The sequence below is a fragment of the Diuraphis noxia genome, unplaced genomic scaffold, assembly GCF_037042655.1.
Source record: "Diuraphis noxia isolate RWA-SAM2 unplaced genomic scaffold, SU_Dnox_SAM2 contig0004, whole genome shotgun sequence".
NCBI classification, from domain to species: domain Eukaryota; kingdom Metazoa; phylum Arthropoda; class Insecta; order Hemiptera; family Aphididae; genus Diuraphis; species Diuraphis noxia.
In genome coordinates this window covers 13,605,431-13,677,519 of record NW_028301714.1, presented here as the reverse complement: position 1 = coordinate 13,677,519, position 72,089 = coordinate 13,605,431, and the positions used below count along the sequence as shown (strand labels likewise).

Genomic DNA, 72,089 nt, shown 5'->3' with positions numbered 1-72,089 from the left:
TTATATAATATCATTTAAAAACACTGCAGGCGATTCTGAATGCCGTGAGCGAAGCGAATAAAACATTATCGGCATCGCCGATGTCTCGCTGGTGCCTGGTGTATATCCGGAATGGTTGGAGTATTTCCGAATTCACAAACGACATTTGAAAACACGACATAATTTTCAGTCATATAAGACGTTTGCCGTATTTTATTTCGTCTCCGATTTGATTATGACATCAACAACGTATATATACATATTTACAATTTACGCCAACGGGTACACAATGGTTGATGGTTAGATCAATATGGTTTGTAATAATATATTGGGCTCATTGTGCTCGTTTATAAATATTGTCGCATGGTGTAATTACCTACTATACGTTGTATTATCGTCTTTTGATTATAAGAATAATATAAAAAAAAAAGTTAAACGATTGACCTGAATTTTAGCATAACATTTACCGTCAACAATCCGCTTACGAGTAAGACCGTATAAATTGTATTAATTATACGAATATATGAATGACGTGTTGTATACAAGACACCGTTGTCATCGTTGTCGTTGGATTTACGTGGCCGCCCCGCGTCGCGATTTGTCCGTTATAAAATAACCAAATAATTGATTGACGTAGTAAAACTGCAGCCAACAAAAAAAAAAAAAAAATTGAAAAAAATAGAAATGGGTTTATTGGTCATCGGGTTCAACAACTTTACGGGTTGGTCCGGGCTTAAGTCGCCGTGAAAACGCGCGTGCGATTTTTCACGGGTCGTCTTCGTCGCGATGTTGATGTGGTGTCCCCTTTGGCCGGTCTGGGCGTGCGTCGAAAAACGGTTGTTCAGGCGACTCACAGTGTGGTTTGATGGATTAGAACACGCGCTCTCGTAACGGACAGTTTTTGTCAGGTCTGACACGGGAGAACAAAACAACAAAAATATACAAAACATAATCAACAATATAAAGACGAGTAAAATATTAATAATAATACTCGATGACTGTGTGATGCTGTGTAGGTTGATACAGGGTGATCTCTTTAAAGGTCATTTTCTCGAAAAGTTTTGAAACTCGACATTATTGAAAGAAAATTACATTTTTACTATCCTTGTCGTTTTTAATTTTTTTGCTTTTTTGAATGACAGCATATTACATTGTAATTTCTTATTCTCGATTTCCAAACAGAATTGAGAATTTCAGTATATCAATATAAAAATCACATTTCGAACAAATAGTTAATTAAAGTGTATATAGGTACGCATGTAGAGCACAGTAGTGAATTGATGTATGAAAATTCTTGGTAATATATAGGTATACTCTGTTTCCTAGTATGAGATCAATAATGTATGCTGTCTCATTCAAAAAATTAAAAACTTATTAATTATAACAGTAAAAATAGTAAAAAATATGTTTTTTTAATCTATCAAAAATGTATATTTTAATTTTTCTTCAAAAATGTCGTTTTGGATAATGACCTCAATCGTGTAAAATTAAATATTTCCAACACCGCTTAACCTTTTTAGGAAAACGAGCATCTACCTTTAACAGAATCACCTTGTATATACGGTCATAAACACTGGTAGCCGGTGTACCTACATATACGTAGATCGTGTACGTGATATTACACGAGTTATTGTTTTTGCGCGTCACGTCTCCGTATTATTATATTGTAATATATTTATTATGTGTCGAAATCTGGCTCGGAGGATTGTCGACCGCTTGTCAGCTTGCGTTTGACGCCGTAAAGTATAATAATAATAATTATTATTATGATTGTTATTATTACACTGTAAGCTATAAGCGGAGCATAATATTATTATCTTTGTACGGTATTATGTGTTCTATACGACACACACACGAATATGGCGTGATTGTTTGTATTTTTTTAGAAATATTTTTTTTCGTCATAAACTCAACCATACGCAGTGGTGAGAGGACAATGGATTTGGCGGGTGTACGCTCACGCTCTCTCGAGTAGTTGTATATATGCACGTAAAAAAACGATAATTAATATACTTATCAGCGCGGACAATAATAATTATCATTTTAATTGTTCTCGATTTTTTTTTTTACTTTTCAATGGTCGTTCCACAATCTCTGTTTCTAGCCCGAACTCGTAAATGCCCGCGGCATTTCGACTTACAGCGTATAAAGTACGAATATTGATTAATAAATACAATATAATACAATTTTATAATCAATGATAAGCGTTGTACGTATTATGTATAATGTTATGAGTTATGACCATTGACCCAGTCGTGTGACGATTACGTTAAACTATTTTATTTCTCGTTTCATCTGTAGCCTACCAATGTAAACCGAAGTAATAACGCAGAACGGTGCATTTTTTAAATGTATTTTTTAACAAATTAATGTAAAATATATATTATTATGCGATTTAACTTTACTCGTCTGCGTATACGCATATATTTGTCATTAATGTATAAAATATAGTAAATTGGTATCCAACGAGAGAACCTATTCGCGTGTTAGTATTTTGAAGGGATGGACGCGGGTAGGCGAGAGAACGGCTTGCGAGCGTTCACATATTAATTTATTGGCCGATCGACGGCGACGATCGTGTGCGTGCTTCTATTATATATAATATGTACATATGCGATTGTATATATAGAGAAAAATTAACGAGATTGCATGCGATCGGCATACGTAATGCTCAATGAATATATTATTATTATTATTAAACGCGATTTCCAATCCGATACGACGAGACTAAATTAATATAATATTGTATATACGCGTGCGTCTGTACATTATAATAATATAAGAGAGTAGGCTTCAAAGTCGATTTTGTCTGCAAATGAATATACATATTATTGTAATTGCCTGCACAGACGATAACAACGGTGACTATCTGTGTGTGTGTGTCTTTCTTACTCATCTTTTTCTCTCTTTATTTGACTGTATAATACGTAATATCAATATGTATACACAGTACACACATATATGCGCGTGTGACATAAGGCGTTTGTGCTTATACGCAAATGCGCTAACATTGAATTATGATGACATGTGTATTATTTAAAGTATATAGTGTGTGTCTGACGTCTGTAGTTAAGATTTAGACAAGCTAATATCGACAAACGCCAACAAATATTTCAATAAGCCGCGTGCAATGATAAATACTCAAACTCTATGAATGACGTTTTTGTCTCGCCGAGTACAATGTGCTTGCTTGTGTGTATTGCGATCGAATTAATTTAGACCAGACATAATAATATTATTATCGTTGAAACGGTTTTTACGATTACTTTTTTTTTCGTTCCGTATAGGCGGTGGTGTGAGACTTTCACGCGGCTGCGGCTGAGGGTATCGCGCTCGCGCGTGCCAAGAATAAGTCCTTTGACACGATTAATTATCGGATGAAAAAAGAAATTATATCACTTCTTAATTCTTACTATTACTAATTATTAGTTATTATATTATATTATTATACAGTTGTATTTTATATATTTACATTTACGGCTGTCGTTAAACACTACGAGTTTTATAAAAATATTATATTATTAATTAGAAATCTATTTATTTATTTTTTTTTTTGCAGTGAGAGTACCTGTGCCTCCGGGAAGACCATGGATACCTCTATCTAGACCGAACAAGAATATTCCTTCCTGTGAGTCGCCGTTGTGTGTTATAATAATAAATTATAATTTATTTATCATTATTAATTGTTATAAATTAATGCGTATTGTTAATTTTTATCGACGTTACAGGTCCAGTTACAGTGATGTGTTATAACGTTTTATGCGAAAAATATGCTACTACTCAGATGTACGGATATTGTCCATCTTGGGCCCTTTCCTGGGATTATAGGAAAAAAGTTATTTTAGGCGAAATCCGGCATTATACTGCCGACATTATTACTTTACAGGTACGTGCTTATATATGCTAACTCTGTTAAATTATTGTTTTCTGAGATTAGTTGATTCTTTCTGTACACATATTAAACACGATGCAGATATCGCACAGACAAAAGACACCATGGTTATTTTTTTGTATAATGTAATCTATATTTTACACGAATACCTAATATAATAAATGTATAATGTATAATATTAAATAAGATTAATAATTAGTTAGGGTTGAATAATTTTATTTTCATTTTCAAATTGTTTTCAACTTAACTGACACAGCTACAGTAAGCATTAAAATTTATTTTTCTAATTAATTATCAACTACGTACCTACAATTACTGAGATCTAAAAGTGTACTAAAATTGTTGAGTTTATAGTTTTCATTGAGTATTAATTCACTTATATTGCTATAAATTAGATTTTACTACAATTTATTGGATATCCTAATTTTCGGATAACAGATTAAGATATTATTTACCTAATTATTTGGAAGTGAATTTATATTGTAACCTCTTGATGCTCAAAGTTGAGTAGATTGTAATTTTTTTTAAATGATATATTAGATATATATTAAATAGGTATATTTCTATTTTGTTTGTTCCGAGGCTTATAAAATTAAGTAACAGATTTGTATAATTTAAAATGTTGTCATTTTCATTAAAAAAATAACGCATCGTCACAAAAATCTAAGATGTAAAGATTAGAATAAAGTATACTAAACTTGTATTTTTAAATTAATTAGAAAATTATTCTGAAATGAGTAAAATATATATAATTATGAAAACCTTCATTTTCTTTATGTATATTATAGAATTTACATGTTTCCGAATTTTTAAAGATAATTTTAGTTTTGCTCAATGCAATTTTTTAACTCTTTAACTGGCAGAGTTTTAATTTTATCATTTTTGCATGCACTTTAACTGCCTATGCATGCATATCACGCGTTTATGTTCACTACGAGTTGGTACCTACAATGTATTATGGCTTAAGTGTTGCATAAATACTTGTATTTTATAATCATGATTGTAGCTGATATTTATATGTAGTGTATATAGGTACCTATATAAATAAAAATGTGATAAATTGTATTCAATCCTGTTTGATTAACGTTGCATGTATGCGTGTCCACAATAAATCATTAGTAATTGCGGTATGATTTTTAATTAATCATTTATTTATTTTTTGTCAACTCGCGTCAACTTATACGCACATAGACATAATATACTTCGATGACTTTGAAATGTATAAATAATGTGTTTTATTTGAATTTTCAGGAGGTCGAAACGGATCAATTTTACAATTTCTTTTTGCCGGAGCTTAAGAAAGATGGCTACGACGGCGTATTCTCTCCTAAGTCAAGAGCTAAGACTATGTCCGAAAACGACCGTAAACGAGTTGATGGATGTGCAATATTCTTCCGAGCGATCAAGTTAGTATATCATTATTATTCACTGCTGCGTGTACAATATATACAATATATATTATACGTCTTATATGTTCTGGTTGTGGTCATGACTTGTGTCAAAGCCTTGGGGTACATGGCTCCATTTATAATCATACGCGGTTTTTGACACACATGTATCAGGTTTGATAACTTATACCAATTAAATACATGTTTGCTGTATATATACATCTCCTTCGGATTTCAAATATTGGAAACGAATCCGAGACCACTTTTGATTGGCATACAATCGCGGCGACAATCGCACTATAGGACGAAATATTTCGGGCGATCGGCGTTTCGTCAATTTGTTTTCTTCACGAACTAATTTCATATTTTGCCATATATAGTTATATTAATTTTTTGATTAAACACAACTTTGATTGGATCTGCGTCGAACGTCACTGTATAATAGTTATTATTTGTTATAATAGTACATTGGGAGATAATTATAACAGTTAATATAGTTGCAAAGTTAGTTAATAGATAGTATACACTCATTATTTGAAAAAATATAAATGTATAAAACACCTGTATATTTTTTGTACCATTCGTAAATACTATGCCATTTCCCAGTAGTTGTTTGTATGTTGGGTATATGTATACATTTGTTTGGTTATATATATTATGTGCTTAAAAATATGCATATTCTACAATATTTTTTATTTTTGCATATAATTCTGGATCTCATGTGTACTCGTTGCAATTAATTCGCTATTGGTATATACTTGTTTGAAATTCGATTTGTACATTGTATTAAAATTCTTTGAAATATATTTTCTAGTTAAGATTAAATGTATGTCGCATTCAAAAAAGTAAAATGTTTCAAAAATATTATAACGATGAGAATAGTAAAAATATTAAAAAAAATAAAACAAACTTTTATGCTTAACCATAGATAATGAGTGTAGCTATTATAAATCATCGCTATATGGATTGGTATGATCACTTAGTGTATGTGTGTGCATATTATTCGTAACAATGTTTCGGCAGTTTATAATTTTTAAGAACACGTGGTTTTGCAGGGTTTTAAAAATCACTTATTCTTGCCGTCTTCTACTGCTGGCAGTGGCGTACTTACAATTTTAGGGGCATTGTTATACAGCTATACGAAGACGAGTCTTAACTGTTCGATTTGCCGTCAACGCGTACAATAATGTGTTGTAATTCTTCTGCAGTTGACTACTAAAGAGGTTGGCGTATACGGTCGCTGTATACCTAATTTAGACATAATGTACTTTATAAAATATATACTTATGCTTAGATATTATTAAAATTACTATATATACATGTAAATGTAATATGTATGTATATATTGTATACTAATATTATTTAACCAGTTAATAATTTAAAAGAACATAATATCATCCTGCAAAGTTGAATCTTTTTAAAATCTTTTTGAGTCTTTTATACATATTTATCTGGTAATTCGTTTACATATAGTTTCTATCTTTTGCACTATTAACAATAGTTTATATATATTTTATATTCGATTAAACTCCGTTTTGGGCAGTTAGGTTAAAGTAGTAAACTCGTTATTGTGACTCAGTAAAGGCAATAAATTTAAGTGTTATTTGTATTCAGAAAACTATGTAGGTACTTGTATATAGGTAGATTAATTACGTGTAGACGTATAGTCAACGGTCTTGTGTATACAAGTCGCTATTGGTAATAATAATGTTTTGCACCTCAAGTAATAGGTCTATCTATATATTATTTAATTATTTTTAATCTGTCAATAAATAAAATTACGTTTATTCTTTGTAATGTGTATAACGTAATGTGTGTAAAGTATACACTGATTAATTATATCCGTGTATTTTTTTCTTCTAGATTTACACTAATCAAGGAACATCTGATAGAATTCAATCAACTGGCAATGGCCAATTCGAGTGGTTCGGACGACATGCTCAACCGAGTGATGCCCAGAGACAACATAGGTCTGGCTGCCTTGTTGAAAACCAACGAAACCGCATGGGAAAACTGTAAGTCGACTACGCCAGGTATCCTGGTATAGTTTTTCTGTATGTACCAAAATACACATAAATGTATCTTTTACGTACAGTGTATGTTATAAGTTTATAAGTCTTGTCTGGCTGCAGAGTGCAGATATTGAAACGTATATACGCACACACATACGCGAGTAATATGCATGCACCGCGGTTATATTAAATATGTACCTCCATCATCCGTGTATGGCTGTCGTATACTTTCTGTATTATAACAATATTCAGATACTTTCGTATTAATGAACAATATTTTGATGTACGATTGTAAACGGAATATTTATCATTTTCGCGTTCGTTTCGCGTGCAATGAAGACACGCGCGTAAAATATAGGCCTCGCGGTTGCAATAAACGTTTATCATCGTGTTTCGATTTAACTCGCTGTATTACAAACTCACGCTCGAGCTCACACACACACGTGCATATTGGCATATAGGTATTTCATTGCGCGTATAATATACTCATTTCAAGGATATATAAGTAAAAGATTTCGCGCTACGATAAGTCGATAACGCCCATTATATATATATACGTGCGCATTATTGCCATCACGCACACACACTCATATACCCGTGCATTATAATATCGTATACCTATGTATAATAGTGTATACTGGATAGTATGTATATTAGATATTTATAATCTGCGCGCCCGTTAACTCGAATGTGTTTATTATATATAATAATATATATAGTTTGGAATTATGTAGGATAATGCGCGCGCGACGATGATCAATAGAATCGTTAACTCGTATATATTGTATATATATATATATAAAATGTGTGTGTATATATTATATACCTCCCATATTATAGTAATAATAATAATATAATAGCATTATGATCGGCGCGGAGACGACGTATATAATGATAATAATAAGTGAAAGTCAGTAGGGCCCTGGGGTCGTCATTAGCAATTGAATAGGTTAGGTTGCTCCGGACGATATATTGCTCCGGACGGACACTGAGCTGGAGTGTAGGTATAGGTGTATATTGTAGGTATATACGCTGGCTCGTATTTTGACGTAATTTTTCCAATAAGAGCGTATAATATATTATTATAATACGCACTATAGAAAGATTTCGGTTTCAATCGAGCACTCATTAAAATAATACGTAGAAAATGATGTAGGTAGTATAATATATGTTTTTTAATACACGCTACTCAATCGTTTTAATCTTGCATGAATGCAATTTGATTTTAAAAACACCAATAGGTACGTTATAATTTAAAAGACATACCCTCCTACGCGCATATAATATATATACTATATACATTATACATATATACTAGCTGAACCCGTGCAATTCATAGCCCGTTAAAAATCCTATCTGTCTTATGTGTTAAATTCGTTTCCTGTGATTTTGCTAGCAGTATACTAATACTCATAGATAGATAACGGTTAAAATATACTAAGTAATAATCTTACAATGATATTCAATTAAGTTTATCATTTTTATACTACGTTTTTACGAAATGCACAGTTAACAATAATTCAGGGATATATATTATAGCAATCATCACTAATAGTAACTGTTTATAATTAAACAAAATGTCTGTTTAAGCACCTCCCGGGGTTGGGCCTATCACTTTTTAACTTAGCCTATCTTCTGCCCATAGGTCTAATATATCTCTGTACCAGCTTTCATCGTAATCTGTCCAGCCGTTTGTAGTAATGCATAAAGACAAACAGACAGAAATCCATTTTTATATATGCGCGTTCGCGTTCCCATCATTAATAAAAAGTATAGTATAATGCTCGCGATCGTCTGATTTTCATCTCGCTGTTGTCATACATGCTGCCACACGTGTCGGATGTAATAGATCTTTTTTTTATACGACACGAAACGAGTCAAAAAATCTACGTTTTTCTATGCTTGTCCAATATTAATTCACACTCGGCACGACAATAATGTGTTTGTTAAAGATTGAAATTTCCGTTGTTGTCGCTAGTGCAACAGACCAATGGCTTGCATAATTGATTCATTCGTATTGTGCACAATGTATATTATGTTACCACAAAATACATACTCAATGTCCTAATGCGTTATAATCTGTCGCAAGTGTCAATCGGTATACGCGTAAGTAGACCATAATATAGTCGTCTCCGCGGTAGTGGCTGGCGTAAAAAATTAATTTTAATTGTTCAGCGTAAAATCGCAATGATGCAGTAGACAGTAGACATAAAATATCATCATACATTATATGAATGTAATGTGTATAATATAGAACGTATAATTATATAATATCTATATATCATATTATATGTACAGCGATGATCGTCGTCGTGCCAACCTATATGGTTGTTGTTTGGACGAAATAATAAAATTGAGAAAATTATTATTTAATTTCATTCTTAAGTATACGCACAACGACACGCGTGTCTCGAGCGAGATTCTATGTGTATGCATATGTGCGAGACTGCGACTTCACTGCAGGCGCTAATTATAGTTTAACTATTAATTACGAGTCATCGTACGTTAAAAATTAAATTATGTAATTTGTTACAATAAGATGAACGTACATGTTATAGTACTTCTTTAGAAGTGTCTCGGTGATCATTTATTATTTATACCTGGGCGTGACTCTCCATCATCCTATATAGTCATATACAATATACATTTCAGCCTTGGCCGTGGAGATAAAATACCTGTCCTGGGGAAAGAGGCACCATAAGGGATCCCTAATTTTGGACTGTGGAGTTAACTGGATTACCTAATACCTAGTAATTTAGAGACCGGTATATAGTTGTACAGGAGTTAGTGTGAGAACAACTAAGATCATAGCGGGACAATAAATGATGTGTATTGGTTTTTACAATTTTTGCAATTGTACGTGTATTCAATGTTATATCTGTCATTAGTAATAACCTTTGAAGATGTAAAAATGTTTCAATCTTCGGCCTTAAAGGTGGTTTTTAGTGGCGAATTGTATCTAGTTGGTAATTGTGTCCTCCCCGGGAGTACAAGAGTAAAAACTTCCCTATCGCCTTCATTTACTATTGGTATTAGCACCAAATATTTATAATTTAAAAACTTTCAAAACATAATAGAGTAATATGGCATGATAACATATTTTGCGATAGATATAGCCGTCTGCTGCCATTTTGTGACGTAGGTATTATGTTGTTCTATGGAGTAGTCATAATACACGGTATATAAATAAAAAAACATTTTACCGACCAATCAGAAGATGCACGATTTGTATGTGCAATCTATCGAATACGGTAAAAATTTAATCTACCACGTTTCTTAATTATAGTCAACGTTGCACTTTATTATTATTTTACGTGCTTATTTTATTGTCAAGAAATTCAATTTGTATGCTAAATGTATATTAATAATAATCAACATCAGAAATTTTCCTCGACCAATAAGGACTTAAATAATAATTTTATTGATTTCTCCTTTTTAATGTATATTAGGATTGATCCAAAAATCCAGTCAGACTGTTTGAAAAATCTGGGCTTTGCCGCCGGGTTCCTCCCCGATTTTATTCCTGACCACCCCTGTCGTTGTAAAGAATTCAAGCCTTTCGCTATCCCTTCTTAAACCCAACACCGCAGTATGCCAGTATATTAATACCAATACCATTGTTATTATATAGTATATACCATGGTTATGATGTCGCGACGGGAATTGGAATTCGTCGCGCATGTGAATGCCAACGCGCGTTTTTGCGTTTCCCGAACACGCGATGAGATGTATTATTCGCTCGTTATAAATCATAACACCTTTCGTCGTGTGCGATTTATAATGTTGTCGACGTCGTCGGTATACATAATACATAATATACGTTTATTATATATTATTGGTATGCACGTTTGGTGGTTTCTAATTGGCTTTAAAATGCCTTTCGAACAGTCAGTGATTTGTGCCTCGCGTATATCGTTTATATTACTATGTATAAAATATAATATAAGTGTAATAATAATAATATGTACTTATTCTATGATATTATGGTAAATTTGTTTTGCGCTCCGACGTTTTGATATTCGCTATACTAAATAATAATTATTAAATATGATTAAAGGTCGTCGGCGCTCTCTATAAGTCCTAACTTACCCCGCTGTAAGCGTATGTGTCACGTGTGTATTATGTATATTTTAATATTGTTTTTTTTTTTTTTTTTGTGAGGAGAACCCGCGGCAACAAGCCATTGGGTGTGGGGTGGTACGGTAGGGATTATTTTTGTATGTTTGTTTGTAGGTTTTTAAGTGGGTACGGTTGTAACACGTGTTTGTGTATGTGTGGCAAGGATATGTTGCTAAAAATCCCGGATGGGTGACCATCCGGGAGCTAGCAACTGCGGCCGGTACGTACGCTCAGTGCGTTTCTTCCGCAGATTGAGCGTACGACCGCTCCTCACCAAGCCACATATTAATATTGTGTTGTATGCGGTGACCAGAATTCTTTTTTTGTTTGATTGTCAAGTACACTCAATTTTTCTCTCTCTTCAATTAATATGTTACATATTATTATGAAAATTAATAATATTATTAATTTTCATAATTTAATTATTCATCTCTGGTTTGACCTAATGCATCCATGCATCTTGCATATTAGTACTAGTGCTAGTACTTTAGTATTTTTAGTTCCTCATGATGTTTGTGCAGTATAATATGAATGAATACTATATACTTGTACATTATACATTTAATACATTTATTCATAACATAAATATCACCTTGTACAATACTTTATTCCGAATTGCCGCACTTCGTTTAGTCGTTTCGCGTAGTATCTAACCATTCTAACCTACCCACCATATCCGATTAACGATAAACCCATTCAATAATAATATGATAATAATTAATCATTGAATATAGAAAAATATTTCGTCACCAAAACCTGCAAAAGATTGTCAGACAACGCGGTGGTCTAGCGCCGATCCGGTTTTGTACGTGGCGACGTTTTCGTTGCCCCGCGTGGATGCCCTGTTCGTTATCATCGATACGCAAATGTTATCAATTATCGTGTTGTTAATTTGTTATTCGACAATATTTTTTTGTGCATTCTTCATTACAATACAATCGTCGTTTCACGTTTGCGTATGTCATGTCACGGATTCCAATACATTTCTAGTAGACCGGCGTGTGTTCGTTTTGTCGGTGATCATTACACCAAAATTCTACAAGTATTTATCGTAGCCAACTATAACCATGAACCCCAATCAATATTACTCGGAGAATTCGTACTTTGTATCTGATGACAATCTCAACTTCCACGCCGGTTCGTATCCTAGCTATGATCAGAGTTTTGACAGCTATTCGCAACCAGCCCAGTTGAACAAGCCAAGTGCCTCGTCATGGCAGGCTGCACCTACTACGAACTTCACCGGTGAGGAAGACGAACCTCCTCTGCTTGAAGAGCTGGGCATCGACCTTAACAAAATCATCATTCGCCTGATGCACTCGCTGGACCCGACCGGCAAGTGTGGTGTCGTGCTTGGTGATTATGACGTTATCGGACCGATTGCATTATACCTGACGTACACGTCGTTGTTACTGTTGGCTGGCGGCAAGCTTATGTTCAGTTACATATATGGATTGGCTGTGTTAACGTCGGTGTGCATGTATGGCTTACTCTGGGCTATGACTGATTCATCTGAAGTCACATTGACGTCTACGTTTTCTGTACTGGGCTACTCTTTTACACCTGTTGTACTGGTGGCGTTGCTTGCCGTGTTTGTTAACCTCAAGAACATATTTGGCGCCATCATCGTATTGGCGGCCGTGTGCTGGAGCAGTATGAATGCAGCCAGGGTGTTTGTTGCCATGTTCGGAAACTCCGATCAGAAGTATTTAATGGCTTATCCGTGTGCAATCATCTGTGGTTTATACACACTGTTTATTTTGTATTGAAATTATTAATGTTCATTAATTTAAATGTTACTTGTAATTATTATAATTTTTTTTTCTTTTAATATATTTATATACAATAATATATAATGTTGTTCAATATTTATTTCTACAATACCAGTTTCTTGAAAAAAACATGCGTTACATCATTCATCATCAGGTGAGACTTTAATACTGTGAAAAAAATTACAATATCTTGTTTCCTTTAGGATTTTATTCTATGAATAAATATGTATGTTTCTTATTTGTATAATAATGGTGAGACGCATAGTAGGTAGTTGTGAAGTAATAAAGTATTTAGCTATTTGATTTTAGTTAGGTATGGCCATTGCCGTAATGTTGTTATAATATTAAATAGTAGGTTTACCTGCCTTATAAATTAAAATATGAAATGTTCAAATATATAATATAATAAATTAAATTGTCTTTGAAAAATTTTTCTTGAATTTTCCATTAAATTTTTGACACATTTTTAGAAATTTACAAAAAACAGATTATCATCTAAATATTTTTAACTTGAATTTAAGATAGTCTGTATTTATAAGAATTACAAATAATTATTATATGAACATAAATGTATAAATTAATATTATAATATAATATAATTAGGTAAATACTTCAAAAGGAATTTAAAAATGTTTGATAACATTAATTTAGTTTGGTCACCTGTGTCATTTCCTTGTTATAGGTACTAAATGAATGAAATTAAATCTGTTTACTATTATTATGTAAATATCATAAACTGGAGTGTGCACAATTTACTAATTATGCATTGTTATTTAGCTTTGCCATCTGAAGTCCAACAGCCTATACTTGTTTGTACTGCACATATACATTGGGATCCTGAATTCTGTGATGTCAAGCTCATACAAATCATGATGTTATCAAATGAACTGAACACTATATTGGAAGAAGCTAATCGTAATTACCGTAATGTAAATCACCATCAACCTCCAATACAGCTGTTATTGTGTGGGGATTTCAATTCATTGCCTGACTCAGGTATAAAATTATTTTGTCATGTTTTGTGTAGTTACATGTTGATTATTATTGGATTTAACTTTGGTTTGTTTTTATTTTTTCTTTATTTATTTAGGAGTGATAGAATTTTTGTCTGCTGGTAAAGTATCTTCAGATCATCAAGACTTTAAAGATCTGCAGTACAAGACACTTCTACATAAAATTTCTACATGTGATAGACCTAACGAGTTTATGCATTCCTTCAAGTTATCATCTGCTTACGAAAACATAATGCCATTTACAAATTATACGTATGTTATTTAAAAATGTTGTTCTGATGAATTATTTTTGATATTTAAAATGTATATTTTAGATTCAACTTTAAAGGCATCATTGATTATATTTTCTACACTAGACAGACTATGACGCCTCTTGGTTTGCTTGGCCCATTAGCTCCTGAATGGTTTAAAGACAATAAAGTACTTGGTTGTCCACATCCTCATATACCGTCTGGTAAATAACTTTTGGAACACATCATTTAATTTTAGTTACTTCAATTTATGTAATTAATTCATGCAATTTTAATTTTCAGATCATTTTCCTTTGTTAGTAGAATTTGAGTTATCGCCAAATGCACACCAAAGCAATTCAAATGGATTGATTGGTCGAAGGTAGCCTCAACGTCGGTTAAAAACCGTCAAAAAACATTAATCACCAATATTATACTAAGCGTATGTACATGTAACAAACACTCACTACGCCTTTTGTATCACAATAACAGTAAATAATTTGAATTACTGTGCCTATCCTCTTTTAACGTATGTCATTGACTTCATATGCAAATAATAATCTGTTAAAAACAAAAAAAAATCCCACGACTACATTTTTTCTTATTTATTTTTATGAACAAATGATAAACTGGAAAAGGTAATAAGAAGTAAATGTATCAAAACAAAAATTAGTTGTGAATTATTATTTTATAACTTAGCTATTTATCATCTTAGTTTATTTTATGTATGTAAAATATATCTCTCGCCACTCCTAATTTATTTTCAAATTTTTGTATACTACACCATAGATAAATTCTAACAAATATTTGTTGAGAGTCTTTTGTTTTACTTAATAATTACAGTTTTAACTATTGTAATGACTATATTTTTTTTTTTTGTATAACAAAATGTTTAGTCACTTATTTTTTACCTAAAATAATTAAATTTGCATTTATTTTAGCAATGCTGGAACATTTTTTTTTTGGCAACATTTTTTTCATTAATATTATTATTTTTTTTTTTATAATATGTGAATTAATTATTCTCATGTTGCTAAAAATACATTAAACTGATATTTAGTATTTTAATTCAAAAGTTTACAATCTTATCATAGATAATCTATTGGTATTCCTCCTGTACACATTATACACATTTAGTTTTCTGATATTTTGTATTATTGTGAAATGTTATAATGTTTTAATTTTTTTATGAATAATTTTCGTTTAATTTTAATACCTATGTAATAAATTTCATCATTGTAATGAAAGTATAAGAATTACTTCACAAATAAACTTAACCGTATAGCAACTGATTTCATAAGTATATTTACTGTCATCAATAGAAAGCACAGTAACACATATAATATATCATTGTTTTTATTATTTTATATTATACTCTCAATATCAGTATTTAAATATGAAATGAAATGTTTGATCAATGTCCTAAGAATCAATGTAAACACGTAACTTGTATTACTTTAAATGTAGTGTTAAATAAATTAAAGTTTGCTACTGATAGACTTTCAATAGACTTTATATAAAAAAATAACATTATCTATATAATAGCAATAATTGATTTATAGTAATTGAGTACGTACTGATAGATTATTTTTCTAGTATATTTAATGAGATAATATTGTTAAACTTGCAACTATAGAATATAAATATCGATCTGAAACGCTGTATGAGTTAATTTTCACAACAGTTACAAAATGCACACACATGTATTTATTATAATCATCATACCTATACTGTTAAGACTTAGTTCCTAAGCGTGTTATTGTTGATGTATAATAATGTATTCTGACAATTTTTTTCCATGTGTTACAGAGACATACTAACATACCTAACATATTTTTATGTACGAGTTAAGGCTAATTAAGTTAGTGCACACAGTGGCTTTTTTGGTACTTACTCTGACATTAAATCTTTCTTTTCGTCCCATAAATTCTTAAAATAATTTTCTTTTGTTCATGATTCTTATAATTTAAAAGTTTTGCAATTTTCTTTCAAATGTCGCCTAAGAACCGAGTATGCCAAATGGTGACTTTATAATGTTAGGTAACGTCGAGGACCACCTATTACCCTTAAATGTAGGATAAAATAATAATTTTTTCAAATGTGTGTTTTCGTCGTCATTCCGAACTAGTTTTTAGTATTTTTTGTTTTGTAATTTTGTTTTCCTTCGATTCTCTCATTGCTTCATCAGAACTCTATAACATAATATAGTGTACGTCTACGGGAGTACGAACTATGTAACGCACTCCTACAATTAATATCCTTTTAAATTTTAGGCCTTTAGTAGTAAGCTTTTTAGTATTTACGTATAACGGTTATCTGTGTTCCGTGGAAACTTCAAAATGACATTAAATATTTGATCAACCGTATCCTGATAAAATGATCAAAACGAAGAAAACTCGAGTATTAGATTCAAGCTTTTTACACATTTTTTTGGGGGAGGGGGGGGGGCTAATTTTAAGTTAGTGCGGTAGTTAAAGTATCTTTTTTTTTTTTTTTTTTTCTTATTATCGACGACGCTGCCGGAACTGCTTGCGCATTACGTCAACATTCGATTATCCGATTATGTATTATTTTTTTATTTAATTATAATATTTTGAATTTAAAATATATTCAAGTTCTTTTCTTACATATAATACACTAGTTATATCTGTGTCAGAATAATTCTTTCAAGTACAAATTGTATACCATATAAAAATATATGTACATGTAGTATTGAGTATTGGAATTTTGGTTTTAAATTTTTTTTTTTAAATATCTACTTCTAAATTTAATGTTTATAAAGCGTAACAATTTTGAGTATTATAATCAACGTTATTTATCGTGTGATGTAGTTACTCTCCACTAATTGAAGAATACTTCTGTGTAATTTTTTTTTTTTTGGTATTAAAATGATTGTGAAAACTATTTTTATTTGTACGCAAAACCGAATATTACACATTTACGAAATCGTACCATATTGTCGGCGGTCGTGTTTTCCTATATAATATTTTATGGTGTGTATATTACCTATAATAGATGAACGCACAAATATTTACCTATTATGATGTAGAACTATGTATGTATATACATATATATATATATATATATATATATTATATAAAAATATGTACATACAGGCAACACTATACGACACTGTATATAGTATAGTATTAGCCATTAGGTATTTGATAAAATACCACTTGTAAAAAGTGCAGTCGTTTCGGTCTCGCCCCCTCACGATTCTTACGCCCCTCTGTAGAATTATCCCCTACCCCTGTGGACCACAGATGTTGTGCCCGGTATTTCTATACCTATATATACCGTCGACGTTGTAGTTTCCACTTAAGATAAATATATTAATATAAATATAAGATAAATTAAGATAAATATATTAATATATAATAATAGGTAGTTTTTAAGTGACATTTAACTATAAATAGATAAATATTATAATACCGTTTAGAACGTTGTTAATATTATACCGAGCATAGATCAACCGTGCGCTAAATATAATATAGGTACCAACTGTACATTCTATATAATATATATTATGCATTATATATATCATTACAGTCGTATGTGTGTATGTATGATAATTAAACAGTAATAATGTTTTATGTACTGCCGCCAATGATGTATGTATACTTATGTATGTATTATATACTATATATTATGTGCTGTAAATATATATTATATTTATATATAAATGTGTGTGTCATATGTTGTATATTTATATATCATTATTTATTGCGACGATGTGCGTCTTGTATTAACTTATATATACTTATAGGTATCTCAATCGATGTCAACCACAAATACCTGATATAATAATAATATAATAACAATTCTTTTGTTTTATTTCATTAATATTGTGTTTCGTGCGTCTGTGCGTGTATTAGTATGACATTTATTTTTTTTAAATGAATTTCAAAAGTAAAATTGATAATACCGTTACAAAGTTCTTGTATCGGCGTATCGCATAAGACCTGTAAAGTCTATGTGAAAATCCAAGTTGTGTACAATATATAATATATTATAATGACTGCGTGAGTCACTGAAATAAGTTTAATTTGCGCTCGTACCTATGCAAACAACATAATATTACGATTTCGATAAATTATTGAATATTATAATATATTTATTGGCCAACGGCATAAATGTACCTATACATATTGTAAGTACCCTTACAAATGTATTATCTATAATATTCAAATATTATAACTTGAACAATGATACTTTTTTTTTTATACTTAGCTGATCCAATATTGTATTACTAAAGTTATGTTGTCGGTTCCATGGACCGTTAAAAATCATTTGAACTTGTTACTTACTACTTACATATTACAACAAGCGCGAATGATAACTAGGTAATTCGTAATTATAACGGATAAACACATAATGATTTAAATAAAAACAATACAATTCCACATGGTTGTATTTGCTGTTCAGCGTTCTGCTCACAGATTGTAATTTGTATGACAATATCTTCATTGTTTGTAAATTTATATTTCATGATCATTAATAATTAATATTGCGTTTTTTAAGATTATTTATAAATTCAAATCATAACCGTGTATATAAAAATAATCAACAATTTGTATATTTATATTTACTTATAATTAAGTTTTAACTTCTTACAATTCGCGGTTTTTTTCAGTTCCAATATATTGTATCACATTAATCATAAAACATTATATCTTTCATCATTTGAAAGTTTTCACAATTTTCACAATATAAAATTGTAGCGTGATTGTGATAACTAATTAGTAATTACTAATTACACATTGAAAAAAAAATCAAAAAAATTACGAACATTATTCACTGCGAACGTTTATTTCACGGTAAACAAAGTACTTGCGTGTTAAATTGTATTGATGCACTATCGTGTATTATAGTAATACAGTATATTAGTATCGCGAGAGTGTTAGTCTATATCTGACAAGATAATATACTGGTAAAAATCTGGAAATGGTCCATTATTATGTATTAGTGTGTGCTTCGGACTTGTAATTCTATTATGAATTCAAAAATATATAAGAAATCACGTTTCACGGCATTGCGCTACATTAATTGCCGCACTGATAGATGTTTTTCAAAAGGAGCCATCAAAGTATCAAAATCAGGAGTGGCCTAAGGGAAAATGTATTACCCAGATCACATTTCTATGTCTTCGTCATAAGCGTAATTAGTTGGATTTCTGTAAGGAGGTGATCATCAACCATAGGGATTCTTTAATATAAATAAACTTCCATTGGTGGTGAAACACTATTAGTCACTAGCTTCACTAGTGTTACCTATAAGGCTATAACATTTTAGATTAGTTTTAAAATTTACCCGGAAGACAGAGATACTTAACCTTAAAACTCAAAAACAAGTCAAATATATATGAAAATAAAAAAAGCGGGTAAGTGGATGTCGCTCTGCTGTACATTAGGTGGTGGGGTGGACCTCTGACTAGGGTAGGTAATAGGTTAGATTTGAATTCAATGATAGGTATCATTGTATACGAAAAACGATTCTGAACGGAGATGATTTGTCAGTCTAGGATATATTATATTTAAATATTGTCATATATTCTATTTTGAAACAAATATATTATTTTTCAATTAGGATGCATTTTGAATAAGGCATGGTTAATCAATTTTCCCAAAAACATTGCATGTAGTTATCATAATTCATAATACCATTAATACCTTATATTATCATAGATATACAATATACATATACCAGGTTTGAGGATAAATCGTTATCATTACGTGATTTCATAAAAATTTAAAACTCAAACGCTCAAAACATTTTTCCTATAATGATGCTTCGAGTTTTCTCTATAGCTACTTGAAGAAAAACTTACGGAAAACTTAGTGTTGTATTTTCAATCCTTAGTTATGACTTATGAACACAAACATTTTTATGATTTTTCAACTTCAAAATTAGGTACTTGCAAATTTTCGCGTTTTCGACAGATTTCGTAAAAATTTAAACTATAAACGCTTATAAAAAATAATTGTGACTAACGATTTTAAATTTTTTTTTAGCTACAATGAGAACAACTCATAAGGAACCTTGTAATAAATTTTCAAGTTTTTTTGGTCATCCAACATTTTTTTACCGACCCTTCAAAAAAAAAATTCTATACGCTCTACTTGTAACATAAATGGCGCTTGAAAAATTTTCAATTTTTTTTCGATTGTTAAACCTAACATTTTCGAATATTTTATTACTTGTGAAATTATAACCTACGGATTTTATGCCGTAATCTTTCTAGATTATAGTAAATAATATAAAGGCTGACACTGACTGACCTCCCAAACTCAAAAATATGTATAGTCTTTCGTATGCAATAATTTATTATCAAACTCATAGTTGAAACAACCAGTACAAACAGACGTACAGTGATCAATCTGATTTTTTAAGTTAAAAACTTAATTTGTTTGATATCATAATATTGTCTATATGACACATATTTTCCTTTTTACATTTGTTTACAGTACACGTGCAATGCCTATAATTTTAGACTATTATTTTTATTGCCTAACCTAGTTCTGTTTGTTTTTTAATTTGTATCGTGTAGATTATATGAATATATTATAATCATACTATATATTATAGTATACTTATAGGTATATTTTTATTATTTAGGATATTATATTATTTATAGTTGACGTTATCGGCTTCTATTATTAATCATATTATTATATCGGTGATTGATGCATGCAAAACAATTAACAGGTTGTTTGTTTTTTTTTTTTGTCAGAAATAATTTTAAAACAACACATTGAATACAAGTTGTTTTCGTTTAAATTCAGTCAGTGGTAACATTGTAATGAATAATGATATCCAATGGCCGTGCCAAGATGTAAGTATAGCCAGTATAGGTACTTGCTAACCAATACAACGTATAAGCGTACAAGTACGACGACCGTAGACAGAAATCGTCAGTAAACAATAATTGTTAATACTATACACACGTCTAGTAGAGTATACTATATAGGTAATATTATTTAAGTTTATTCTCATCATTTTAATCTTATAATTATATATAGCTGCAGCAACTCAAAACTCGACGATCGAACGGTATATGAGCCACAAGCTTGTAGGGCCTACCTAAAATTACAGCGGATTTTCTCTAAGCAAATGAAATAAAATAGTCATAGTAAGTATAGATATGTAATTCTGTAGCGGCGGCGTTGAGATGAAAAAAAAATATCAATGTTAAACATATTATATTTACTTTACGGGAATATCAAAATAAATTATCAACGGAAAAAAAATGCAAACTTATTGAAATATTGAGACATAATAATATTATTAAAACGTCCAAATTAGTCACCAGACACAAATGTTAAATTTTATACAATAGAATTGTTTTAAAATTTTAAAATTTATAATGCATAATACCTATACAACATGTTATATGGAGATATCTCCGGTTCTGGTTGCTGTATAAACTTAATTATAATATTCATACATATCTCGTGCTGAAATAACCAAGTTTTTCGGCCTTTGATGTATTTCAAACGACAGCTCAATTATTTATTTAAGAACAGACTTTAGGGTGCGATGGGCGTATTTATATGTTTGCGGTGCATACTAATTATTGAGTTCTATCTTGCATATCACTCGAATGAAAAAAAAAAATAGTATAGGCGAGTACTGTTGAAGACTAAGGTTTTAAGCACTGTTTTGGTTCTTCGAGCAACCACACGACGATCACTTGCATGACGGTCTGTCGTTAAATGTCTGAATTATTACAAAAAACGTGCACAGCTGATGCCTGATACAGTGATTTGGCGTGGGCGTTATGCGTGTTCAACTTCGTGCGTTGAGACGATAGCAAATTTTTACTGGAAAAAGTATGTATATTATTATTTTATATAATTACGATAATAACGAAATAAGTTAATAAGAAGGGAGATCGTGAATTTGATTAAGACACGATAATAATATACGATGGCCAAAAGACACGAGTCACAAATGACAAACTTTACGCGAAATAGTTGTTTTTAAGTTTTTGATTTTTTAAGTGTTACTGTATAGGTTTGTAATAATACAAACGTCATCATATTATGAAATGCATACGATCTCGTGCTTAAATGAAAAATTTTTTCAGCAGCTTTGATGTTCCTATTTGTAAATGCCAACTCACTGACTCAGTGTCGTGTTAAGGTGTAATATGTCGCCGGAGGAACACATATTTTTCCACCTCATAACTATCCCTCCTCCCTCCACTCCAAAAAAACCCAAGGAATGTAAGAAAAATTATAGTATACGAATGCTGCCTATAAAATATTTTCAAATTTTTCCACCGGGGGGTAAATGCATATACCTATGATGGGGTTGAAGGGCTCTATATTATACTCAATATTTTAATAAATCATAATATAATGATTGGAAAGTTGAAAGTTGGAAATAGCTTAGGATTATCATGCATATCCGTGTGGTTCGTGGGTGTGTTCATGTTGGCCATCTCCGATATACCTATATACATTTATTAATAAAATATGTTTATAGTAAATATGTACTTAAACTTTAATTTGCATGTACATTTTTTTGGCAGACCGTGATATGGCTTAGGTATTTTGGGGGTTGCAAGAAGGGTGGCAAAGTGCACTCTGTGATCCATCTCATCAGCACAAACAAATGATGGCGGCTCATGACTGAGAGCTAATAAGCAAAAAAATCGTTTATGGACGGGCGGACGGGCAGGGGGCATATCCGCTGCAGCATAAAACGCGCAATGCGTCGTGGCTGGTTCGGCCGATTAGTCGGGTCGGCAGTCCAGGCCGTGATGGCCGCGCTGTGCGTGTTCAACTTCGCGATGACGCCGTACTTCGAGTGTCAGCTTGATGGAGACAGCTGCGACGAACGCGTCAGCGCGATGGCCGGCGTCTTCGCCCGGTCGGTGAGCGTCACGTGCCTAGTGACGGTGGTCATCACGTGGTGCAAGTACCGCTGTGCCACGGTGGAGTACCGCGAGCGCGCCGAGCTGAGCGACGCGTACAGGACACCGGCCGCTTCCGCCAAACCGTGTTACGTCGGCAGCGCAACGTTCGCTGGCGTCGTGTTGTTTACGTGCATGGCGCTCATCGTGCCCATCAACGCGCTCCGTTTGTTCCGATTCGTTTTGGACAACCGATCGGCGGCCGTGATCGTGTACTTTGTACTCATGTACTCGCAGAACCTGTACGTGTGCTTATACGAGAGGCACTTCGTGCAGCTGTTCTACGCGCTGTACACGAGGTTCACGGATGTCAACCGGGATATGGAGGCCATCGGCAAGCGGATCGTGGACGGCCGGTCCGCGCGAGACGAGCCGCCGCCCGGCCGTGATGGTTGGATACCCTACGACGGGGACGACGAACACCGACCGCACTATTTCTATTACTCGTCGGCCACTGGACAACCGCTGGTGGACGCGGTCGAGCGGCTCCGGATCAGACACCGGCTGGTGTGCGAGGCCGTGGACGCGCTCAAGCCCGCGTTTGCTGTGCCCATGGGTGTGTCGCTGTGCAACCTGTGCGTGATGGTCCTGTTCGACGTTTACTATCACCTGAAGAATTCCGTCGAACATCCCGCCGGGTACTGGGCCAACGTGTACATATTCCTGTGGATCGCACAGTACACGTTCCGATTTTTCATCATCACCATGACGGTGGACGTCACCATCAAACAGGCGAGTCGATGATAATATTGAAATTGCTCGGTGGATTTCAAGGGACTTGGGTGATTTTTCCCACTCAAAAATCAATCGGAAAGTATAGCTGTAAACTTGTGATACTATATAATAGGCGTGCGCACGGGGTGGGCCAGGTGCCAATGGCCCACCACGCTAGCCTTAATGTACTTGTTTTAAATATTGGAACCTGATAAGTTTTTATTATGAAGCTTTAAAAATACAATTATTACAAATTACGATTTTCAATGATGATAATTGATTAAAGATATTGAAAAATTAAAAAATCGAATTCATAAAATATTTGTAAGTATCTTTTTTAGTATATCATCTAATATCGTAAATCATAATTGATTAGGTTAGCCTGCCAAATAAGTCTGCGCGTGCCTATAAATCTATAAATACTATGCACATCACAATTAATCAACATTGTGTAATCATATTTATCGCGTTACAATATTGCATTAGCAACACTTCAACTCTAGCGAGCTCTCAAATTAGGTAATTAAACGATCATTTATTTCATTATTTAAATTCAACAGTATTGGCATTGTCTGCTCAGGATTGCAATTAATGTCATCACGAGTTTTATTGATTGTTTATGTTTTGTTGTTTTGTCTGTTTACTCTTTATATAGGCACTCAGGTCGAAAGAAACAATAACGGACGTAAGCAGACACTGTCTAGATAATAATACGAAAGAAGAGGTTATTATTGTTTTTTGCTCTATTTGTCACTTCCTATACATTATATTATTATAAACTATCTAATTTTAAACATCATTATCTTATATTTTTTAGTTACAAATATTTTCAAATCAGATATCTAGTGTTCCGATACAATTTACGATGTGTGATCTGTTCACTTTAAATGCACGCCTCTTCACATCTGTAAGTTAAACAAAAATCAAAAATATACAACATATAATATCATGAACATAGAAAGGACAATAAGTTATTACTTATTACTGTAGGGCTAGGATTTATATGCATTGGTATGTTTTTTTTGCAACTTCTGATTACTTATTTTGTATGTAATGTCCACGAATTGGCCCTTGCTGAGGTAAATGGTGATATTTTTATATGTCATATTTTTGCATATTTTAGATAAAATGCATATTTTTGCATATTTTGAACAAAATGATTTTTTTTTTATACATTTCGACTACAAAAACACAAAAAGTGCACGTTTTATATTATACTTCATTAAAATTTGGAAATCGTTGAAAACACCAAATCTAAACTTGGCCAATACAAAGGACCGATCTCTGAAAAAATACACAAAAAATATAAAAATGTGTTAGAAAAAAATACCGGGCTAAAAGCTATGTCTACGATACGTAATATTCTAAATGGCAACGATGTAGATGAAGATTTTCCAAATCTAACTCCGGGGAAAGTCACAAAATTTAAATAAGCAAAAATTATGTCATGTGATGTCGAACGGAGTTTTAGCAAATATAAAAACATACTAAGGTCAAACAGAAGATCGATCATTTTTGAAAATTTAAAACATCATGTGATTGTTTCATGTAATTCATTTGAGTAGCTTTATCAATATTATGTCAATTAATATTTTAGAGATTTTAAGATCTTAGAATTTTTTTTATGTTTTAAGTGTTTAACATATTTATTTTTATTAATTGGTATTTAAAAAATGTATAGAAAATGTGTTTTTTAAATAATATTTGTTTGGTTTATTTAAGCATATTTTTATTGCATATTTTTAATAAACCGAATGCATATTTAATCATTTTTTATTGTATATAAATCCTAGCCCTACTTATTAGTTATCCATTGATAGCCGATTCGTAATACGCATTGTTTCTGTTTTGTTTTAGGCGGTGGGTGTCTGTATCACGTACCTAGTAATATTACTCCAGTTCAAAGTAAAGGTGGACAATGTGTATTAGATTAAAAAAGGTTTAGAAATCAAGTTTGAAATAAATAACAAGCCACGTGTGCAATTATATGGCGAGTAGCAGTGTATAATAATTAATATTACACAATAAATAACAGACACTAGTCGAAACTTTGTACAGTGACGTAATTTTCAGTGTTGTATAAAGATAAAAGATAATAGACAGAAAATTTATCTAGATAAAGATAAAAGATACATCACAATTTAATTATCTAGATAAAGATAAAATATTAATTTTTTTTACCTAGATAAAAAAAAGATAGTTGCTTATAATAGGTAAGGTATCAATCACAAAACTAAATTTTCCTAAAAAAATGATTTAATGTTTTTTAATAAAAGTTCAAACAGTAAGCATAGCGCAATTTTTAAGTTAACATAAAATGTTAAATATGATATGAAAAACAAAAGTATATAGCTATATATAACTTATACCTAACCTAACCGATAATCGATAACCAGTGATTATAAAAGGAATGATTTGTATTATGTAGGTATAAACAGTGTTGTATTTTATCTAGATAAATTATACCGTATACCGTATAAATATAAATTTAATATCTTGTAATCGGAAAATAAAAATACGTAAATAACATTTAATAACATAATATTTTTTTTTCTTTAATACATACACAATCTGTACCTGCGGCACAATAAGAGTATGACCAAAGTTAAAATCAAGAAAATATGTTATCTAGATAAATTTATCTAGATGATTTATTTATTTATCTTGGATAACGTCTCAGATAACATAATTCTCATTTATCTAGATAAGATAAAAGATAAAAATATACCTATCTAGATAAATTTATCTGGATAAAATACAACACTGGTAATTTCTAGTTGAATTTTCAACATTTAATCCATGAAATAATTCAGCATTTCAACTGAATAGTAAAACAAATTTTAAATCATAAATAGCAAATACCTGAATTTGTCTCTGTGTCGATACTTCGATAGTGGATATAACTTCAGAGACAATCAGAGTTTAAGGCTTGCAGTTATACGAGATAAAACTATTTTTAAACGATTTCTACAATCGCTATCATTTTAATTTTTCCAAGCAGTACAGTAAGCGTACAGTCTTTGAAAAATCACCAATAATTTATCTACTATTAAGTATTAATCGATGATATTTCATAAGAATGGTGCGTTTATGGTTTAAATTGTATAGCTTAAGTAAGCGTATACATATATACATATCGTCACCATATTGATTATGTATGGTTTAATATTTCACTGTCAAAAATGAACTATTGGAAAATGATTAGTTTTCAATATTTACTACCTCATAACACTCGTCGCTCCACTCAGAATTAAAAAGTTTGAACTTTTTTTTTTAAATAGTTCTTTGACCGGTGTCAGGTTAATTATAACATGTTAATAATTAATGTTATTTGTATGGATCCTAAAAAACACAGTAATTTAACATAGGTACATATTATAATATATTGACTTTTTGTGTGGATTTAGTATTAGTCACTGTACTACTGTGGTTTAAGGAAAGGTGGTTCATTAACACTTTTCAAGGATAAACAATTATTTTTAAACTGTTTATTAATGGTTAATAGTGTTGAGACTAATTGATTGTCAAAAGATTATGTTAAATTTCGTTTCATATAAAAAACAAAATAGATCTGGGCCAGAAAATATTCATATTTTATAAAATTTGGTGTAATTATAATAATAATTACCCATTCCGCCGACGATATTAAGAAATTTGACATCTGAATATAAGCATAATCTTCAAAAAGCACAAAATTATGGCAATATAAGAACAGTGAATATGATTATATTATCATTGCACATTAGCAGTATCTGCATATCTTTTTTTTCTCGGATAAATTACTAAATTTTTCAAACAGAAGCAGGTATTTTTATTCGTTCGAAGCTCTAATAGAATATTTTTTGCGTTTCTGGATTCAAATAGTTTTTATTTAGAGCCATTTATCTTCGCGCAAATGCCGTAGTCATATACGCGAAATTCGTTTGTTTTTGACGATAAGATGGAATTTCGTGTACCGCTTTCCGACAAATTAACATTGAAATTATCTCAGATGGGTGAATGTCTATAAATATATATTATACAAATATGTGCGTGTGTCTACAATGACCTAAGCTGTTACCGTGTGTACTATATACGATACATGCAGCTTGTGGCTTCTGCAGTCTACAGACTCCTATCCCACTACAACCTGCTATAATATATATCTATCGTAGAAATAAATTCTCTCTTTATCACAGTGTTTGTTATGCCATCAAAACCATCGGCGACTAATAATTACAGCCATCGTATATATACCTAAATTACGTCACTTACTCAAAAACCACTCTCCCTTCCGCTCGGCACATTATGTCGTTTTATTATCATCGGTGTATGGACGTTCATTCTTCCTCTAGAGCCGCACTACTTTCACCTGACCGCTCAATAGCTGTGAACTCATAACCGAGCTGCACACGTATAATACGCTACGACAGGAGTGATCGTCTAACGTGAGTAAAACATTATTTTCAATTTGTAAATTAAAAATATACTTCTTGTTTCTGTATCATATAGATTTTTAATCATGAAAAATGAAATAGTATAATATTTAAATAATCAAAACCCTTTTCGGACGACGTTTCATCGTGAATAATTAATGTGTAGACGATATCAGGTTACGATAAAGACGCATAATTTTGAGTTTTGGTTAGAATACAAGTACAATTTGAAACATTTCTAAAATATACAATTGCAGTTATTATAGCCGTAAAAATAATTATGAGACAATATTTTTCGATATGAACGGAAATTCTGTAAAATTCGTTCACCCATAATAATAATAATAATATAATCTAACTTAGGTATGTAATATTATAAAATTGTTCAGTTTAGTAAGAACATGCAGCTGTAATTATTATTCGAGATAATGTCATATAATGGTATAGCTATTGATATATTTTAACAGAAAATTAATAATTAAATAGTGATTTAACAACTGTTACACAACCAGTGTCGTATTTATGGGGGACAAGGGGCCCGTGCCCCTCCCCCATTGACCTACCTATTTATATATTTTATTACTTTAGTAACTGCTTACAACAGATGGGATCGTGCCTATTTTTAGAAAGTGTATATTTTTAAATTGGGATTATTTATTTGTTTTAAGTATATTTGTATGATTATATATTTGGTGTTCTTTTGTGCCCCCCCCCCCTATTATTTATTTCTATTAACAAAATAATACCTACAATATTATAAAGTACACATACATTCATTGGTCCTTAAAAAGCAACAATTATCACCTGGATTGACGCACAGAAGAGTGTTATTTTTATTCTTAAAGATTTAGTGTATAAAAGATTACAGTGATAATAACGCAATATAATTTGGTTTGGTATAATACAAAAAAAACTATCTAAGTAATTATCATTTCATTAGTATAATGGAGTATAAAATATGAAACCAGCTAGATAAAAACATTAGTACATTTAATCCTATCAACGTTCGCAAACGGCGATTTAGTAATACATTAATATAAGTTAGGTAGGTACCTAATAGTTTTAAAGTGAATTTACTACTTAATTAGAATAAATAAATTATATCATACTTATTCCTAATTTGTTTAAAAATTTTTATGCCCTAATAATTCTATTACGAAAAACTACCTCATTTTTTATGTAAAACAGTATAAACATTTAAGACATACAATTCATAATTATAATATTATTACAACTGTCATTTTAAGTAGTTAATTAGAATGATTAGAATGAATAGTAAAACTATGTTGGTTTTTAAGAAAAATAACAATAAAATATTCACTTCATTGTTGATGTCATCATTTAATAATATGTAAGTAATTTGTAAATATAATCGTTTATTTTTTTTTCAAAACGATTTCCTTGATATTCTTAAAATTATGTTGTCAAGATCCGAGGTTACCGAAAAATTATTTATCGTTTGTTAACTTTTATGATATTAGAGTCGTAAATAAAACTTTAAAAAAAAATACAACACAAAAGTTGATATAATTCAACATAGGTATTGCACGTTTGTAACATTTTATTGTATTCATGTAGTATTAGTGTCCTATAAGTTTTAGTATGTGCATGACTACCTACACATAATTCATAGTCTATTGTCGCAATTGTAATTTTTATCGTGTTTAACACAATATTTGTTCCTTAAGGAAATGTTGTTATAGCTAGTACCTACTCGATTAATTAATTAATTCATATCACGATAAGTTATTCACAATTCACATATGGCAATACCTACTTGGCTACATATCCTCCGTATATTATTGTGGTCTAGCAATTTATTATTGAATTACTTTTATAAAATAATACAATACCATCATAGCACATACTAAAGATAGTTATATAGTAAACACTTTACAAAACTATATATGATAACTTTGATACATTTTTGAAACTTTGCACGTAGGGAGAAAGCTATTTATTTATTGTATAAAAAGTATAATTTAATTTAATTTTGTAAAAGCGTTAAGTAGTGATTGTAGCTCTTTTTTAAATTATTAAGTATTACATTATTGTAAGTACTATTTTGACCATCATTTAAGATATTTGATTCTTATTCTTGCGAAAGATTTGATTGTATTAAATAAAACAATAAATTCTAATTTTGGATAGGTAGTCGCTATACATTGGCAATTTAATATGTTATATTATATGTAAAAACTCCTACTAGATATTAAATAGGTGTTTTAAAAACATTTTTTATATCGTATTTATCGAAGAATTCGTAAGTATTTAAAAAAAAAAATATTTTACCTACCTTATATCCTCCAAATCAAATCTTATCCGTTTCTCATGTCATTATTATTATTATTATTATTATTATTATTATTAACTATTCATCTTATTAAATAAATAGATATTTTTTCTCCTTAATACTTCCACTATATAAGACATACATTACTTAACCTTAGTTATATTAAGTAATTTCACATTTTTAACCACCAAATATAAATTAGACACATTTATTATTTGAGATTACCAAATTATCTTTTCAAGGATTTTCATAATCATCACGTTAAATCCAAGGCCATTTACTCGTTAAAAATACTATTTTTATAATTTCTTTACGAATTATTTCGAATACTCACCGTATATGATCTTACACGAGTGGTGATTATGTGGACTTAAACTATACGATCGTTGCGTTTTGTTTGTGTTTCAATAGTTACAATATGTGGTATTCAGAGACTCTCTCTTACCTTCACACGACTAACTTGGTGGTAATCGCTGCCTATGCCGTACTGATCACTGTTATATTCTTGGCCATTGTCAAATTGTACACTTGGATGACAACAGGTGTATACCGCGGTACCACCATCATGAAAGGCAAAGTCGTAATCGTCACAGGATGCAATTCGGGTAATGTTTTTGACATCACATATTATATGTATATACACACACACACACATATTATATACATATATACTACAACGTGGTTGGACATGGATCACAATTCACAACTGTTTATATCAACTAATCTCCGTGTTATGTTCTTCTCAGGCATTGGCAAAGAAACGGCGAAAGATCTAGCCAAGCGTGGCGCCAGAGTCATTATGGCTTGTAGGAACATGGAGACCGGATCGAAAGCTAGAGGTAAAATCGATTAATATAATAATAATTCAATATTTGCATGCGATTGTTCAATTTTCGATTGAGCTTCTGCTTCCGCTTATTATAGCGTCTTATGTGCGTAATGGAACATTATATAATGTAAATAGAAAAGTTATATTATTTTTATTGATGTCACTATCGAAGGATCAAGTGCATAAGTACAGCTTAAACGACAAATGTTTCGGGGTTCGATAGCATAGGGATTGTTATTATGGATTTATAGTTTAAGCATCTGATGGTCAAAAATAATTTACTTGAAATATTTTCTTGTTTTTTTTTTTTTACTAATATAATATTTAATAAGTAGGAATTAACTTGGTTTTATCTATATTTATGACTTTATGAGTAGTATCAGCACCAAACTGTGTCTTACAGTCCACTAAACGTTTTGTTCGTATTCCAATTCACAGTACATCACACTTTGAGGTTAATATTCACTGATTTTTCACTTTTTTCACATATCAATTGAAATAGAAATAAATAGTCAAGATGAAATATTATAGTATAATGTTTCCTTTCTCAACGGTAATTTGATACCATTTATCATCAATTCATCCTCTTGGTTATTTGTGGTTACAAATATTATTTGATGTTATTTTCACCATACCTACATCCTTTTTAATACAGACATATCACTGTGTTTTGTAGTACTTTGTAAATTAGTTACATTGACATTAAATTAGTTGAAACCTTATGGTGTTATTCCGTACAACCATCAAATACATATATAATTAGTGTCATAATATTTTATCAATTATCATGTTTCATAATAAAATTTGATATTATACGTTTACCATTTTGCAATAATATATTTCATTATCCAGCAAAATAAAAATAATTATTTTTGTTGATCATTATTATAACAACGGAAAAAGCTGTAATCGAAACGGAAATTAATTTTTCCAGATTTTATAGAAATCTAATTTGTAATCTTTTACACAATTGTTCTAATTTGACTACTGACTAGGATAATTCATTACGGATACCATTGTAGTATCAAAATCCAGCCAAAAAAGTCCCTTGAGGATATATCCTCCATCATTTTCCTTCTACGCATGCATCACCGTTGGTAGGCAGCTGATTTGAAAGTGAAAAAATATGGTAGGCTTGTTCTTATATTCTCTTAAATGAAGTATACAAATAGTGGTTCTGTATGAAAAGTGTCTGAAAGTCGTGAAAATCGTGGATTATATATAAAAGTAGTTTATCATAAAAACAATAGTTATTATTAAAGTTATTATTTTAATTAAGACGCACACAAATTAATGTTAGAAATCCAAAGAGGAAGTAGAGGTAATCAATAAGTAACATATCTCAAATACCTTTCAAATATCTTTTGAACTATAATATTAGGTTACAAAATATAAAATATGTGGTTAGAAAACAACTCTGATATTTCTTTATACGAATTAAATTTGTAATTAATTGTAACTAGATTATAAAAGTAGGTAACAAACAATTTCATAACATATAACTTTAAGATATTTTATTTGAAAACTCAACCTAGATTCATGTATGCATAACATACATATAGTTTGGAAACCAGGAAATTGTTATATAATGCTTGTACAGTGTGCTTTTTATTATTCGTTTATTTATCCAACAATTGAGTTTATAATAAAGTCATGTTAACTACTCGTATATATTGATCGGTTTGGGTTTGAAGTATTGTAACAAAAATTGTACCCACACACTTTTTTTATTGTATATTTTAAATTTTAAAATGTATTGAACATATTATTATCAAGTTGAATAATTTTTGGTTTTGCTCAGACGAAATCATCAACTGTACCGGAAACTCTAACGTGGTTCTCATGGAATTGGATTTGAGCAGTTTGAATTCGGTACGTCAATTTGCTGCCAAAGTTAACAAACAAGAATCTCGATTGGACGTACTAGTCAACAATGCCGGCGTGGCCAATAGCTTTGGTAAAAAAGTTACTGAAGATGGTTTAGAACTTACCATGGCCACCAATCAATATGGCCCATTTTTGCTGACACATTTACTTTTACGTAAGAACGCATAACGTATTAATCATTTATTAGTTAGCATTGCTTAAAATGTTATCGATCTACGTCACGCACTGCGTTTATTAATAAAATGCGTACTACAGTCATAGATATCTAAATATTATTTAAGTTTAAGTTTTCAAATAAAAACGCAAAAACGCAAAGTATTAATATTGTATTCATGCGTGTCTCATAAACGGTTATAAGTAAACTATATGGCCTAAATTGTTGAACAATAGTTATTTTTTTAGATGGATATTAGATATACGTCTTATATGCAAAGTTTAAGAATATTTTTTGTTTTAGCATTGTTGAAGAAGACTGCCCCCAGCAGGATTGTAATAGTCGCCTCCGACTTGTATAAGTTAGCGAAATTGAACTTGGCCAAACCGAATCCGACCAATCAATTGCCCGCCTACTTGTACTACGTCTCCAAATACGCCAACATCATGTTCTCGATGGAGTTAGCTCGCAAACTCAAGGATAGCAATTCTGGTGATTATCCCGTTGACATGTCACCGATAAAAGTAAAATAATATTTTCGTTCATCAGGTGTCACGTGCAATTGCCTTCATCCTGGTCTAATCGACTCCGGAATATGGAGAAACGTACCGTTCCCGTTGAACTTTGGCTTGCAACTGATCGTCAAAACCATGTTTAAGGTATGTGTCATACATATATCATATATGGACATATTTAAAACAAATGGCAAATCATATTACCAAAGTAGCGCAGTTATACGTTTAAAAAAACATATAAAATATATAATTTGTTGAAATAATGTTTCGCATTTAAACCTCAGTAGCTTTTCCGATTGGAAAGTGAATCTAGTTGGTGCATTGGAGAAGTTAAAATTTAAGTTTCTCAGTAGTTTTCAAAAGCGCCTGGAAAAACAAAAAATAAATTTAGGAAAAATGCGAATTTTTACGCAAAATCGGTAAGACGTCAGTAAAAAGTTTCAAAATGTATTAAAAAGCTTTTAATATATAGTTACAATGATAGTTAAAAAATATTAAAAATACAGTCATAATTTTTTTCTAATAAGCATTGAAAATACGAATTTTAACATAATACGTAAAAATCATGGAATTTAACAATTTATTTTGAGTTATAAATTCATAAAAATTTATCTTTTTAAATCTTAGATTTAGCATCAATACAAGATTCTTCTTGAGTTTGTCTACTTTTATCGAATAAAAAATTTCACCCGGAAAGTCAAATTTAAATTTTATGAGCATTTGAATTTCAAATTTTTGCAACATTGGATATTCACTCGATTTCTCTTGTACCGATATTCTTGTTTTGTTGTTATTCAAAAACAAATAACTGTAGTTATTCATAATTGAAATTTTCCGTTTTTTTAGTTTTTTTTCTACAAATCTCAATAAAATTGTATTCGTTGGAATGTTCTAATATTCAATGTTGTTAAGACTTATATTAATACTTAATAATGTATTTTATATTTGTATATACTATAAATGACTGAGTCTGGGTGAGTCGGGTACATAATTAATCTGATTTGATTAATTTGGAATTTATTTATAGGTACCTAATTTTTTTATTTTATTATAACAATATTATTAATATAGGATAAATATCCTAGACTGACAAACCGCATCTACTTAGAATCGCTTTTCGTATATAATGATCTATACCTACTATATTATTAAATTCAAATTTAATATCATTCATTACAGTAATCCACTTATAACTTACTGCACAGTAAAGCGACATCCACTTACCTGCTTATTTTTTTTTATAAATATAAAAACTACATGCGATTATTATGATTTATGATTGTTAAAATTTATATTCATTAAATTATTATTTATTGGTCTTGATTTCCTAATATTCATCATAAATTTAGTAGATAATTATGTATCATCTTTTTTGTAAATTTTCCAATTTCTTGAAAATTTGAAGCTATACTATAAAGTATAACTACCATTATACTAAATCAGGTTTATTCAAGTATATGTAATAATAATTACATAGTATAATACACGTATGTGATTTACTTTCAGACTTCCGAAGAAGGTGCACAAACTTCAATTTACTTGGCCGTCAGTGAAGACGTTGCTAAGACCAGCGGGAAATATTTTAAAGACTGCAAAGTAAATATGATTTTAATTATAATTAATATAGTTTTATATATATTACGCATATGCATTTATAAGGCTATTCGAGTAACCTTTTTTAAAAAAAATTCACGGGAGGCAATTCGTGAGCGCCCGTATGACGTTATTAGTATGCCTGTTTAGTGTTTACTGTTATGTACTTATTATATTATTAATATTATTATTAATTTACATTCGTTAACACGAGCCATTTCCAGGTTATTGCGATTTGTGCTTGGCTATACCACGGTCTGTGTTGTCTATAACGATTGTTTATTTACTTCGATCAACTTACCAGAAAATTATATTTTCAATTTCCGTGAATTTCGTTATAAAATTCTGAATTTTTATGCACCGATATTAGGTACCGTGATTTCTCACTGTATAGTTAGTTATAAGTTGTAGTTATTGTCGCTTGCACATACGGATGGAAATAAGAATTCAAACGCATTTTGTTGGATCAATAAGCACTTCTGTGTAATTGTCATCGGCAATAAACGTGTCAGTATGAGAGCAAATAATTGTTCTAATCACACCGCACACTCGTAGTCTATTTTGAGGTATGTCGAATAGTTTTTACAATTTTTTTGGATCAGTGGTCAATTTTTTGTTCTCATCAATTGCCACTTAAAATTGTTTTCACATGCTACTGTTTCACTACGCATTGTGTCCTCTACTACAATAATAGTGTAGCGCGTGCCACAGGTTGACTGACACCCCCGAAGGCCGCAATAGAGTGTCCGCACAGAAAAGTCGAGTACGGGATTACTAAATATCTTGAAAAATGTCTTATGATTAATTCGAATTAATGTCAGCGATGTGATAGGGTAATCGACACGCTATAATACTATAATGTAAAATTCAATAAGCATACAATGGAAACAGCTGCGATGACGGAACTTTTGATTATATTGTACTTACACGCTTGTCAATATCAAAGTAATGTAATATAATGCAGTTATTGTTTATTGTATTTAGGAAAGCGGTTTAAGAAGTGATGTCCTAGACGAAGGAAACGCCAAGAAATATTGGGAAATCTGTGAAAAGCTCGTGAAACTTCAACCCAACGACCCAAGACCGTAACACACGTATTGCGTATATAATGATATTATGTGTTACACACTTTTTAATCATACCTAGTGGCTATGTATCAAAACGACGATTGATTAATATTTATTATTGACAATTGTGTTGGTATATATAGCTCCGTTTATGTTGGTACAATTATTATGTACTATATATTATGATGTTATTGTATTTTGATATATAATTATAATTTAAATTGATCTATTTTATTACATAATATTAGACGCACCTACTACCTACCTATTGCGGTTTTATAATAGACTTCTTATACTTTAAATGTTAATTAAAATCTTTGTTGTTTCATAAAGTAATCAAATGAGCACCTACCTAGGTGGCTAGGTATTACATCTTTTAAAATTTTAATGCACCTGCGAATGTTTTTTTACTAACTGCAAATTTTTCAAAATAAATCGTTTAAATAACGGTAATAAAATATCTTTTTAGAGGCGTTGATAAATCTTGATATATATTTTTTAAACATAATGTATTTATAATTTATTAAATGTTCGATTTATAAAGATTATGTAATACTATTGATGGAATGGTGTTAATTTAACTCTGTTTTAGTATAAGGTTAAGGTGTTTACTATATAATACTGTGTATAGTATAGATATTTTTAGCAAAGTAAAAATATTTTTTTAACAAGACATCACTAAATATAGGTAATGAATAACTGACATTTACTTATACTATCATAATACCTACGTGTACTATATGATTTATGAACGGGTAGAACGCATTAAAACGTCACAATTAGACGGTGTAAATATTATTATAGTTTCCATTGACTATTAATCGCACGAACTACAATAAAAAATTAAAAAATGCTGTACATATGCATTTTGCATTTACTACTGGTTGTAAGAACTAAACGCTTTAAATTCTAATGTACATTAGATTAGCATACGATGACGATTTACTGTACCGCGGGGATATATACTATAATACTATACTAGTATTATATCTACTATTACATGAATTCCTACCTGTCATCAAAGTATCAATTAATTATAAATATTATATTATATATGCCATATGGTCAGGTTAAAATGGTATTATAATTAATCAATACCATGAATACATGTTTTAAGGCGGTAAATATGACAAGAATATTATCTAAGTGACTACGTACGTATATTATTTATTTTCTTGTTTATTCGTCAAAGAGATAATGTCAATCATACCCGTGAAAACCAATTGTTTAATTGTTTTAAAATATTGATATATTCTGCGTGAAAAAAACGGTATTATTTCGGGTTCTGCTTCATAGATTCAACACCTGCAATCAATCAACAGTTTTGTTCAAATTTTATAAAATCCGTTAATTATAAGAGTTAAATAAAAGTGTTTAATGAGTATTAGTTGTAAAAAACGACTTTAATATAAGGACATACGAACTGAAGCAGACCGAGAAAACTACGTCTACATAATATTTTATTGTATTGTAAGACTAGGGTTCGACAGACAACGCGGAAACTCGCGATACTTTATATCGGAAGGACAGAGTTTGGATTCGCTCATTTAGGCCATGTGCGTTGTTACTAATGACAAAAACTTGGAAAAAATAAATCTCTTACGGACCCATTGTAAATTAACACTTATTCATCGAACGCTGTGAATAAATGAGCGGTTTTCTATTGATGCGTGTGTTGTATAATATCATCATTATAAACGTGTATGCACGTGTAAAGCTCTAGTCGAGGCAACTTGTGCTCTTAAAATATCTGTAACGAAATAGTGGGGATACAAATCGCACGCCAACCTATAATAATTATTTGTCGCATATATACGTCTGCTCCGTTTCTCGATAAACGCGTTTTATACAGGTATCTAAGACGAACTATTTAAACTTGAGCAAAAGTTAAACCGTGAAATTATACGCGGTGTAGAGAGACACGATATCGATGGCGACCGCGTTAAGATATCATAATATTATGGTTTTGTAAAATTCGTGAGCCTGGAAAAAATTGCATAATATTTAAAAATTGTTTACGTTCATAATATACATTGCGATAGGTTACAGTACAGAACCGATTATTTAATATTATTATATACATGTGTCTACTTTCATGGGTAGTTTAATTTAAAATCTCTAATATCATGCCGAATCGTCACAAGCAATCGAAAATCGTAAGTTGATCGGAATAAAAATCGTTATTTAATTTTCAAACGGGCGTTTCCGCCTATTAATGTATATATATAATATATATATTAATACATATATATTATATATTTATAAATATATATTATATATATGTAATTATATTGTGATTCTATCCATCACGTTGGATTAGCAAATTCGATATTGTTATTTTATTCTTTTTTAGTTCACGCTGATATACAACTTATCGGGTGGTGCTATCAAATCTCAAGCCATCATAACGGTGATTGGTGAGTATTATCCAACTTTCGTTTTGTATTGAAAGTATAGCAGTTCATATTTTTTATTATTATTTTTTTATTCATACACCTCAATTGCAACTGTCCATAGGTGTTTCTAAAAATACATTAAATATACTGAATATTAAAGTTATATACCAATTATTTTAAATATGATTTACGAATTTTGCACGAGTCATGAATATTTAAGTTATTGTAGTTACATTTGATATAAAACTATGTGTATGTATATTATATTTTCAGGAGTAATTCTTCTCTTTGAGGAATTGAATTGAAAAAAATCGATGTCTCCCCCCCCCCTCCATTTGGGTAGGGCCATAGTATTTCACATAGATAGATTGCAAGGGATTAAGGGAACATCTGTTTATTGCTGGAGTCTCCCGGGAGACCATCGAAGGAAGACCATGAATTATTATTGTTAGGTTAGGTTGTTTTTATTGCAGGGTCCAAAACCATTTTTGCTATATATTCTGGAGATCCGGCGGAGGAAAATATTTGAAAATGTTGGTCTTATACAGTTAGTAGATTTTATATTAGGTTTGCATCTACATATTTACATAGCGTAATGTGAAAATAATTTTTTTAATGAAACATTGCATCGCGCGTAGTTCGAGATTACGATACATGACACATTATCCAATAGTTTGATTAAAAAATACAATTTTATATGAATTTGTTAGTTTTAATAACAATTCATACGTAAAACTTCAAACTACAAAACTATATAGGTATAATATGTTATTATGTAGTTCAGGGGTGGCCAAAATTTATTCACCTTTGAGGGTCGACTTTTACAAAAAAAGTTTTTTATTATTATTTAGTATCTATAATTATTAAGAAACACATTTACATAAAGTGTATGATATCATACATTAAGTTGTATAAATTAATTACTAATGTCTAATCAGTCTTAATAAGTGATCATAATATAATTAACCCTTCTGGATTTAAATTAAATATTTTTTTACACACAATGCTTGTTGATGAATGGAAATGGAACGTTTAAAATTTGGGAAATTATTATCAATCTTACACAAAGGAATAAAGTTATACTGATAAAATTTATCAACAATGTTTTTAATTACCACCATGATTAATTTTCGTGTGTGTAGCCTAAAAATAAATTCTAACACGATCGAACGTTTGGCTGCCCCTGATATATAGTTGATACAAAAACCGATGTAATGCTATGCGAGTACTACGCAATGTCTATGTTACGGTGATGACTATAAATGTGCATGATGATATTCGTTGAATTTTTTTAAATGATCTGTTCTCTTTCGATTCTTACCAATATGGATATACCGCCATATATCCGGGGCCGACTCAAGGTATTTTAACGCCCCGGTCAATTTTTTGAAAGCGCCCTTAATCAAATGCTCCATAATATATTTAATACTTTTTATACTTACCTATAGGTACATATTTTGTTTAAAATTCTTATATTTATGGATAGGTAAATGATTGCAAAACTTTTTTGGATACAATTTATAGACGTATCGGCTGTAAGCCTGTAACACATACTTTTTTGGTTTTCCCGAGTTAATTATTATATATCATTGTATATTATTTTTTAATTATTTGTAATATAATAATAAAAACTGGAAAGTGGAGTAAAATTTATAAAAAATCTATATAATGGAATATACTGTCATAGATAATTTAGTCATTTAGCTACCTATATTATTGTTAATTCGAATAAACATTACGCTAAATATATAAAATATTCGTATATTAAAAGCGCCCCTGGCAACCACCCGGTTCGCCCGTATCTTGGGCCGGCACTGGATATATCATATATTATATTATATTATTATCATTTATCATACTATTGAATAGCTCAGACAGTTCAGTATAATTAGTGACTGGACTTTTATTTTTAATTAAGAATGAATGAATAAATAAACATTTGTATGGTACTTTTAATCTCAGAAGAGTATTCAAAAATGATTCATCATGACATTGTATCGGAATAAGAAAGGTATGCAGTATGGTTGGATGGTGCCTCCTTAGACTTACGACGAAAGGGCGATGAGGTTAAAAAATTAATATTATTTGAATTAATTTGTAAATATTTTCATTCATGTCAATAAAAAATCTAGATTGCAAAAAAATAATCTATTTTAAATTCGCTACCTATTCAAAATATCTCAGTATAAGAAGAATCTGCTGATTTTAATAACAATTTAATTTTAATTGATAAAGGGACTTAAAAGTGGCTATAGCTATAAATAAATAAATATATTTATAATATAACTCATTGAAACTAAAGTGCTTCTATTCATTCGGTTTTTCTTATTGTCACTTTTTTAGTTAGTGGCAGATATACCTGAAGGCTGAAGTTTCATCAGAATAGTTATCGATACTTATATAATATATATATATATACAATTTAACGAACTACGGGTACGGGCGTAAATAAAAAATAAAATGTTTTTTATAATTTTAATAATAGTATAATAATCATACACCAATATTATATGATAGTCACACTTAAATGTGTGTTATTAATTTCAATTTTAATTATTTTACATTATTAGCAGTTTTACTATTGTTAATGCTATTGTTTTGACTATAGGTAGGTACTATTTTTATAGGTTGTTCTAACAAGCATCACCGTTATTCATATATTGACTCACGCTCCCTTTGGGCTTAGCGATACACAGTTCGTCAACCGCTGGCTTTTAAGTACATCAGCTATATCAGGTAGCTATCATATTATAAATTTATGTAGTCGATAAATTATTATCATTCGACCGTCATCTCTACATTCGATGTTAATGGCTATCAAACTATATACAAGCGAATGAGTGAACGACCATAATGACCATAATAATATTGTATAAAACGAGTAACACGATGAACATACTATAATATTATGTATTTCGCTCGTTCTCTGTTAACCTTGTAGTTTTATAATACAATAATATATTATTTTGTATCGCGACAAAACAATGCTTTTTGAAATTCGTCACGACGGTCATTAGTCGTTGGTGCGGTTAGAGACATATTACATTAACATTGCTCATTAATATTCAAATAAGTGTCGCCCGGCGAGTATAGGTTCCTATATACCACTATATACGATTTTTGCAAAACTAAAATAATTGTAACCGAAAAGAATAAAAGATAATCTTATGTGCGATGTGAGCAATTAATAATAAATTAATACATATGAATAATAATAAAAAAAAAATTACCTAGTTATATTCTAATTAATTCTGACGTGTAAAGTCGTATATGGTCTTGTTTTGTTCGGTCCTAACGGGTCTGTCAAACAAATTAAATCCCGATTCCCGATTACGAACTACAGGCACTTTAAGTTACTTTTTTAAATTAGTATGTAGATCACACAAAGAGTGACTGCGTTCTTTCTAATTTTCTAAATTATATTGAACAGTTTGATTACATTTTTATTATAACGTACAATGTATATACCTATTTTATTTTATATGAATATCAAATATTTAAACTATCCACACCTTAATTAATAGTTTTACAAATATTATTATTTTTATATCAAATAGTCATATAATATTACAACACCTATCTAATATCCTAAAATTATTGTATCAAGAAAAATAACAAATATTTTCGTTTTAATATAATATATTGGGTTATTTTATTTTTATGTTAATATTTACCTTTGCGTAAAACTTCAAAAACGAAAAATTTCAAAAAATATTTAATTCTATGGGTTATTTTCAAATCAACTGAAAAAAAACGATAAGGTGTTTCAACTGTCAATTAAACGAGTTAATGTCCATCTTTAATCATATTACCGTTGTACCTTGTACTTATGATGCATTTACTAAATGCACCCCTATATCTAGGTTAGGTTAGATACTAGATTCGGGGTTACAGTGCTCAGTTCTCATCAACGTTCATAGACTCTTCTAATTATTTATTAATTTATTATGTTGTAATTGTTAATTATATAAATTTAAAAAACCATGGTTAGATTATAGGCGTTTATATTACGTAAAAAATAAAAAATAAATATACATTAACTCTTTTGAGAATTACCGACGGTATTATCAGCATCAGTTGTGTCGACAATTATTTCTCTGTATATATAGGTAAGGTATAATATATAAATATATAATCCATAATATAATAGGGAAACCGTAATAATAATTTACAAGTTTTGTCGCACAACCACTTTTATGGTCCACTAACTGTTTCATATAGGCAATAGTATAACGTATTTAATGTTTATGTTTTGGTATAATATCGTTATGCCGGAACATATATATATATATATTATCACGTTATATTACCGGCGAGTCGTGATTATATTGTTTTTCATCTACGAAAATTGGCTTTATCGTTGTCTGTTCGGTAGCAAAATGTAATGTTAACTCGGCAAATTGGTCAGTTTCGTCTACATTCGATAACAAACAACATTTGCCGGGTAGGTAGTTAGGTACAAGTCGTATTAACGTAACGTCCTGCAACGGCTAAATGGCGAGATTACAGCAAAAATAAAATATAAACTATTTCGTTTGCATTTTCCGCACGAAAACATTATTATGACAACAGTTCAAAAGGTATACTCGCGCGGGGAACACTATATAAAGAAGAAAATAGAGAAACTGTACCCATATGTAAATTCCGCGACGCGGAAAGATATTTAATCGCTTTTGTCAATTACTAAAAATATTATTATTAAAACGTTATTATAACATTATATAGGGATTTCAGATACTATTTCAAACATCGCGGTTTTATAATAAACGCTTTTATCTCTATCTATCGATATCTGAAGATATGTAAATGAATATATAATATTTATTTAAACTGCCGTATGAAACTAAATATTATTTTAAAATGTACATAAATATTGCGTATGACATGGGTACACATAGACGTTTTAATTATAATTATTGTTTTTGTATACTGTGATAATTCGTCGTGTTGCACTTGTTAAAGGTACCTACTTATTAAAATGATATGATAACAGATAACTGTTAATGTATTCTTATTGTATAATACTATTGGTATAACATTGTGATTTGAAAATAAATACTTTTCGTGAAATTTCGAAGGCACTAGGAAATTCGATCAATTATGGATTGCCAATTATTATGGTTTGCAAAATAATATAGGAATCCAGTCATTGATTTATGCGAAATTTTCCCCGTGATCTTTAAACCTGAAATTAAATACGAAGAAGTCTTGTTGAAAAAGTTACGAGTACAATCTCTATCTCCCACTTAAGGCAACGATTGGTGTCGGAATAGAGGGTCGGTGGTGTCGTAAATACAAAATCGTAAAGTCAATCAATTTATTTATTTTTTGGAAATCGTAAATCGACGTTGGTCTAACATTTTCATTCTCGGTGTTTTCTAACCATTTCAGCGGCACTTGGAGCCATAGCCACCGGTACCATACTCGGGTGGTCGTCACCAGCCCAGAACATGTTCGACGCCGACGAGTCACCATTTCCGTTCGAGGTCACCGGAAAAGACGCACAGATGTTTAGCTCTGTGTTCGGTATCGGGGCAGCCCTGGGAGCGCTTCCGGCAGGATACGTATCCAGGGTGTTCGGCCGGCTGGTCAGCATGATGCTGTTCGAAGGGTTCTTGTTAGTCGGCTGGACCATGCTGGTGTTTCCCACTTCCGTTTGGATACTGTCCGCCGGCCGGATGATGCAGGGCATTGGAGTGGGAGCCCTGTGTGCCGTCATACCGTCGTACATTGGCGAGATAGCCGAGTCCCGGATGAGAGGTAAGTTGAATTAAAATGTCTAAAGCTAAAGCTGTCTTTTCTTCCTTTCAAAAATCCGACTATCTATAGATTCGACATTCGTGTTTAAGACGACTATAGGTTAAGTTAGACCATACATAAGGTATAGGACTACTAGGATACTTTTTTTTTAAAGATTCATTTTGACGTAGTTGTATGATTAAAATAAAAGTTCAAAATGAAACCAATTCGTTTGTTACTAGAAGATCACTTGGGAACCAATTCATATATTACATTATCTTTAGGGTTCTAAAATGTCATGAAATTTATTTTTAAATCAGTTTTGATGAAAAATAAAAAATGAAAAGTTAATTTAAAAATGATGTAGTAGAAAGTGTTCAGTAAACACATCTAATTATTTAAATTTTAAGTGTAATATGTAACAGAAATAGTATTGCTTACATTGTACATATAATTACGTAAGTTCCATAATTATTATCTATCATATTATATATATAGTATAATATCAATTCTACATCATGATCGAGAATTAAATATTGATAATCACAAATTTGGTATGACATTATTCTGACCATCTAGTGATGATTTTATAAAAAATATAAAATTAAAACAAAATATTTTTCAATATTTCATAAAGTCGATAACCGTATTATATGTAGGTATCTATATAGACTACCCTGGAACCAATTCGGTAATAATATGGGACCAACTCGTGGGCGTCTATTGAAATTAAAAATATTATTTTGTTTGGTACCACCTGTTAATATCATAGCAATATTTAAAAATTACACATGTATTGGTAGGTCGTCTGGGAACGATATTCCAATTATTTATAGTCGTCGGCATACTGTATTCGTACATATCGGGTGCGTTCATGAAGTACCTGCCATTTTGCATCGCCTGTGCCTTTTGGGTGATTTTACATTTCATCGGCGTTCTGTGCATACCTGAATCACCGTATCATCTGATGAACATCAACGATCACGTAGGGGCGGCCGCTTCATTGCAGATACTTCGAGACTTGTCAGACACGACCGAAGAGTTGAAATCCATCAAAGTATGACTGATTTCTATAGTACGCATGTATATAATAATTAATAATTATATAAAACAAAGCGTCTTTTATAACGGGGATTCGAACTAGGTCGTTTTTAATTTAAAGGGCTGCACAAAACTGCACGGATTTTTACCTATTATTTTTTTTACTAATAATTGCTTATTAGAAAACTAAAAAGAACTAAATTGCCGAGAACCTAACCTCCTCGTAGTGTCTCATGGGTTTCACTTGAATATTTGACTAAATATTGAAAAAAATATTTATTGACCCGGGAATCAACTCAACGGTATCGATGCAGGTGTTAACCTGCTCGGTACTCGGGAATTAACTCGTATGAAACTCAATACGGATCTGGTTTTAAGCATATAGTTTTATGCATGGATTCAACTCTTATACATAAAATATTGAACGGTAAAATAGGAATATACTATAGTGATCATATTATATAACTAGTAAAATAAAATAAATACAAATTAGAAAGAAAAAAAATTAGAAAACATTTTCACATACGACGTACAAAGTGAATTGTCAGTGTTGTAAATGAACTTAAATTTTTTAAGCTAATTTAAAAAAAATTCAACATATTATATATTAATAATATTAAAGTTAGTGCGCTATTTTATGAATTCGGAAACCAATCGAAATCAATCTGAGGTGCGAAATAATTCACCTTGTATGTGATGAAGTTAGAATAATTGAAAGTTTTTTTCTTCAGATATTCGTCGAAAAGCAACAATCGCAAAGTTATACGGTATTGGAAGTGTTGTCAGACAAGGTGAATCGCAAGGCCCTTATGATCAGTATTGGGTGCATGTTTTTTCAGCAAATGAGCGGTATAAACGTTGTGATATTCTACATGACCGATATATTCAAATCGACCGGTAGCACCATGAATCCGAACATATGCACCATAGTTGTCGGTGTAGTACAGGTAAAATGGTGCCAAAGATTGAGTCACAAATATAACTTAGCTGAACTTTATAGAGAATTGAAAACGACAGATTTAAATAAATCACACAGCGTGTTGAATAAAAATCATTTGTTAGTAAACCAAATGATTATAATACAAATAAAAGAGATAATATGCAAATCTTACTATAATATATCTATCGTCATTAATATATATTTATCATGGATCGTAAAAATTATATTACTCGCCCAATCTACTATCGTTTCTGTAAGATTCATAGATTTGTACTGATAATTTTGCCGTCCACATAATAACGTACGTCCTTCGCCCCATACGAATTTCAAAAATTGTTTTGGTTAGATATTTAACATGTAATAAATGTGAACTGGCTTGAATTTTAAAAACGCGTACACCCAAAGGTGCCATCTCCCCCTCGAGTGAAAAAAACATAAAATTCAAAAATTAGATGAGCCTGCACTCTCTTCAGAGAAAAGCGTCTCTACAATGTTCTCATCCTCAATATATGTAAAATATTATATATAGTATATAATAATATATCGTACCTACGCGTCCTGCACAATATATTATAAATAAGTAAACTAATAGTTTAGTCTCCATTTACAAGAAGTCTTGAAATTATAACACTATTTTACTTTAGCTCGTAATATATGTCAATACTGATTAATGTCATTTACTATTTTTGGTTTTGTTTTATATAGCTTATCATGACGGTCGTGTCTTTTACGATCATCGACAAAAGTGGTCGAAAGGCGTTACTCGTCCTGTCGGGGTTGCTGATGGCTAACTGCTACGTGGGTTTAGGCGGATTTTATTTGATCAAAACTCATTATCAAGAACTTGCTTCGAAACTTAACTGGTTGCCCTTAGTGTGCATTGCTGTGTACATATCGGCATTTTCCATCGGTTACGGTCCCGTGCCTTGGATAATGATGGGTGAAATTTATTCGTCGGAGGTTAGTAACGTGCTGAAAGTACTTTTCAAAGTCGGCTTCACTATTCGCATATATTCTTCGCGTATATACGTCTCTTTGAGCGCCGTATACTTAAATTAATAATAACACTATTTTAAACTATTGTGTGGTGATAGGACAACAACGACGCTTCGTATTATCCTCTGTTCGCCTCTGCACTAAAAAATGATGTTAGTTAAAATAAAATTGCACTAGTTTGTTTAATTGTTTTTACATGTTTTGACGCGGGACATGATCGCGTACATATATAACATATGTAATATATATAAGGATCAAAACGATATTTAATATACTGTGCCCAATATACTATTGTATTACACGCGTATAACAGTTTATAGGTACCTATACCAACCTACCTAAAAAGTAAAAGCATATACTTTAGTCGACGTCGAAACGCGTAAAAACTTTACGACAACCATCGTACACGAGCGTCAAGCGTCGCCGTCGGATTCGAAATGAAAAAATTGCGGCTGTGCTTATAGTGTACAATATTATATTTTATGTATAGATGCACGTGTGTAAAATAATAATAATAATAACAATTACAAAGTTAACCGCAGGTGCTTACTAATAATTGAATATATATACGTGTACGACGTAGGTACGTACATTTAATTGGACCGGAGATAAAATAACAAAGTAACCGAGTAAACGGCCGCGTGTTATACCTATGCATAAATTGGTGTGTGCACCGTTTCAATATTATATTATTTTGTCGTGGGACCGGCTGCGACGTATACTAATAAACGTTTCGGAGCAGCGCCAATTTGGTGGCCTCGGCACAATACAATAGAATAAAACTCACTCACCCCCGACAAAACACATAAACGAATTTATGCGTCAGACTTACGGTGATATACAAAGCCAATTTACCGCACACTATATTATAATATTGTATTATAAATTATAATGTATATTATGTTGTATAGCGCCGCGACGACGTTTAATTATTTGCCCGCGTTCAAGCGGATTCGCAGCGAAAAGGGTTTTTGTCGTCGGAACGATGGTGCACCTATATTCACGACAATAATAATTAGTACATTAGTTCCAAGTCCATACCGAATTTCATCTAATTGTATGTGCTTAGAATTTTAGATGTTTTTGAATGGATATTTTTGTTCCTCGGCTTGTTATAGTTTACATTGGGATTTACCGCATGACGCCGAATCAAAGAGTACAACTTTTTAAGACTATTGAATCCAACAATATTTTGATAAAGGTCGAACAGTGATAGTTAATGTGGTATTAGAAAGATCTAATATTTTTACTATTATAATAATTATTAATAAAGACAAACTGCAGTTGAACATTTGATTACAAAACGATAATAATATAAAGATATTACAGTTAGATTATTGTGGCATCCCCAATTTGTGACAAATTTACCTGTGTAAACATTTTATACTTACGACTTGGATTGATACAAATATTTATTTAAAGACACGAATTTTACACAATATAGTAATAAACAATTATTATTTTTAATTTCGAAATTATAATAGTTATAATACACTTTTTTTTTTTTTAAATCGTAGTTAATATTATTATGAGTTTTTTTAAATAATTATGAAAAATACACATTTGCTTGTCTTTTAAACTCAATTTTTATTTTTTAATAGTCATACTTATTAAAATACAACGTAGGTATGATGTGTATGATAGATGAATATGTACCTAATGTAACGAATGTCTGATAAAACCACATTGCGATTGTTCGTATTCAATGAATTGATGAATAACGATATCAGATAACGGAAGTACCTACACTGTAGGTATAATATAATAAAACTGATATAAAACTTATTTTCAGTGTGTCTACGCCATAATGTTCAAAACTTAAAAATCTATAGACTTATAAAAATAACTTCATTGTAAGTTACAACTTATAAGTATCACAACGAATGCCGTGTATTTAAAATATATAAATTAAACCAAGTCGTTATTGTAAAATTTTTGCACAAGTAAATTTTGCACAAATAGGCTGTACCCAAAATGAATTATTATTTTTTTTAGCGCAAATGAGTAATTCTTGATATTCTGTAATAGATAATCCTTTGTATCCTGACTTCAAAGTGTCGACTCATGTCTCACATAGTTCGTTAGTTTGTATTATGTTAACTCACATGATAAGATTAATTTATATATATTTATTAAATCATAAAATAATTTGATATTTTTTACATTATTACTACGGAAAGGGTTAAATATAGGTAATAACAATTGTACTGCATACTGTTCTGCTATATAAAAACGATATAAACTACTATTTTTCATAAAATAAATTATTCTTTTATCATGAGTCTACACAAAAAACTAACGAACCGATTTAACTGCACTGAAGTCTTATTTTTATGTCGGTATGTTACATGCTAACAAATAACGAAAAAATGTTTACCGTAATACGAACATCTTTGGACTTGGGTGTAATAATTACCATCATTTGATATATTAAATAATAAATTAAAACGAAATATAGAGAAACATTTTTTCCATCATAACCCTTTTTTATTTTTTACCAAAATATATATTTATGCTTTAAATTTCCGATACCATTTTTATTAAATATATTTCTATACCCTATACTATAATATTAAATAATATTATAAACGATAATTATTATTTTCTACCTACATAATTCAACACAATTTATTTAGCTAATTATGTTTTATAATTATAAGATAATCGTTAATTTTTTCGAACTGAATCATATTCTTGAATCTGTTAAATTGGCTTACTTGTAGTGACTGATAATTAGTGATAAGTATTCTTATGTATAGTAATCGATTTGGTTGATAAGACTTTTTGGTAGAGGTGATAGTCATATTATGTGTTTCTGAACCGATTATTATCGTGGATTTCAGGTGAAACCTATCGGAACAAGTCTGACTACCTGTACCAATTGGACGCTAGTATTCGTTGTCACCTATGTGTCTATCGAGCTAACTCGGTGGCTTGGCTATGCGGGCTGCTTCCTCACATTTAGCATATTTTGCTTGATGGGCGGTGCTTTTGCCGCGTCAGTCATACCGGAAACGAAAAACAAGACGTTGGCCGAAATACAGCTGAAACTCGTCGGAAAGTCTAAGGCCGTCCCTATAGCAGTGGACGTTGTGGAGAAAGTGGAGCAGGTTCAAGCGACCACCACGATTCCATAAATTTCGACTTCTTTCAAGATCTCTGTTGACGTTTTCCGAACGAGAATTACTGATCCATTTAAACAGCACCGTGTTCAAAACCCTATTCCGTCCCCATGTCCCTTGATAATAATATTTATGTGTATTTCTTTTCCATCCACAATTCATTGAAATTTATATGTATACATATGATATATCATAATATAATATGCATTGTTTACAGGCCATCCCTTTTCAAACACGTCTACCGCTGTATTGCAAGAAAAATCTAAATAAATACAATGTTATTCAGCAAGCATTTCATATTTTCATCATTCAATAACAATCAAATTTGATTCACATTTGTTTTTTTTTCTTTCTTGTATAAATACTTAGAAACCATACTGTTATAACTTATCTTTAATATTGTAATCCCCTTTAAAAAAAAAAATGTTGTAAAAATCTTAAACCATGTAAACATACCACAACTGTAACTAATGGCCATGTAGTTGCCGAGTTTTTTTATTTGATCAATAAAAAAAAAAAAAAAAACAATCAAATTTATTCAAACTCTGATTCTTGGATTTTTTAAGTACTTTTGACTTTATTTTAAAAATTTTGAAATTTGTATACCATTTAGGAAGTGTCTTGTAATGACACGAATTATTTTAATTTTTTTTTTAAATACTCATGTAGTTGTTTTAGATGATTTTTTTTTAAATATTGAGTATCCAAGATCAAAATTTGACCTACAAGTTACAGAGTTATTTAAGTTTTACACTAGGTACCTATTATAAAGATGAGAAGTCCATGATCATATTAGATATTATTAATAATTTCAGCTATCAATTAGATAGGTAATAGTAATCTTTCAATATTTTATATTTTATAAAAATTGTATGAGGATATAATAATAAGTAGAAGATTAATTATTATGTATATCTAATTTATAGTACTCGTTAAAGATTCAAACATTTATTTTCAAAAAAAAAAAAAAAAATCGGCCTAATAATTTACATTAAAAATATAGTTGGTTCATATTTGAGAATGTGGATTAATAATTCAACTTCAAAATTCGAAAAATTTTAGCAAATATAAAACCATTGTAAAAGAAAATCGTCACGTACCTATATATAGGACATGTTCTGGAGTTAAAAGTTGTTGAACCGGCGACGTGTGTTTATTTTTAATCTGAAAATTCGAATTTCTCAAATAGTTTTATAAATCGCAACAACAATTTGACGTTTTCGTTTTCTGCAACATAATTTTTGATTCTTAGATTCAGCTTAATTACAATCGAGCGATTTAAAGTTATGTATAATGTTTTTTACGAAAATACTTATTGTTAGTACCTAAGTTAAATTTCAATTGTACATAAACTGAATGACAATATAGCTGATGAGGTAAACGAAATGTGTAGATTAAGACGTGACCCTATCCCTGAACGAATCGCGTGACCATTTATTATGCAGAGGTCGAAAATAAAATGTTTATTATCATGACATTGATGTGTATTATTATGGTCTAACAACAACTTAAAGTTTCAATATTATTCATAAATCATAATAGTTATTCCATATTTATATAACATGCATGCAAACTAAGTTTATTTTATCTGTGTCTTTTAGGTATAGTAATTTATTTTTATCTATAGATACTATAAGTATATAAGTTTAAAAAAAAAAAATGCCAGTGAATGAACACTGTGTGTATATCAGTTAGGTTGATCTGTAAACAATTTTGCTTTAGTTATTTTGTAAGTATTCTCCTCACTTGGTCAACTGAATTTGTTGTTAAAATTTATACTATTCAATTTTTAACCTAGGAATTATAAAAAGATATAGAGATAATAATAGTTACATAACATTATTAATTTATAACGGTTAACATATAATTTATTAATAGTGTACAAAATTATGAGAAATTAAAGTATTGCTAAGATTTATATTAATTTTTAACAAATACAGATTACATCAGAACCTAATCAGTTTAATTATTGCAATAAAGGTAAACTTAATATTAAATATATCATAATATGTGAATAATATTGTATTGTTTAATGTTCGAATGAAAAAATATAAATACCAATGAGTAGAATTGTTATGAATATCCATAAAACAAAACGACTTATTCACTAGAAATACTATATCGTTATAAGAAATTTAAAGTTTTTTAAAAACAAAAATGCAAAACTTTAGACAGTTTAATACACATGCAGTACCTATACCTAACCTATACACCACGACCACACTATTGTTATTTTGTACATTATGTCATAATCAATATAATAAATTAACTAGATATAAGATTTTTATTTATTTCATATATAGGTATAAATGTATAGTCAGTTTTTCTCCTGTAGTGACCTATACTAAAAAATTGATTCATGCCTAAAAATTGTAATATTAATACAACAATATTATCATAATATATGTACTTATCCACATTTTTGTTGTTATACCACTTGTTAGATTGATTCGTTATATAACAACAGGAAAACAATTAGAGCTTGTAATATACTAATATAAACATAAACAAAATATCGTAAGATAATTAAATATTAAAATGTATACAATTTGACCTTGATGGAGCGGCTATCAAATTAGAAATGCGATTTGATCGAATGTTATAATACATAAATATCCTGCAAATAAAACGTAGATGATGTATCGATATTGGAAAAAAATTGTTAACAATCCTCGTTCTAGTAGACAACGGAGATCAATGGAAATCGTTGTATTGTCATGTGCACGTCTTATTGTAGTAATGAAAATAATAACGAAGTAGTTGGGTGTGACCGGATATTATGTCCTTTGACCACTGATTTTCATACATTGAGTATTGCGTCGTTAATCGTTATGACGTTTCAAGCTGACCAAAACGTGGGAAAACGCCAAAGAACTGTTTTGTACCTGACTTCAGGATTTTAACTTGTAAGTATTGAGGCGAAACGTCAATAACACAATAAGCTTTGAAACTATTACAAATAGGTTTTTGCCACCAGTGTAATATTTAATATATTTAAATGCTTCCTATTATTACACTGAAATAATAACTGGCATTTTTTATAAACAAATTATTAAGATATATAAAAGAGAATACAGTAGAAGCTACTTATTAGGAACACTTTTGGACTAAGGTGAAATATGTCGATTAACTAATTATTTCTAATAAGCGATTGGTTTTATTTATTATAAAAAAAAAATTTATAATTTAAAAAAAAGTACCTACATATTATATCAATTGTGAAAAAAATTATATATTATGCAAAATATGTAATTATCGTTGTCTATTTTTTGCATCAAGTAACTTGGTGGCCATGGTTTCGTAAGAATAATGTCCCTCGAAGTATTTTTCAACCACATGATTCTGAACTGCTCTCTTGAGGACACTTGGAGCTTCTACAATTTCTTTGCTTGATGGGGATGTGCCTCACTGTTTTCTTCTTTGTCGTCAGTGTCAGCCTGATAAAATTTTTGACGGTTTCTGCAACACCGAGGTATCAATCCAATCTTCATACACTTTTCTTCTATGATATATATGTATCATTTGAATTGGCGCAAATATGGCGGGATTCTATGCAGGGGAGGGGGAGTTGAGATCTCTCAAAAAATGTTTAACATCCAAAACACTGTTCAGATATGGTGTTATGGTGTCATAATATATACTGTACAGTAAAGATAGTTTTTTGAATTTCATCAAAATAACTTATCCTCTCTCCCAAATTTGAAGTCTATTTGTGCCTTTGAATTATGAATTTAAAAATAAGCTTTTCCAAATGATAAAGTAACAGATCATTAAATTACAAAAATTGACATGGAGATGATAAATATCAAACTTTAAAAATAGTGTATTTAGACAAAAGGTATTGCGTAACAAATAATTGTGTTTTTATCATCGGTAATTATATGTGCGCTTATTTTAATTGTATAATAATCGAACATTTAGTTGTACGTAATAAGATCGTATTTAGAAGATAATATCGATCTGCGATTCCAATGAATCATCGACAATAATGAATTATACATGTTTATAAGTCTGATTAGAATTCTTAAAGATTCATTGTTTAATGCAAGTAAAGAAGTTTCCAATAAAAAATTCGCACACACTAAATACAACAAACAGAGATAAATAATAACATAATATACGATGTAATAAAATTTTAAGTACCTATAGCTTAGAATCGAAATATATGTATATTATGTCACATGATGACATTGAATTTGGTATTCCGTATACAATGTTGAAGTTAAAAATAAATATACATAGTAGGCAGTAAATAATAATAATATTATGATGCACTATTAATACTACGAAACCGAGAGATACATAATATTAACGATTATATACTAATTGCTTGCTCAAACGTAGTCAAGTGCCTCACGATTGTTATAGAAATGATCATAATATTATGTCGTCTATATTATCTTTAAGACGCTAAAAAAATCGTTTTCTCTCGATGGCCATAGCAATAAAACGTCTTTTTTATGAGACTTATACTGCGGGAATCGCACTACTACTGAGTGTGCATTTCATATTATATCACACATGGTTGGCGTACTCGTCAATTACCCGACTAAAGGTCGTATCATAACTTTAAGATGTACCTACGAAAATTAAAATATTATGTGTAATTATTTTAAAACGTTTGCACAGTGCACACGTTTTAATTATTCGTGATTCGTCATTATAACATTATTAATAATTAATAATTATTATGGACGAATTTAATTTTGTATTTTTTAATAATACATTTCAATACTGCTCGGCCGTGGATCAAAACATTATCATATCGTCCCTGATGAGTGATGAACGTAAATTCGTAACGCATTAAAGATTGGGAACGCGTATGGTTATATCAAAATATCGACTCGGGGACACGGTTTAGTTGGCTACAATATATTCCATATATTACTATTATTATTAATTATCATGTTCGTTGGCCATTTCATGACATAAAAATATAAAATGTCCGCCGAATTGGTCTCGTCAAGTAAATGGTGGTACCTATAATATAACAATAATAATATATATATATATGTATATATTTATATGCGAATAACGGACGTATAACAGTTGAATTAGTATATAGTATAACATCGTACATTCGTACCTATACGGGAATATTATCGTATACCGTAATAACTGTCGAAATATATACTCTTCTGAAAGTCGGATATATTATTTCAAAGATCAGAATCAAAAATTTGCTTAAATTAATATTACGGTAGGCAATTTTCATTTTGTTCAACAGCCCGTTAGAAATAAGTACCCATACTCTATATGATTCAAAATTGTTGGCTAATTCGTCGTTAATACCACTTCCCGTGACAAATTCCTGTGGATTTACCCTATATTAATCTCCATAAAAGATTGTTAATATTCAATCATAATATATTATCGCATTTTTAGCATTGTAAAGGAGAAACAATTTTTAAAATTGGTACCTAATAACAAATTGCTAGTTTCTTATTCTTCCATACTAAATTGTAAAACCAAAAATAACTATATAATACACAAAAATATATTTATTATTATTTCTATAAAAAGTCTCAAATTTGCAATAAAAAAATTAAGGGCAACTTATCAAGATAAAATATAGCTTATAGATTCATGGGATTGTGTAGCTTTCTGATGGTAAAAAATTTTAAAATCAGTGAAATAGTTCCAGAGATTAAGCCAATCAAACGAACAATTTTTCTTCTTTATATTCTATAACGCTTTAGTAGGGGTCGAATTTTGAAAAATCCTGTTATAAGGGGTTTTTGTATTATAAAATGAAATTACTGACACAATTCCATACTCATTCTTCAGTGGTTCCGGTTAGGTGATTTTTAAAATTTTTTAATTTTTAACCCCAGTAGTGGTTGAATTTTGAAAAACCTTTTCTTAATGGGTGTCTACACAATGAAACAAAACTACTGTCTGAATTTCGTACTCATAGCTTCAGCTGTTCCGGCTAGGCGATGATGAATAACTCAGGACAAGTCATTTTATATGTATAGATAATGAATATGTACATTATTATGTATATAGTATATATAGTGGTCGCCGCTCATTATGATCACGGTGCATTATTATTATTTTATCCAACTTTCGTTTAGTGTTATCAAACGGATTATGCTATCAGTTATGTCCCGTACTAAAGATTAAATTAAGCGGCGACCACTGTATAATAAAATGCATCAATGTATAATTACAATTAAATAAATCATTGTTATAATGATATTATTTTATTTTACATTTATAATATACCTATTATATATAAAAATTCTCTGAAGTATATGCAACAATATACCATTACAATATATATAACAATAGTCAATAGAGAATCAACTCGTACACACCTAATAATGACCAGGGAATCAAATAATACATAAATGAGTAGGTCTCGGGAATCAACTCACTTATTGAGAAATTAAGTATGGGCAAAATTTATATGTTCTAAATCCAACCCTACGATCGACTAGGTACCTATAAATCGGTGGAATTTACAATCTCCCGATACTTGCCTATTATATAGGTACGTTACACCAGCACCACAACCTAAGCTTTTTTATTTTAAATTGGTTCCATAATTTAGTAACTGATTAGTAACCATTCGTAACCACAAAGTTGGAATTCGTAACCTAAATCAAGCACCAGAAAAACCGTTTTTCTCAACCGGGTGCTGGTGTAACGTTACACCAGCACCCGCTACATCGGAATAATCTACTTAGAAAGTTCAAACCTAATCTAGGCTTTAGTAACCGATTTAAAATAAAAAAAGCTTAGGTTATGGTGCTGGTGTAACGTACCTCTATTATATCTATCTAAATCATCTCAATCCTACTTGAGTTACGCGAGAGTTATTTTTTAATTACTAAATTAAAGTTATAAAAAAGTTTTAGCTATAGTTATAACTTTTTTAACCAATATGTAAATTGGTATAATAATTTACATATATATATACGAAGTATATATATATATCGGATTTCTAATTTATGTTTCAAAATATATATACAGTCAATACAGTTATTTCAATTAACCAACTTTTAAAACTGTCATGTGGTTTCTAATGCCTCTTGGTTTATATAGTAATTGGCATAATTTTATCAAATTATAAAAATATTATCATTTTACCACCAAAATCCAGTTTTAAAACAGTGATTTATACATATGAAAGGAAGTTGATTTTTGCAGGAATGGAAGGGTGTGAAAATTTTAAATTAATTTAAATTAATAAAAACAAGTCTTCCAAAACATTCATCTTCATGCGTTTATTTTATCGATACATTATTCGTTCTACTATGAAAACAAATCACCACTTACTGCAATTACGCCCACGACATACCCTGTAAATAATGTTATAATATTGTTCTACATTGAATACTTTGGAAATATAAATATATAAAATATCGTTTACTATATATTATATATTGGTAATTGGGGAAGTTATCGTGAATTAATGGCAAAATTAGCCAAAGCAAATTAAGGACAATCACAGGGAGCAAGGGAAATATTGATAAAAACTGTGCTTATGATTTAGAATTTAGGAATGCCGTAGTCATGTACTTCATATTACTATTCTTACTTTATTATTACTATACAATTTCAACATTGTACAATAATAAACGTAATCAAAACCGATGGAGAACAATCTATTGCGATAAGCGTTTATCTTATCAATTAAATTATGACTAAGATACTTTACTCATTCCATGAAATTATTTGCATGGCCTGAAACCACACTGAATGTCTAGGTGGACAGTTAAAAAAATATACACGTGTATTTTTAATAAACTATGTAGGTACACAATGTTCCTTAATAGTTATTATTTAAGTTATTTTGAAATGATCACTTATTACTTCCCTTATATTAATATTTAGAGTAATGGAAATTTAATTTAAATGTATAATTATTACGTTAGTCTTAATTAAATGTTGTTGCAAATAATTTAGCTACTATGTTACTTCCAAATTTAAAATTCAAGACAAAGACTATAGGTGACTATAGTAGTATAATAAGATATTTCACTTTTGCATTGATAGCAAAAATATATTTGTGGCTTATTGGTGAGGCGCGGTCGTACGCTCAATCTGCGGAAACGCACTGAGCGTACGTACCGGCCGCAGTGGCTAGCTCCCGGATGGGTGACCACCCGGGATTTTTAGCAACATATCCTTGCCACACATACACAAACACGTGTTACAACCCTACCCACTTAAAAACCTACTGACAAATATACAAAATAACCCCTACCGTACCACCCCACACCCAATGGCCTATGTTGCCGCGGGTTCTCCTTCAAAAAAATAAATATATTTAGCTTTAATTGCAATATTATCATGCTTTACTGACAAGCTTTTCTTAAAACATACTCCCAGACGGCGAAAAACATTAGCTACTGTTTTATCAATTATGGTTTTAGACCACTTTCAGTCATTGTACTAATTTACTACCTAATTATTGACTAGAAATGTCTATTGAAAATTACTTAGCTATTATATAGATTTGTTTTGTAAAAAAATCGTACACAATTATTCATATACATATAATGTATTTATATTGTTAAATACTTACCAACAAAATTTTATGCGTTTAAACTTTGTGCGTTGATTCATGATTGTAATTTATTTGTATATTATTTAAAAATAATATTATGACTTATGAGTTATAGGTACAATTCAATCTGTGATATATATCTAACACAGTTATTACACAACAAATATAGTATTTTTTTTTTTTTTTTTTATTGAACAAAAGACATCGGTGACAACGGCCATTAGTCGTAAACGTTACATTATAGATTACATTTTTTTTTTTTTTTTTGGGGGGGGGGGGTATTTTACATATAATAATATTAAATTAAGTCGTACAATTTGGACCGAGGGCTGCGTCTAGGGTGGTTGGGATGTTCAGCTGATCGAGTGCTTCTGTGTATTGTCGGCATTCTTTGAGGATATGATGTATTGTCAGTTCGGTGCCGCATGTTGTGCAGATAGGTTTTTCGTCTTTTGACATGAGGTACCCGTGGGTAAGTCGGGTATGCCCGATGCGGAGTCTAAATATAGTATTTAACACGTGTGTTGTGTATGTATTATGATTATTCAACAGTATGCATGCAACCGGTATCATACGACAAGTCATGTCTCGGCAAAACAGGCTAAGACCGTAGACTTTTCAACAACATTATAGGTGCTATAGTAAAACATTATTAATATTTGTATTTAATATCTTGAAAGTATTGATTATTATTTATTGCGCGAGCTCTCGCAGAATTCAACGAAAATAATAAATATGCGTATATATGAATCGTCTAGTCTTGTCAAATCATCATCTATTTTAGTCAATCTAAAAAAATCTGCGTGCGTTTACAATCGCTGTAGATACCGCAGGTAGGTACTTTACGTGTTATTATCATACACGAGTGTCGTGGCCAATTGGTAGTAAGATTTTCGGTAACGTTTCATTGTCGACGTGACAATAGATATATTATGCGAGCACCATTATTTAAAACAAGATTATAATAATATAAAACGTATGCACATTACGGGTCGATAATAAAAAGGTAGTTTGAAAATATTACATTCATAAAAGGTGTACAGTGTAATAATAAATAGTATTTTACATATTGTGTGTATAATTCACTCTGTCATTATAATAATATACAGTGTTCATAAGCTCGCATCAAGAACGACGAGCGTGTAATAAAAGGTATACTTATGTAGTTATGTGTATGGGTATTAGATTACGGACAGTTGTTTATGTTTTAAAAACGTATGTCAATAGAACAAACTGTAAAACATTCATCTTTCAAACGGATATAATATAAAGGTTGCGCCTTGAAAGCATATTAGGCACACTAAAACAATAATGCCAAATTACGCAAACAATAATTATTTTGAATATTTTAAGAAGCCGCCGCACAAGACTCAGATAAAACTTAATCACCAACTAGTCTTGGGAAGTCGGTGCGAATGTATACCATGTGCATTTAAATCGTACGTTCCAAATCTCGATAATCTGACAGAATTATGTTCAGTGTAGTAAGTGATAAAATACCTCAGATTGTTTTCGCGTTATTAGGTACGTACCAACAATATATTTACATAATAATAATCATAATAGCACAATGTAAGAACTAATATTATATATAATCTTGTACCAATTAGCCGGGAAGTAATATAATCGGTCCAATGAAATCGCTCTAATTTGGCATCAATTTATAGATGTGTCTCGAATATTTGGATATGCACCTAAACAATTAATATTACGAGTTCCATATTAATATATTCCATATTGATTAATTGTTATTCGAGTCGATTGGTGTTCCTGGACTGTGCAATGTCATTTTTTCTCCTTGTCCAATTTATATAGTTTAATATACGTCGCTAGATTGTAACAATAATATAACTAATTATTATTATGAATAAGTGTATCGCAATCCGTTCAAGGCACTGGAATCATAATTATTATAATATATTGAAATGAAAATGATCAAATAGGCAATGAAGTATAATGTAAAATAAAATATTGTTGTTGTCAGACGTCCAAATCCACTGGCATATCAGTTAACTCAAATGTTACTAGGTATAATATAATACACCCAATTATGCATTTACCCAGTGTATATTTATGACATCGAAATGGTTCTTTAAATAATAATGATCACGACATGCAGGACGCGCATACCACATAAATAATTATACAATTCGTATGGGATATGTATATTGTATTATAAGTTAGGCAATCGATAAAAAAAAAAAAAAATACATCTCAAATCAATTACTATAAATGAGCACGACACAACAGTGGTAAGACTGAAATTCGAAATCAAGGGGGAGAGAGATTAGAACGATTACAATTTTAATATCAAAAGTTTTTGGGCTACATAGAAATTATTTTTTTCTGACCAATTTCTTGTAACCGATAATATGCAAGTGGAAAAACTATCCAACATAACCATTCGCCGCTCTGCTCTTCAAATACGCCACTGCGAAACGACCGTAGTTGTTTGTTTCGTATTAGTTTTCATAATCGACCAAACCGTTGACGGTAATTTAAATGATTATACAACAATGTACAAGTGTGCATGTTCTCTTTAAAGAATAAAACATCGAGTATCGAATTTTTTTAAAAATATTTTCGATCAATTTAATGACGTTGAATAATTTTGGTGTTCAGAAAAACGAAATTGTTTTAGCAATAAGCCCACTAATATTAAAAATATAATATGTATAGCCACCAACCGGTTTTCAACTATTATTATTTATTGCCGAAAAAGAGTAGTAATAAAACGTCCACAAGTAACTCAAAATCAAACTTAAAATTAATTAATAAATTTGTTTTATTTTTTGTTATCTTTATCTTTCTACAAAGTAATAACTATTAAAACCTATTTGAACATGTGACATGTAATATTTTATTTATTCGTCTTATATTCCATCTATTAATACCAAGGTATATTTTTTTATTTTTTTTTATTGATCCAAAAATATATTTACAACCCGGCATCTATGGCCATTAGTTACAGAAATTAGTTAATTACAGAAAAATTTTAGATGGAGTAGAATAAATTAGTTGATTTTAAGAAATCTAACATCTTGATGTTGTCCTCTGTTTCTGGTCCTAGAGCGGTGTCGAGTAACGTGTCGATTCCGATCCTTTGTCTATCCTGTTCATATTTGAGACATTCTGATAATATGTGTTTTACAGTCAGCCAGAAAAAACTCCAGCCCTGGATAGTTATTTTCACAAATAACACGCATTTACTTACCTACCTAGCTATACCTACCTACGTATAAACAAGGATTTCGTTTCGTCCCTTTGCAGCGTCTCTGGGAGCGTTCGTCATCGGCACAGTGCTCGGATGGTCCTCGCCAACACTGACAATGTTTGAGAATGGGACCGCTGTTAGCTTCGAAGTGTCGGCCATGGCCGCGGCGACCGCGTGCTCGCTGTTCGGCGTGGGCGCCGTGATCGGTGCCGTTCCGGCTGGTGCCGTGTCGTCAGTATTCGGCCGGCGCGTGTCGCTCATCGTCAGCGAGGCCCACGTGGTCTTCGGGTGGCTGATGATCGCGTTTCCGAAGGCCGCACGGATGCTGTACGTGGGCCGGATATTGCAGGGCGTAGGGTGCGGTGCCATGTGCACCATAATACCCATGTACATCGGCGAGATAGCCGAACCCGAAATCAGAGGTTTTTATTCCAACCGTTTTTTTATTAATATATTATGTATTATATTTTATATATATAGGTCATAAGCTGGTTTTTAGATTTAAAAAACATTATGATAATATAGTATGTCTCCCCGAACAAAACTAGATGAAACGAAAATATTATATCCGTCTGATGATAGCATATTGTATTTCGGATTTTTACGACGACTAGCGGTATTCGAAGAATGTTATGCACTGGAGAAAATAAAAAGTTAGACGTGCACTCCGTCCTAACAGTTATTGCCACGTATAGTATTTACACATTGAAAAAAAAAACACTTCTGTAAAAGAAAAATGATCGTTACGAAAATTTTAGATTGAAAAACTTGATAACAATTATGTAAATATTAATAATTCATAATTGAATGTTATGATGAATAATACTTAAAAAGCGGAAAAGTGGGTATCGCTCTGCTGTACATTAGGTGGTGGGGTGGACCTATGACTAGGGTAAGTTAGATTTGAATGCAATGATAGGTATCATTGTATACGAAAAACAATTCTGAACGGAGATAATTTGTCAGTCTAAGGTATATTATATTTAAATATTGTCATATATTCTATTTTGAAACAAATATTTTATTTTTCAATTAAGACGCATTTAGCATAAGGCATGGTTAATCAATTTTTCCAAAAACATTGCATGTAGTTATCATAATTCATAATACCTTATATTATCATAGATATACATATACCTGGGTTGAGGATAAATCGTTATCATTACGCGATTTCATAAAAATTTAAAACTCAAACGCTCAAAACATTTTTCCTATAATGACGCTTACAAATTTTTTTCTATAGCTATTTGAAGCAAAACTTATGGAAAACTTAGTGTTGAATTTTATAACCTTAGATATAAATACAATCAGTATTATGAATTTTGTACTACAAAATAATTTGCAAATATTCATGGTGTTGACGAATTTTAGTCAATATTTGAAATTCAAATGCTAATAAAAATTTAATTTGAATTTCCGGTGGACATTTTTTTTGTGATATAGATTGACAAATTTAGTAAGTAATCTTGTATTAAATTTTCAAATCTTAGATTTAAAAAGAACATTTTTTATGAATTTCTAGCTTAAAACAATTTGCGAATTTTTGTGATTTTTACGTATTTTGTCAAAATTCAAAATTTTAATGCTTATAAAAAAAGATTGTGACTATAAATTTATTTTATTTTTCGACTGATATTGTAACAATTTGTTAAGAGCCTTGTATTAAATTTTCAAGATTTTTTACCCAAAAAATAAATTCGAAAATTGCATATACCTACCTATGAATAGTTTAACTTAAGTCAAACATTTTTGAAAATGTCATGGTGGATGAAATGGAAAAAATTCATGGTTTTGACGAATTTTTGTCAAGATTTGAACTTTAAATGCTAATAAAAAAAAAATTGTGCCTATGTATTCTTATAATTTTTTAATCACTATAAGAATAACTTATGAAAAACTTTTTATTAAATTTTCAAGTATCTACGACTTATAGTTTTTGAATAATAACAAATGTTTAAAATCGTTTGAGGATAAATCGTTATCGTTATGCTATTTCGTAAAAATTTAAAATTCAAATGCACATAAAATTTTTCCTATAATGATGCTTCGAGTTTTCTCTATAGCTACTTGAAGAAAAACTTATGGAAAACTTAGTGTTATATTCTTAATCTTTAGTTATAAACAAAAAATAATTTATGATTTTTCAACTTCAAAATTACTTGCAAATTTTCGCGTTTTCGACAGATTTCGTAAAAATTTGAACTATAGACGCTTATAAAAAAAAATTGTGCCTATGTATTCTTATAATTTTTTAATCACTATAAGAATAACTTATGATGAACTTTGTATTAAATTTTCAGGTATTTTGATTGGGCCAAAAAATAATTCTCAAAAAATCGAAAATTTCAGTGGTCTATAAATATTTAAAAAAAAGTCAAACTGTATATATATAACACTAACATAAACGTTTGGTGAAAATTTCAAGTATTTACAGTGATTAGTTTTTGAATTACAACCATATAAAAAAATCGATTTTGGTCGAAAACTGGTTTTACGTAAAAGTTCCCGTTTTTCTGTAATTTTTTTTTTGTTTTTCTCGAATTTTTTGAAAACTGTTGGAAAATGTTTACTTTTGACCTTTTATAATGCACCAAGGATATTCACTTTTACATTGGAAACCACCCCCAAAGTTTGAAATCGAAGCACTATTTCGACTAGTTATGCTGTACACAGACACAAAAAAAAAAAAATAAACATCATTGTAAAATCAATACATTCATCACTTCGTTCAGAATCTAAAATGGATAATTTATTATATGTACAATATAATATTATTTAGAATATACGTGACAAATTATTGACGAAACATAAATAATTTAATGTTACGTCCGAATTGTTAGTACCTATATATTTTTTGATATTAGTGATATTTTAATCATTAATATATTATCTTTATGGCGGATAAATCATAATTCATCATATTCTGTGTCTTAATTAATAATATTTTATTTCATTGATAACAATAATAATATGATACATTATGTTAAAAATACAAAATTTAAATATGCAGTGAAATTTCGAAAAAGTCGAATATGCATAAATACTTTTAATAATGTGTAATATCCGGACACTAGAATTTTCTCCTAATTTTTTCTATACCTATTAAAATCTACGTTTAACCGTTTCTTGCCCACATAACTTGTCAGTATTTTAGGATTTCTCGGTGGATTATACCAGTTGTTCGTCGTGTCCGGCATCCTGTACTCGTACGTGCTCGGCAACTTTTTAAATTACACGCAACTCAACTTGGCGTGTGGCTTGTGGATGGCGGTCCACATACTGGGAGTGCTGTACATACCGGAATCGCCGTATTTTCTGATTCAAGAAAACAGAAGAGTCGACGCCGAAGAGGCTATAGCCCGGATTCGGGACCCCAGTCACAACTGCAAGACCGAGCTCGATGAGATACAGGTAAGACCAGTAATCGTATTACATAGCATAACATAATATTAAGTTATTTTCACTTGTATTTGGCCGACCGTACACATATTATTATGTGCTTAATTCTGACGAACGTTAACGGTCACAAAATGAGTGCGATGTTTATGTGACAATTATTATATGTCACGACTACCGGCAGAAATTCGTCGAAGAAGAGCAAAAGAACAGTTACACTGCGCGTGAAGTGCTCGAGAGGGACGTGAACCGAAGGGCTCTGACGATCGGCATCGGTTGCATGTTCTTCCAGCAGATGACCGGCATTAATGCCATCATATTCTATATGAAACACGTGTTCGAGATTTCGGGAAGCGACATCAGTCCCGAAGTGTGCACTACCGTCGTCGGCACGATACAGGTATCCGATACAGAATATTATCATAGTACAATATAAATTACAAATATTTTACAACTAAAGCTGACGATTCCGTACTCTCATCCATTCTGCTCGCTACACCTATCCCTACTCTACTACTACAGTTTCCATCGCTACCTATTTTTTGATCAAATGTACTTGATATTATGGTCTCTGTAAATGATTTTTTTTTCAATCTACGTGTAGAAAATGAGATAAGATTATTAGTTTTTCGACTATATTTTTTCAGGCCAATATTGCAGATATCAAACACTATGCGTAAAATAATAAGTTAAATCGAAAAACAACATGGTTTATACTGTTTATAGTTAGATGTATATTTATTAACTAAAACAATCGTTGGAATATTAATAATAATACTGCTTTTGTTCTGTGTGTCAGACGGCGTATTGTGTAGGCAATTTAAGTACATGGATGTTTTGAACTGTGAAACGTATTGTGAAACTTGTAATATTGGCTTACAGCCACATGGTGATATTATTATTTCAAATAAGTACTTATTCCGTACTACTGAAACTTCACGATAATAATAGTATTTGTTACCCATGGTCAACTTCGACATTCGATCTTGGAAGTTAAAAACATGAATTGTTTATTATAAAAACTGAAAAGTGTGTGCGGTAAAATTTAATATAATCGTACTTTATGCATAATATCATAACGGTAATTACATAATTGACGTTCAAATCAAACTGCGTTACTTTATTAAGTTATTCAGTTTACATAATTTTTAAACATTGTTATTTTAATTCTAATATACTGATCTGTAAGAGAATAAATTCAACGCATTAATATTCATGAAAAAGTGCATATTTATTTTAAAAGTATTAACTTTAAGTTTTTAAAAGTATATATTTATATATATATAAAAAAAAATTATAAAAAATTAATATACGAGTACCTATATAATCGTACAGTATATTTGTCGAGAGACGTAAATTTACTAATAACATACAATAATTTACACTATGAAGAGATATGACTCGAGAATTTATTTTGAAAATAATTAACTGGTCTCTGGTCATAGTTGACGGCCATCCCAAATTTAACGTATTAATCTTCACAACAATTTTCTTCGTTAGAAAAATCAGAAAAAACAGTTGCTCGCTCACTCTGTATATCTGTGCAAGAATTTATTAATCATAACATTATTTTTTTCTTTTAAACAAGATAGTTTAAAATCTATTCAATAATATTATAACACTAAATTAATTTGATAAAAAAAATTGATTATATATACGGCATGAACAACATGAAGAGGAAATTACTCATTGGTAGCACCTTTTAATTACATTAATAGGTCTCTACACTATAGTCGCAGTATTATAAACATGTTGACGCCTCTCGCTGAATGTTATAAAATTAATCTGCAGTTTGTAGTCCGTAAATAACAATATTCAAACTATTATAAATTCCTCTGGTGTGCTGTAATTAATATGTTAAAATGGAATCGTTATCAAATGCTCGTGAGTTAATCTACAACTATCGAAAATGTAGTACCAACCGTCTGTTACGATTTAAACGTATAATATCATGACTGATAGGTACTTGAAAATATTGTTTTTTATCTTTGATTCCCGTTGTATTCTTGTTTATTCGATGGAATAATATTAGAAGATGACGATTGAATGCAAAAAAAACCACGTTTTCATAAGACACGAAAACGTGATAGTTCTTTTTTTTATCGTTTATGTTTATCTTCATTTTTATTGCACTTATTATAACTATATATATAACAATAAATAAGACTATATTTCTTTTTCACAAATTATAAAATTTAAAAATGAGACTATTTATTCATATATATATATATATATATACAACTTATATCAAATTTTTGTTCACTACAATGGCTTATGGTATTTTGAATATTTTGATATAACTTTAAATCCTGTCCAGATTAATTTTAAACTCTTAAGGTATCTATGTTTTACACATAATTCATTGGTCACTACGAAAAATTCGTACAAATGTTTTGCCGTTATATTAAACGATCGGAAACCATGAATAACAAGTACAAGAATATTTTCAAATAACAATTAAATCCATAAAACTATTTTTTTTTATACATACTTCTTAGAATTTATTTTTCTACATTTTGTCTACCTATGCATATTGTGAGATGATACTAGAGTGTGATAAGTTTTTACAATCGTCTTGAATTTATGCTACACCCCCCCCCCCCTTCAGCCACAATCACTATTGATCATCCAATTTTTTAAATTGTTTATTCATCTACAGTTATAAACCTTGTTATAAACTAACAACTGATTGGTATAAAACAGTTAATAGTACAATTATTTTGATATTATTTATTTATTTATCTATATCAGAGTATATCTTTGTGTATACTTAGTATATTCAGTACATTTCTTTTGGTTTTTCTGACGAAATGTTGATAATATATTTTATATGACTCAATACAAATATTCCTAGCCAATTTTAGCATTCTAATTAAGTTAGGTTAGTTTAAACTATTTTTTTTTTTTATGAAAATCACATAAATAATAACATTTATTATAATCAAAAGTACAGGGATGTCATTTTAGGTTGTAACAGTAGAAAAACTTGCATTTTCATCTTGTACGTCATGTTATTTGTAATTTAAATATTTGTTATTGAAATAATATATAAGCACTTTTCTTAAACAAATAATAAAATGTTGAGGTTTTATCATTTTTAAACAAGTTAGAGTTTTGGGATATAAAAATAATAATTCGAATTATTTTTAAAATAACTGTGGAAATCTAAGCACCACTAATTTTCGAAAAATTGATTTTATTTTTGTTGTAATTTTAATTTTCCAGACATGACATAATAATTTTTAAAATATTCATAGTTTCTTTTCCATTGATATTGATTCATTTTTTATCGATCAAGCTTGAAAATGTAAATAAACGATTCCTCATAAATTTCCCTTATTTTATAGATATTTAAAAGCATCATTCAAAATGTTAAGCAATTGAAATTTGAATTTTGAATAATTGAATATTTAAACTATAATAATGATTTTAGTTATTTAATTACTCCTAATTCAAGAGGTATTAATTCTAGGAATATGAAACGTTTAGCTTATATGAAACGTATACCTAGCTATTAGTATTTTATCAGTGGCTTATCCAGATTTTTTTTTTTTTTGGGGGGGGGGGGAAGTGAGAGGCTCATATTTTTTTTTTTTTTAGAGTCTATCCAACTAAGATCTTTCATACATTTTTTGTATTCTGAAATGCCGTTGGTATTGCTATTTTATTACTTATTAGATTTTTGTAGAAACTTACATACCTACAAACTATTATTACATGGATTAATGGTTGGGTACTTATTTCGTAATATGTTCACAAGACATTGAAAACATATACACATTTTCCTGAAATTTCTTGAAGAGTCCTTAGCCTTACGGCTACGCCAGTGTATTTGCTATACACAATGAAATTAATTAAAAATAATTATACAAGAATATTGTTCAATGCATCTAGCATACTTATACTTATCATATAGTTAAATTTATAATATAAGAATTGTGATGTATAATATAATGAGTTTATTATTTATAAATAATGCTGTAATACCATATAATTGCTTCTAATAATATATGTATTAACTACTTAAAAAATAAAATTAATTCACAAAATAAAAAACTGTAACGTTTGTATAATTTAACATGAATTAATATTTTCTCAATTGCCTACGTTGTTAAACAGACGTGACCATTTGTCGCAACCTTATCGTTGTACATCGTTTAAATATAAATAACACCGTGAATAAAAAAAAATATTTTATTAACTTAAATGAAAAAGATTAAATTGGTTAGCCAAGATTTTTTTTAATGGCCTTCGGTGAAAAAAGTTGGTTACCACCAGACAACTACCTGACAAGAGATGAGTGAATATGTGTGGATATAATATGTAAAATATGAACACGTTGAATTGGGTCAACATGTTACGTATTTGAAAAAAAATGCTCATCTTGAGGTATTTATTTCGTCGTCCCTCCCCAATACCATTGCTCCTGCACCTGTATGATGTTTAACATTTTTAGTCATTCTTTAAAATTATGATTTTTTTTTTTTTTCGTTATTTGATATATACAATCTATATGTTATAATTAAAGAGCATAATATGTGGTAAGGGAAGAATTACATACCTTCTTTATTTAGATACATGTTAATGAATGGTCATAAAACAATATTTACATGAAATGCTGAATGTCGGAAGTCATCCATCACGGGCACTTGCAATAAATTTGACAATATAGATTTGAAATCTATTAACGTACTATTGTTATAGGTGGCCATGACATTCGTCTCTATGATGATAACGGACAAGTTTGGCAGACGTTCTTTAATGGTGTACACGATGACTTTGATGGGCATCTGTTTACTGGCGCTGTCATACTATTTTTTTTCAAAAAAATACAACCCCCACGTTGCCGAAACACTGGACTGGTTACCACTCGTGGCCATAGTGGTGTATATATCTATGTTTTCGATCGGTTGCGGTCCCATACCGTACATAATCATCGGGGAAATATTCTCATCAGAAGTTAGTCGTAAAATATTTATTTGCACCATATATTATATAATATAATATACTAACGGTGATCTGTATACATTTCACCGTCTACGTTTGCCACTATTACAATCATTGCCTAATATATTATAATATCATAAATCTTGAATGACGAAATTTAAATGTTTTGAAAAAATATTTACAAGCGAATTAGATTTTGAAATGCTCAGGTAATAATAACCAATAACTATTTATGATGACTTTTTGTAGCTCAAGTCGATGGGCACGGGAATGTCAATAGCCACCAATTGGATATTGGTGTGGCTTGTAACATGTCTGGCTGAACCTATGGACAAATTCATCGGGCCTAGTGGTACGTTTTTCGTGTACTCCGGGTTCTGCTTTATGGGCATGTTGTTCGTCGTAAATTGTGTACCAGAAACCAAAAATCGATCTCTAGCTGTGATTCAATCGGACCTCGAAAAGAAATAACAAATCGTATTCCATTTCACCGGTGTAAAACTGTTTAGGCTGCTTTACATGTAATTGTTATCAAAATTAAATGCGGTCTGGAGATAAGTATAATTATTACATGATACATGTACGATTATATTAATACGGTAAATAATTATCGATAAAATAAATTTATGTGATTTAGAAAATTAATTGTATACTTGATAAAAATATTTCAATTATCATGTTTATGAAAAATATTTCCATGATGTTCAAACATTATTTTTTTTATTATTAAAACGAAATATACCCTCGATGACATAGGCTATTGGGTTACAAAATGTTAGTTACATTGGGTTGAGTTTACATTGACAACTATTTTATATAAACATTATTATTTATGATAATTAATATGCTAAATAATATGCTCGTAAAGTTGTAAGATTTTAAAATATTAGTTGTATTATATAAACAACCTATACTCTATAGTATTTGAACATCGTGTAAATATGCAACTAAATTTTCATTAAATGAAAAGTAAATTTCCAAAGTGTTA

At 30.3% G+C, this 72,089-nt stretch overlaps 6 protein-coding genes across 8 annotated transcripts in view; all 6 read left to right on the top strand.

Moving 5' to 3' along the window:
- twin (CCR4-NOT transcription complex subunit 6-like twin) overlaps nt 1-18,251 on the top strand; it is a 61,374-nt gene extending 43,123 nt beyond the window's left edge. Inside the window, exons 6-13 of the mRNA XM_089227951.1 lie at nt 3,539-3,607; nt 3,708-3,865; nt 5,123-5,277; nt 7,123-7,274; nt 13,940-14,158; nt 14,253-14,427; nt 14,490-14,629; nt 14,709-18,251. Coding sequence (XP_089084077.1) covers nt 3,539-3,607; nt 3,708-3,865; nt 5,123-5,277; nt 7,123-7,274; nt 13,940-14,158; nt 14,253-14,427; nt 14,490-14,629; nt 14,709-14,791 — 1,151 coding nt within the window. The 3' untranslated portion in view covers nt 14,792-18,251. The remainder of the gene's footprint in view (nt 1-3,538; nt 3,608-3,707; nt 3,866-5,122; nt 5,278-7,122; nt 7,275-13,939; nt 14,159-14,252; nt 14,428-14,489; nt 14,630-14,708) is intronic.
- On the top strand, nt 12,280-13,246 carry Yip1d1 (Yip1 domain-containing 1). Its single transcript, XM_015524230.2, has one exon. The coding sequence runs from the start codon at nt 12,458-12,460 to the stop codon at nt 13,157-13,159; it is 702 nt and encodes a 233-aa protein (XP_015379716.2). The 5' UTR covers nt 12,280-12,457; the 3' UTR covers nt 13,160-13,246.
- Nucleotides 18,252-21,159: 2,908 nt separating the features above from the next.
- LOC149055729 (uncharacterized) lies at nt 21,160-26,087 on the top strand. 2 transcript variants are annotated; one of them, XM_089225897.1, is made up of 5 exons: nt 21,160-22,237; nt 22,942-24,057; nt 24,695-24,763; nt 24,857-24,946; nt 25,897-26,087. In XM_089225897.1, exons 2-5 carry the CDS (start codon nt 23,071-23,073, stop codon nt 25,966-25,968), a joined length of 1,218 nt encoding a protein of 405 aa, XP_089082023.1. In that variant the 5' UTR covers nt 21,160-22,237; nt 22,942-23,070; the 3' UTR covers nt 25,969-26,087. The 2 variants fall into 2 exon arrangements, 1 of the variants encoding a protein (XP_089082023.1); XR_016191421.1 differs by lacking the exons at nt 24,857-24,946; nt 25,897-26,087 and having other exon boundaries at nt 22,942-24,363.
- A 2,221-nt stretch (nt 26,088-28,308) lies between these two features.
- LOC107173629 (retinol dehydrogenase 14) lies at nt 28,309-37,013 on the top strand. The gene is made up of 8 exons (XM_089225895.1): nt 28,309-28,466; nt 31,159-31,352; nt 31,494-31,586; nt 33,378-33,617; nt 33,921-34,109; nt 34,167-34,276; nt 35,639-35,728; nt 36,710-37,013. Exons 2-8 carry the CDS (start codon nt 31,166-31,168, stop codon nt 36,812-36,814), a joined length of 1,014 nt encoding a protein of 337 aa, XP_089082021.1. The 5' UTR covers nt 28,309-28,466; nt 31,159-31,165; the 3' UTR covers nt 36,815-37,013.
- Nucleotides 37,014-38,482: 1,469 nt separating this feature from the next.
- Nucleotides 38,483-51,318, top strand: LOC107173632 (facilitated trehalose transporter Tret1-2 homolog). 2 transcript variants are annotated; one of them, XM_015524235.2, is made up of 7 exons: nt 38,496-38,948; nt 39,146-39,209; nt 44,580-44,948; nt 45,731-45,984; nt 46,700-46,915; nt 47,614-47,868; nt 50,748-51,318. In XM_015524235.2, exons 1-7 carry the CDS (start codon nt 38,919-38,921, stop codon nt 51,039-51,041), a joined length of 1,482 nt encoding a protein of 493 aa, XP_015379721.1. In that variant the 5' UTR covers nt 38,496-38,918; the 3' UTR covers nt 51,042-51,318. The 2 variants fall into 2 exon arrangements, with proteins under 2 accessions (XP_015379723.1, XP_015379721.1); XM_015524237.2 differs by lacking the exon at nt 46,700-46,915 and having other exon boundaries at nt 38,483-38,948.
- Nucleotides 51,319-60,936: 9,618 nt separating this feature from the next.
- Nucleotides 60,937-71,742, top strand: LOC107173635 (facilitated trehalose transporter Tret1-like). Its single transcript, XM_015524241.2, has 6 exons — nt 60,937-61,068; nt 62,815-63,180; nt 65,913-66,169; nt 66,339-66,554; nt 70,859-71,113; nt 71,351-71,742. The coding sequence occupies exons 1-6, from the start codon at nt 61,017-61,019 to the stop codon at nt 71,570-71,572; spliced, it is 1,368 nt and encodes a 455-aa protein (XP_015379727.1). The 5' UTR covers nt 60,937-61,016; the 3' UTR covers nt 71,573-71,742.
- Nucleotides 71,743-72,089: the final 347 nt, after the last annotated feature.

Excerpts from the sequence above, each read along its gene's own strand:
- LOC107173635 (XM_015524241.2), top strand. The coding sequence starts at position 61,017 with ATGTTCAGTGTAGTAAGTGATAAAATACCTCAGATTGTTTTCGCGTTA. Across the intron at positions 63,181-65,912 it reads AGCCGAACCCGAAATCAGAG|GATTTCTCGGTGGATTATAC; the intron begins GTTTTTATTCCA and ends TCAGTATTTTAG. Across the intron at positions 66,170-66,338 it reads CCGAGCTCGATGAGATACAG|AAATTCGTCGAAGAAGAGCA; the intron begins GTAAGACCAGTA and ends GACTACCGGCAG.
- LOC149055729 (XM_089225897.1), top strand. The coding sequence starts at position 23,071 with ATGGACGGGCGGACGGGCAGGGGGCATATCCGCTGCAGCATAAAACGC. Across the intron at positions 24,058-24,694 it reads TGGACGTCACCATCAAACAG|GCACTCAGGTCGAAAGAAAC; the intron begins GCGAGTCGATGA and ends CTCTTTATATAG. Across the intron at positions 24,947-25,896 it reads ATGCACGCCTCTTCACATCT|GCGGTGGGTGTCTGTATCAC; the intron begins GTAAGTTAAACA and ends GTTTTGTTTTAG.
- Yip1d1 (XM_015524230.2), top strand. The coding sequence starts at position 12,458 with ATGAACCCCAATCAATATTACTCGGAGAATTCGTACTTTGTATCTGAT.
- LOC107173629 (XM_089225895.1), top strand. The coding sequence starts at position 31,166 with ATGTGGTATTCAGAGACTCTCTCTTACCTTCACACGACTAACTTGGTG. Across the intron at positions 31,353-31,493 it reads CGTCACAGGATGCAATTCGG|GCATTGGCAAAGAAACGGCG; the intron begins GTAATGTTTTTG and ends TGTTCTTCTCAG. Across the intron at positions 34,277-35,638 it reads TCGTCAAAACCATGTTTAAG|ACTTCCGAAGAAGGTGCACA; the intron begins GTATGTGTCATA and ends ATTTACTTTCAG.
- LOC107173632 (XM_015524235.2), top strand. The coding sequence starts at position 38,919 with ATGCCGAATCGTCACAAGCAATCGAAAATC. Across the intron at positions 46,916-47,613 it reads TAGTTGTCGGTGTAGTACAG|CTTATCATGACGGTCGTGTC; the intron begins GTAAAATGGTGC and ends TGTTTTATATAG. Across the intron at positions 47,869-50,747 it reads GTGAAATTTATTCGTCGGAG|GTGAAACCTATCGGAACAAG; the intron begins GTTAGTAACGTG and ends CGTGGATTTCAG.